At 35.8% G+C, this 60948-nt stretch overlaps 3 protein-coding genes and 1 pseudogene across 7 annotated transcripts; 1 reads left to right on the top strand and 3 right to left on the bottom strand.

Moving 5' to 3' along the window:
* Nucleotides 1-12681: 12681 nt before the first annotated feature.
* LOC112283197 (uncharacterized) lies at nt 12682-15269 on the top strand (annotated as a pseudogene). Its single transcript, XR_016503475.1, has 2 exons — nt 12682-13659; nt 13874-15269. The product of XR_016503475.1 is annotated as an uncharacterized LOC112283197 (transcript).
* A 1589-nt stretch (nt 15270-16858) lies between these two features.
* LOC112283198 (uncharacterized) lies at nt 16859-18824 on the bottom strand. Its single transcript, XM_024521622.3, has 4 exons — nt 18260-18824; nt 17845-18040; nt 17598-17694; nt 16859-17417 (listed from the first exon to the last, which is right to left on the bottom strand). The coding sequence occupies exons 1-4, from the start codon at nt 18463-18465 to the stop codon at nt 17230-17232; spliced, it is 687 nt and encodes a 228-aa protein (XP_024377390.1). The 5' UTR covers nt 18466-18824; the 3' UTR covers nt 16859-17229.
* Nucleotides 18825-19528: 704 nt separating this feature from the next.
* On the bottom strand, nt 19529-24213 carry LOC112283199 (homeobox-leucine zipper protein HOX17). 4 transcript variants are annotated; one of them, XM_024521623.3, is made up of 5 exons: nt 23732-24213; nt 21754-21905; nt 21109-21259; nt 20471-20730; nt 19529-20308 (listed from the first exon to the last, which is right to left on the bottom strand). In XM_024521623.3, the coding sequence occupies exons 2-5, from the start codon at nt 21814-21816 to the stop codon at nt 20207-20209; spliced, it is 576 nt and encodes a 191-aa protein (XP_024377391.1). In that variant the 5' UTR covers nt 21817-21905; nt 23732-24213; the 3' UTR covers nt 19529-20206. The 4 variants fall into 4 exon arrangements, with proteins under 4 accessions (XP_024377391.1, XP_024377392.1, XP_024377394.1 ...); XM_024521624.3 differs by lacking the exon at nt 23732-24213 and adding an exon at nt 23349-23720; XM_024521626.3 differs by lacking the exon at nt 23732-24213 and adding an exon at nt 22824-23296.
* An 11594-nt stretch (nt 24214-35807) lies between these two features.
* On the bottom strand, nt 35808-52419 carry LOC112283716 (uncharacterized). The gene is made up of 44 exons (XM_090251578.1): nt 51885-52419; nt 50816-51594; nt 50251-50388; nt 50056-50135; nt 49931-49948; nt 49451-49564; nt 49176-49304; nt 48662-48856; nt 48305-48505; nt 47681-48028; nt 47041-47488; nt 46625-46716; nt 46232-46374; nt 45989-46097; nt 45609-45755; nt 45164-45211; nt 44837-44965; nt 44351-44614; nt 44142-44237; nt 43967-44052; nt 43630-43739; nt 43338-43432; nt 42981-43130; nt 42648-42830; nt 42173-42411; nt 41783-41924; nt 41499-41624; nt 40981-41048; nt 40764-40911; nt 40525-40641; nt 40231-40357; nt 39900-40003; nt 39628-39738; nt 39309-39449; nt 38955-38999; nt 38656-38799; nt 38480-38541; nt 38190-38343; nt 37665-37856; nt 37374-37478; nt 37132-37266; nt 36678-36902; nt 36463-36556; nt 35808-36337 (listed from the first exon to the last, which is right to left on the bottom strand). Exons 2-44 carry the CDS (start codon nt 51147-51149, stop codon nt 36168-36170), a joined length of 6306 nt encoding a protein of 2101 aa, XP_090107704.1. The 5' UTR covers nt 51150-51594; nt 51885-52419; the 3' UTR covers nt 35808-36167.
* Nucleotides 52420-60948: the final 8529 nt, after the last annotated feature.

Here is a 60948-nt window from a genome sequence, read left to right as displayed (position 1 = left end):
ATTAGGCTCTTTAATAATAAAAAATATATTTTTATATTTTACCATATAATTAAATTACAACACAAAAATGTTAATATAATATATTTATCAATTTACATTTGATTTAGGATTTACTATTACTATTAGCCATTCTAATAGTAATTAGCAAATGGTAATTGCTTGTGAAAAAAGTAAATACTATTAAAATCGTCTTAATTTGAAAAAAAACATAGGATACAAAATATATGTAGTCATTTGATTGATTGTCCTTTTTGACTAATCAACAGTTGAAAAGTAGATAGTCTGTAGTATTTGGTAGTTAGAAATGGAAATCACAACCATAATACTTTGCAGGTGATGTTTGACCATTTAAGGTATTGCTAATTTCATACGAAAGATGTAGAATAAATATAAAAAATATCAGCATTGGAAATTTGATTAGCTTGGATCTTGAAAATATTCCAAGAATAAAATCTAGGTATTGTAGCAATTCCTTGAACTATATATAATACAAAAGAAAAAAATTTAGTAGTAAATATTGAATGGACGGACATCAATTCAAGCTTTTATTGATGAATTAAAAAAAAAATACACATAATATGAAATATGAAAAAATTGTCCAAATTATTGATTTATTTTTATAAAATAATTGGCAATTGAGTTGATCAAAAAGAATGATACAGTGCTATTGATGGATTGCACATTCAACACCAACAAATTCAAAATGTTGTTGATCTATTTAGTTGGTATGATGGCATGGAATACCACTTTTTCTCATACTTCACATTTGTACAATTGAAAATACAAAAAAATTATTAACAGATTTTATACTGAATTACAACCTTGTATGTATAGATTTTTATGTTTAGAATGATTTTATTGGATTTCAAGTTAGCCTTGATGCATGCCTTCGCTATTGTATTTCCAAATGCTTCATTGCTTTTGTACATGTGGTACATAAAAAAGAACATTCAAATCAATTTTTAGAGCTATTTCACCACTAACAAAGCATCATATGTTTTTTTTTTCAAAATTCGACTAATGTAAAGCAATCAAAGATTACAAAAGAATTCATTAATAATTCATAGTAATTCCTAATATAATTTTCAAAGCATTGTATAGTAGCCTATTTGAAATAAAATTGGATTTTTTTTGAAGCAGTACTTTATGCATGCTTAAGTAGACCATAAAGTATATTTTGATAATGCAATAACTTGAAGGATGGAGGAAGAATATGCAACCATAAAAGGAGACTTTAAAGTATTAATTGGTAATTTGGATCTTATATGTCAATATCTTGATTAAGCTATACAAAGTCATGCCAAAAAAATAATAGCAATGATAGAATCTAATAAGCCATAGATTCTCTATATTTTGAATGTTTTTTTTTTTTTTTTTTTTTTTTTTTTGTAATATTATTATGAAAGTTTTAACCTTTGCATTAATGAAAGAAAAGAAGTTATTTGTGCAAGCAAATCAAGTTACTAATGAAGATTCTCTAGATATTTGTTTTAATTTCTTTACTCACAATTAGAGGCTTTTTGCACTATCAAAATTTGGAATTACTTTCTACAAAACAATGAACTTGTTATTAATGGCTTTCATAAATATTTAATATTAAAAAGTATAGAATAACTACCAATTATAATTAAAACTTTGTTACAAGATATTTGACATAATATTTAAGCAAAATTTCTTTTTTTATATCTTTACTAGCAAGTTATATGATTATAACAATTGTTAATATTACTTTAAATATACACCTCTAAAATCAAGTAAGATACTTGATATATGGTCACCTAGTTAGTACTACAAATCATAGTTTTAACTTAACTAAAAAAGATTCTTCTATATTTAAATATATGAATGGTTTTTTGTCTTGGCATAATCATCAACTTTGCCATTATATAACAATGTGCTCCAATCATAATTTGCAGTCTAAATAAACTTATGTATCATTTTGTAAAAAAGATCCAATAGCATGAAGTACCAATCACCAATCTAATAATCACTCCTAATGCATTTATTTTTATTAAGTACACTAGTAGACTTAGTCAATTTGTTATTGATTATATAATTCATGGAATGTCAACATAGAGCACTTGCAATAGTTGCATTATTATCATAGATATTAGATTTTTTGTATGGTGATTTAAGTGTGAATCTTTGATTGTATGTACTTTGTATACTCAAACTATCTGGTGTCATTGCTTTCCATGTCATAGAAAAAAAAATCATTTTTTATTTTCATTTTATTTTAGTTATTGATCCAAATATTTGATTTTGATTTTAATAATTGTAAAAGTAAGTAGATTTGATAATATCTTATAGATAAACTTCTTAGAAGCTTTATAAATGTGGATTTGATTTTATATGTATTTGTAGGTAATTGGTATGTTAAAAAATTGGCTAACAAGTTGGCCACATGTTGCACATGTTGATGACTTGTGGTATAAGTTGGCCACATAGTGTACATGTAGGAAACTTGTCTTCTAAGTTAATATATACAAAATGTCTTATAAAACATTGTTACATAGCTCTTAATTAGATGGTTTATATAAAAGCAAAAGTGAAGACTTTTTCACTCTTGTCAATATATTTTTTTATTATTTTTAGTTATATTTTAAGAATTTATAGTTTTATTTTTTATTTTTAATAATAATAAATTTTATTCAATATCTTACTGTCTTGGAGTAATTATTATTATTTTTTTAGTGACATAAAATATATTGATCTTTTGATTCTATATAATTCATCTTTTTGGTAATTTGACAAGTATGATAACTTGTTATTCTTGTTTTGTTTTAGAAGTAAGAAAATTAGTCCACTTCTTTTGTTGTATTTTAAAAATTGCATACTATTTATCTTTAAACTAATATTTTTTTTTTCTAATATTGATTTTTTCCTTAAAGAGATTTGATTATCTTTCGTTGTAAAAATTTTTATTTGGTATTAGAGGTTGCAAATTTTCCTCTTTTAATTTGACTTGTAAATTTTTTATAATTGTTTTTTATAGAAATAGAAGGATAAATTATAGATACTATATTTAATAGAAGTAAAAATAGATTTTTAATTATTATAAAGATTCACAAGTTTATTAATAGTTTTAGAATGAGAATCTCATGTATTATCAACATTAATCATGGATGTATTATTTCTATGCCTATAGAAGAAGTCAAGAATGAAGTTTAATATTTATGCCAAGAATTTTTGCAAATGAGAGAAGCAAGTAGATTAACCTCATAATTAAATCCAAGAAGTCTTGTTATTATAAGTATAAGTGAAGCAAAGATAAGTATGCTAGAAAAGTTTGATGGAATGAGATCAAAGTTTTTATGATTTTTATAACAAATTAAGTTCTATCTAAGGCTATACTCTTCTTAATATTTTGATAGATTTATTCAAGTTGAGTTCATAGGCACATTTCTATCTAAAATTATTATCTCTTGATTTTCACTTTTGATGGAAAAAAATCTATAATCTAAATTTATTCTAAAAAGTATTTATGGCCGCATTTAAAGAAAGTAATCAAGAAAAAATAATGAAGATCAAATTCTTATTTTTACAATAAGAATTACGTTTAGCTATCATATATTCTACAAAATTCCAAAACCTTGTTTATAATATGGATTAAAATGACAAAGTTCTTATCATTTAATTTTGATATGAATTAAAAGATAAAGTTAAAGACTTATTATTGATAATGCTAGGAATAGATTGATTAGAAAAATTTATTGCTTAAGCTATTGCATATAATAATCAACTTTTTGATAAAAACTACAAATAAAAATTTGATTAAAAAAGAACAAGCCAAGTCATGACAATAATTCTTAAGTTTTCAAAAAATTATTTATGAAAGCTAAAATTTATATAAATTAGTATAATACGATTTAAATCTCTTATTGAGAAAAAAAAGACTTGATATTACTAAAAAAGATTATGCTTATATTATAGAGAACCTAAACACACTACTCAATATTGTACAAAGAAGCAATATAATTACAAGATGAGTAGTGTGATTGCCCAAAAGAAAAATGTATTGAAAAAAAAATTATTTAACTATAAGAAGGACCATGTGACTAAAATCATATGCAACACTTAATAAAGGCTCTATTCTCTCTTCACACTCTTCACCTTGCTTTAAAATGGATATTTTCTTAAGACCAAAAATTTACAAAGTCTTTGCATTGTTAAATTGTGAGGGAAAATTTCTCCTTCAACCCAAATTATTTTTAATGACATAAAAAATATAAATCTAAATTATTATGAATTTTAAAATAAATGTTTTTAAAATAAAAAGTAAATAATTTAAAAGTTAAATAAAAATATATTACCTCAAGGATAACTTACTTATAGATCAAGGATTCAAGCCTCACCAAGGTTCACATATAGTATATATAGATTGTCTAAAGAGGCCTCAAGGCCTTAGTGTTATCTTCCTACATACATCGAAGGTACTACAATCTAAATGGAACTTGTTCACCTCTCTTTCTACAAGGAATAAATTAGCAGTTAGTCTTCCTGTTTTTTATTAATAGAATTCATATTTTTATATTTTTGACTTCATTACAGTATTTAAAAATATCCAAATAGCCAAGGAACCTTCCATGGCCTTCAAATCTTATTTCATTTTTTCATAATGGCTCGTAAAGTGATAAAACTCAATTTTACTAAGATCTTGAAATCTTCTCTAAAAATTCCAAAATTTTTAAAAATAAATTCTAAACAAATTCTAAAAAATCTTAATTTTTAAAAATATTAATAGCTATTTAAAACTATATATATATATATATATATATTTGATTTTTTTATAAAATATATATTTTTTAAATCCATTATTTTTTTTTATATAATTAATTAAAAAGACATGTTCTTTTTTATGCTTCTTCTAACTACTAACTAATCATTAATAGAATTTTTATAAGTAATACATGTAGATAAAAGGCCAATATAGACATTGGTTTCAATAAATAATTATTAATACTCAACAATAAATAAAATTGTTAAACCAACTAAGATAATTACTCCAAAGATTTATTAAGATTCAATTTTTATAAATTTTATAATAAGACTTTTGTAACTTATAAAAACTTATAAATTCTAATAAATAATTTAAATAGATAAAAATAATCTCTGATCTTAATATTTATATAATTAAATAATTTAAAAATATATTTTTAATTAATCCACCAATCAAAATACATTAATGGAAATTCCTTAGATTTAAGGACCTTACTTTGTTTAATAAATAAATATTTTTTTAAAAAATAATAAGCATGTGTATATAAAAATTATACATATTTATTTTTTATCTTTTCGATAAATTACCTAAAAAACTATTCCTTTAGACGTAATAATTAATAGTCATAATAATTTGATACTATTAAATGATATTAGATCTTCTTTTAAATCAATTGTTTTAGGTTTATTATTGTTAAAGAAGAATAATCCTCAAATAGACTAAAGTTCTTTTAATCTTGATTTTTCTTATTGCATAATCAAAAAAAAATTTATTTTAGTAAAAATTCATAAGTTTAATTTTTTATTGATAGGTGTAAGAGCTTTCAATTATGTTTTGAATAACGAATTACCTTTTATTATTTATGTTACATCCATTTTTGATAGTTAAAAGACTTCAAGTGGCATTCCAAGCTAATATCAAAATTATAAAGATATTTTTAAAAAGAAGAATGCCGATATTTTTTGAAAGCATTGCCTTTATGATTGTTCAATTAATCCTTAAGAAAGAGTTGAACTATCATTTAGATTAATTTAGAGCTTATCACAAAACAAGTTGGATACATTGAAAGAACATATTGATAAAAATTTGGCTAAGAATTTATATGCTATCCAAAACTATTATAAGAATCCTAATCTTATTCATAAAATAAAAAGATGAATCATTGCAAATGTATGTGAATGCTTGAGGATTTAATAAGATTACCATTAAAAATAGGGTTTTTTTTTATCTTTTTTATTATAACTTTTTCATTAATTGAATCAAGAAAAGATTTATACAAAAATAAATCTATAAAGAGTATACAACCTAATATATATTAAAGATAGAGATAAATTCAAGATTAAATTTTAAACTAGGTATAGATATTTTGAAAATAGTTTCATAATTTTTACACTTACAAATATGCTAATTAATTTTAATGTCTTATGAAAAATATTTTAAAGAGTTTTTAAATGATTTTTTAAATTTTTTTCTTAAATAAAATTTTAATATATTCTAAAAATATAAAATAACATAAACTTCATGTTTGTCATATATTATTGAAACTTTAAAATTCAAGATTTTATGCCAAGAATAAAAAATACATATTTCACACTACTTAAGTTGATTTTTTAGGATACATCATTTTAAATGATGAATTTATAATGGATCCTAAGAAACTTCAAACTATCATAGATTAAAATATTTCAAAAATAATAAGTGATGCTTAATATTTTTTGAGATTTTTTAATTACTATTGCATCTTTATTGAAAATATTTTTTAAGTTGCAATTCTACCTATACGTTTGATTTGTAAAAAAAAACTTTTTGTGAAATAAATAAGCTAAAATATCAATTGAAGCTTTAAAAATAACCTATTATTTTTGTATCAATCTTATATTGCATTGACTTTTCCAACATATTTTTTATGAGATCAAATACTTCGGATATTATTTAAAATGTGATATTATTACAAAAAGGAGAAAATAAAAAACTTTATTTTATTATTTTTTATTATTTTTTTTAAAATAAAAATAAAAAGCAAGATTTACAGCAAAGAATTTCTAGAAATTATAGATTTGTTTTAAGAATGATATTATTATCTAAAATTCATTTTAAATCTTATGAATATTTATATAAATTACAAGAACCTTCAATATCTTATATCAATATATATTCTAAATAATTGGAATATATGATTGTGTAAATTTAAATTCAAGTTCAATTATCAACTAAAAAAATAATAAGTTTTTTTAGAAGTCTTTATCTTGTACAAAAAAAAATCATGCAACTTTTGATCAAAATCGTACAATTCTTTTAAAGTCAAAGTAATTTCATGTTTAAGCATTAAATTCAATATTAATTATTTGTTCAACCTTTTTTAATGAAGTTCAATTAAGTATATCTTCAAATCTTCTTATTCATGATATTAAGAATAATTCTTTCAAATCTCATGATACTTCTAAATTTAAAATTTAAAAAAATCTATTCTATTTTAAAAGATATTTATATATTCTAAAAAATAAATAATAATTATATATTTTTAAAATTTATCATAATTTTTTAATTATAAGATATTTTGGATATAATAAGATTTTGGAATTAATATTTAGAGTTTTTTTTTATTGCCCCAAATATAGAAGACAATCAAAAACTTTGTACAATCATACAATTTTGGTTTAAGACCAAAAACTTCTTGTCATCAATATTATGATCTTCTTTAGCCATTATCTATATGAGCACAATCATGGTCTTTTCTTTCTATGGATTTTACCATGGACTTTTCAATTTCAAGTTCTTATGATTCTATATTTGTCATAGTAGATTGTTTCACAAAGATGGAACTTTTTATACTATCTAAAAATATGATCATGGATAAAGAAATAGCTGAATTATTTTTGACAATATTTATTGTTATTATAGATTTTTAAAAGATATTGTATTAGATAGAAAGATTTAATTTGTATCAAGGTTTTGGAAAATCCATTTTAAAATATATTAGATATAAATAAAATTAACTTTGGCTTTCTCTCCTTAAATTGATGGATAAACAAAATAAGTGAATCAAATTTTAGAGTAGTATTTGAGATGTACTATTAATTACTATAAAGATGATTGGACAACTCTTTTGCCATTAGTAAAATTTGTTTATAAGGATATAATACATTCTTTTACTTTAAAAATATATTTTTATATTAATTATAATTATTATCAATAACTTGATACTTTTGACTTCTCAAAAATTAAAAATCTTGTAGGAAAAGATTTAAGAAAAAATATTAATAAGAGCTACATATAACAATGAAGGTACAATTAAAAAAACTCAAGAACAACAAAGAATCAATATAGATACCTATTGCAAAGAAAAATCTTAATTCCATGTTAGCATTAAGATATAATTATGTCATTATAATATCAAGATTAATTGTCTTAGTGACAAGTTCGATTATTATAGACTTAGAATATTTTTTTTATGTGAATATATCAATCTAATTGCTTATTAATTATATCTAACAAAGCCTCTAAAAATCTATCATGTACTTTACATGTCTCTTTTTGAGCAATACAAGATAATTGATATACTTGAAAGAAAACAAATGCCACTTTTTTTTTAGAAATTGATAATAATTAAGAATTTGAAGTCAAAAAAATCTCAAATTTTGGACAATGCCAAAATAGATTGGAATATCTTATATATTAGCACAAGTATGATATTAGTGAACATATATAGCAACCAATCAAGAATCTTATAAATACAATGAAAAAGATTGATGCTTTTTAATAACAACATCCATCAAAATCAAGATAAAGAGTTAAGTAATTATTTGCTATAAAAAATAATATTCTATAAAGATTATATTTTATCTTTTATCTTTATTTATGGTTTTTATTTATTTATTATGCTAAAAAATAAAGAATTAACAACAAATAGATTTAACTCAAGAATTATTGGAGAAAACATTAAAATTATTACAACCTTCAAGACAAGATAATAAAGATGAAGACCCTTAAGAACAACATGTTTTTCTTTGAATTGATGGTAAAATACAATGCATTTGATATCACAACCTTCAAAGAGACTTCCAATATTTGATGATATTAATAGAGGTAGGAACCACCTTTGATAGTATTTCAAATTTTTTATTTAAAAAAAGTTACAAAGGCCTAAAAAATGATTTAATATCTAGATGGTCTTCTTGCTTTGATATAAGATACTAATAATGGCTGAAAAGACTTATCAACTTCTTTCAAAAGGAACAATGATTAGAACATGTGGCAAATACAATTTGTTGCATCTTGGACTTTTTCAACATGTGATTACTATTCTTTGTGGAACTTGTACATAGAAGAGAGTTAATGTCACTAACATATATATTTACTTAAATTAAAATAATAGATAAAAATAAATAGAAGTAAATAGATTTGATAATATTTTATAGAAAAGTCTCTTAGAAGCTTAATAGATGTGGATTTGATTTTACATGTATTTATAAGTGATTAGTAGATTGAAAACTTAGCTAACAAGTTGGCCATGTAGTAGACATGTAGGAAACTTGTCTTGCTTGTTGATATATGTCTTGCAAGTTAGATACATATTGAAGGTTCTATAGAAAATAGCCATATAGGTCCTAATTAGATAATATATATAGAATCAAGAGTAAAGTCTTTTTTTATTCTTATCAATATCTTTCTTATTCTTAGTCATATTTCAAGAGTTTATAATTTCTAATTTTTATTTTTGTATATTTATTTTTTTCCTTTAAAATAGCCATTTTAGTTCAATATTTTACCATCTTTGAGTAATTATTTATTCTTTTTTAGTGATACAAGAGTATATTGGTCATTAGATTCTTTGTGATTCATGTCTTTGGCAACATCTTATACAAAATCTATGTAAAGACCTTTTTAAAAATAAATGCAAGTAATATTTACAAAGATTATCCATCCAAAGTAAGTAATATTTTTTTGATTTTATATTATATCTTAAATTACATATTAATTATTCAAAAAATTATAAAATAGAAAAAATCATTTAATTAACTTCTTTTTATGTTCAATGTTGATTTTACTAAGACATGTGATATACTATCATAGAACTCCTTATTTTTAAAATTATCAAGTCTTGGTTTCAAGAAAAACTTGTAGATATGATTAAAATTTTATTTTTAAATATAAAAATTGTAATTTATATAAATGTCAATGTCACTATTCTTTTTGCATTAAAATAAATGGTAGAAAAATAAAAAAATAGATAATAAGCTATTGTAAATATAAAATAAAAAGATAGAACTATTTTAAAGAATTTAATAAAATATTTAGTTAATTTAGCATTAAATTTGATTAAATTGTCAATTAAATTAAATTATCCATGTATTAGCAAAAAAAAAGAGTTTAGAATTCTAATAAAGAATAAATTATATGTAGTCTTAGATACAAAATAATAAAATTATAAAACTCATAAATATTCCATTTGGCCTATTTTTACAGTTCAATGTGTTAATAAAATTTGGAAAATACACTAAAAACCTAATTAGACTATGTGTATTTTGCAAAGTTAAATAAAAAATAGAAAAAATATTACAAATAAAATCCTATATTCATTTATACTCTTTTTTATATTAATATAGGAAAGTTCTTAAAAAGTCATAAAGAAGATTTTTACAATGGATAAAAACTTTATAGAAAATAAGACCTCATATCTTCATAGAGCAACATCTAATATTTACATAGAATAAAAATAACTTAAAATGTATGTTATAAATATAAAAAAAGGTTGTAGGAATTGGATTGATTGTACTAAAAGAGGCATTGGTAGATCTCATACTTAAAATGATTATATTTATACTTCAACCGAATCATTCTAGCATCAAATTATTCATTGAACAAATCTTCATGGTAGCTATATGTAAAATATCAAGTAATGGGTTGCTTAGCTGTACATGGATCTTCCTATTACAAAACAAATAGGAGTACAGATCTAGAAATCAGCAATAGATAGGAAGAGCATGTTCAAAATTGTCACCACATTTAAATCTAAATCATCAAATTCTTTCTACAAAATATATGATAGACTTATTTAGTAGGACATATTTATTTTTATAATTTTTTAATCCAAACCTCAGGTAGAAATTAAATTGCACAAAACGGATATGCAAAGAAAAAAAATCCTTTATTGTAGAAAATTTTAATAATATATGAAAGAGTGATGTGAAACAAAATTATAACCCATTAGGAAGTAACCAGTTATTTTAATTAAATTGTTTGTCTATATTTGTATCATATTAATTAGACCTACTAATTGAAGATGTGTTACTTCCAACCAACAAAGACCACATATGTGGTCATGTAAACACCCCATATATTGTTAAAATGTCAAGGTTGCTATTGCTTATAATAAAAAAAATAAAACTTCATCAACCCCAGCCCCATGTAGATCTTGATTCTCTAAAAAAAATGTATCTCAACATGATTCACTTGTGTCCATAATCATGTACACAATAATAAGATTTGTTGTTGACTCTATCCCTTTCCTTCTCAGTGTTGTTCAAAAGTGCACCTCAAACACCAAGGTTGGATACCAGATAGGTGTAAGAACACCCACTTCAATTCATCCCTAGGAAATATCTACATTTCACATGGTAAGTTTGTGAAATAAGCATTAAGTAACAAATATATAAACCACCCTCAATCACCATAATTTATGCATATTACCCAATTTTCTGCTATTAATACTGAGTCACAAATAGAATAGATTGTACTGCAGCCATGTATTTGGCGGCTGCAATAGGAAAATGGCTTGAAAGTTGTTTGTAGAACTAGGGGATTAAAAAGTAAAATTACATCCAAAGACAAAAAAAAAAAAAAAAAAAAAAAAATGTGTGGTCGCCTATCTTAGCTTAAAGCATTCTCTATTGAATATTCAATCCATGGCCTTTTGAACCCTTTAAGGATAGAAATGTTTGTGGGTACACGAACTCATGGTCATTTCAATGAAGAGGGCTTGCATCAACTTGTGGTACAGCCCATGAGAAAAAAATAAGTGGGTCTCTAATGGACATAGAATGCTTGTGTGTAACTTTGAGGTGTATTATTAGGGTTGTGCAGAGACTGTTCTTGGATGAGAAAATTTGAATGACAACAAAAAAGGATGGAAAAAAACACTCTTTTGCTATGGGTTTAGGGTTAGGAGTTTACTGATTGGCAATGCTTAAATGCTATTGGCTGCATCTCCTTTCAACCTTGTTCCCTTTCCAACCACCACATACAAAATTAAAAATACAATCTCCATTTCTCAAATTGCCAACTTGGTTAAACCAAAGTGTGTCTCATCTTACTAATTTCTAACTTTGTCGTTTCCCTCAGGCTGCATACAGCTGAGCGGTTGTACTATTTTTCCATGCAGTGAAACCTGTGTTCATTAGTGCCGAGAAAAATAAATAAAAAGAAAAAGAAAAAGAAAAAGTGTGTCTCATTTGCCAATTACCACTCCACTTCCTGTGATAAAATCTAATCGAATACTAGACGGTTTACTGCAGGGGAATGTTAAATAGACTCAGGTAAAAACTTGGGTGTATTTAACATTCCCCATAATATATGAAGAGGATTTACCTCATTTAGCGCGATGTACCTAACATCCCAACTGAGGCCACTTATTCATCCGCTTAGTAACAGAATTCCACCTCTACAATCATGATTCTAGAATCTCTGAGAAGGTACAAAGAAGCTGCGCTCGTAGATGACGAACAGTTAACGCGACAAGATGAATGAATGGAGTTTTCATCCCTCTAGGTGCAGAATCTCATCTCCACATCATGACTCTGTAGAATCTTCGATTAGGGACATGGTAGCTGCGCCGGTAGACGGCAATAGGGGAACGCGACTGGATGGGGCGGGTGGAGTTGACCGGATGAAAGGGTGGCGGGGTTAATGCTGCAGCCAACATCCCGCAGTGCCCTACGGGGTGGGAGCAGTCAGCACGAGGGGAAATACGCTTCTACTCTAATATGGTTCAGCCGCGAATTTAGCTGGTCTGTATAGGTTGAACAGTTTAGCATGTGTTTGCATAGAGAAAATAGTGAATGTCATAAGTTCAGCATACTGTAGGCATGTCGTTTACAGGGATGACAAGTTGAAATCAAACTCGCTTATCCTGAACTGGTATTCCGTACTTGTTAGTTTTGAGTTACATAAAATTTTGTATAAGCAACCCTTTTGAACATGTACAGTTTTCAGGTTCAGTCAACTTACGTTTACTTATCAAGCGAGATAGTTGATTTGACAGTCAATGCTCTGATATGATTATGCGATCATGAGTTCCCTTGTGCAGTTTAGCACTGAACGCGTGCATACCACATGCCCCTCGTGTGCTTAGTTATAGTGCAGATTCTCGATTTTGTTTGGTAGGATTTTCGTGCGTCTAAGTTGAGCCTCAGACGATTGGGCACACAATTTAGACTCAATTTGATAATCTCAGCGATGTTTTTCCAGAGTCACGAGTATTCCTCAGCCTTGCAACAGTGCTCACTTAAAACACTGCAATCGGTCCTTGTGAATTTTGAAATAAAGCTGTTTAGATTGCGTGTCCGACTGTACTTACTGGTTCTGATTGCGTTGGTGTTTTGATACATAGAAAGGAGACGGGTTACCGCGTGGTTTAGCAGCCTGTGGTAAAAAAGACGTCAAGTCTGCATTCTAGAGAAACCTCTCAAAAGAGCAAAGAAAGGAAGTCGAAGCGGAGAAGGGGAGGACGGAATAAGCACGCTAAAAATCTTTTTCAACATGAGTTGCAACGGTTGCCGTGTGCTGCGCAGAGGGTGCAGTGACACTTGTATTCTACGTCTCTGCCTGCAGTGGATTCAGACCCCTGAAGCTCAAGGGCATGCCAGTGTTAGTGGCTAAGTTCTTCGGTCGGGCAGGGCTCATGGGCTTTATTAGCGCTGTGTCAGAAAATGAACGATCTGGTATGCATTGATTCCTGTTGCAACTACTGAAACATTGTTGAATCAATGTTTCGTACGGTTACAGATTCACCTGTTCGCTTGGACGATCTAATTTCTCATTTTAGAGTTAATTTTGTTTATCTTTGAGAACGGTGGGATGAATTTGGACTATGTGTGTGTCGTGAGGTTATTTGGAAGTGATTGGGGTTTTTTTTCTTTACTCCTTGATGTGCAGCATTATTTCAGTCTTTGCTGTATGAAGCCTGTGAGCGAACGGTAAATCCAGTGCTTGGCGCAATGGGCCTTCTTTGGAGTGGAAATTGGCAAATCTGTCAGGCGGCTGTGGATACAGTTCTCAAAGGAGGCCTCATTCGCCCTCCGCCTCGCCCGAATTACACAACACCATGTTTCCCAGCTTTGGACATGTGTGGGAACTCCTCTATTCCTTCAGCTGAGGGAGTCGATGACCTTACTCAAATTACTTTATCTTCAAACGCATCCGTAATGAGTTCTTTGGATACACGCACCATGAGCCCTGGAATTGGATTGCCTGAAGCAAACTACCAGGAGTCTAAAGAATTCCCAAGCAGTATTCGTGACAAGGCTAACAACAGTGGTCAGCATCTGGAAGCAGTCGTGCCACAAAACGCGGAACCGAATTTCATCTGTCAAGAGCATAGACAATGTGACAGCTGGACCCAGTCAAAGTCGGATAGAGAGTTTCACAAAGATGAGCTTGGGCACGAGTTTTTCGAGTTGAAGAAGAGAACTACAGGGGCGTTTGTAGCTTCTCGACGGGTCAGGGCCCGAGTGGAAGCAAGCCCGCCGGCACCTATACGCTCAGGTGGAGGAGTGCATGAGGATCTACTCGTGCCAGCTCATGGAGACGAGCAGCTTGAGTTGGATTTGAACTTGAAAGTAAAAGGAGAGAAGGGTGGGAGGTTGATGGGAAATACCAGACTGTCCAGTCCTTGTGAGTCAGTAAATTCTCAAGGATCTGTCACCAGTCTAGACAGTGCACTTCGTGAACCTTTAAAGCCGCTCAACGGTGCATTAGGGGTACAATTTCTGCCATCACCCTATTGTACGCTTCTTCCTCTTCTTCAGTGAGTACGCAGCCCCTCAAACTAGTGTAAGGGACGCCGAAGGAAGGTACTGGTGTGCTGCAATTACTAATGCATTTCAAATTTGTACAAAAGTATTTCAAGGGTCTTTCTTCGGGCGTCTCAAAGTTGGAAGGGGCAGAAAGTTCAATAATGGATATTCAGGAGTCGTGAAGATGTATAATGGTGGTGATAGGATCGTTGAATCACACCTCATGCATCAATACCATTCAAGTACGAATAGTAGCATGTTCATTTCCTCAACTGTCCTCAGTTTCAGTTTTGTAACAAGTGATCTATGCTACATCGCAGAGTCACTACTTGTAGAAATTAGCCTACCCAAGGTGGGGTTTTGGTTACAGTGAGTGTAGCTTGCCGGAGTTCGTAGGATGAAAATAGAAGAGAAATTAGCACGGAAGGACGATAACAGCACCGGTAGAGTGTTCCTTGTAATTTGGCAGAGATGAAACATGAGAAACCTCAAATGATTTGATCGTTTGGTGATTCAGGGTCATCACATTGACAGCAATTGGATTGAGGGATCATATCTTGAAAACGTTTAGGTGCATGTTTTTCACATGCATGAATGGAGGATCTAAGTGCAATTTGAAAATCTGTGGTAGCTCTTGGAACAATGTCATGAGAGGCCGCCGAGGTTTGCGTAATCTGTGCATGAACAAGACTACCTTGGTAATTTTGTAACGCTAATGTGCATGAACGGGATTTGAGCAATCTGTACTCACAGAATGTCACTCGTCAGTACCCTTGCAAATCGGTGCAAGTTGAACATGCAGACTGCTGTCTCAAGTTACTGACCAATTCCAAAACCCTTTGGCTAAGGAGGATCAGAGCATCTTATTGTATTAAAGACACCGTTTCGATGAAACCCACCTCGGTATGTGAAAGTAAGTTGCCTATCTCACCACTTTTGCTCTCTGGGTACCTTATTATGCATCTTCTAAAAATACTAGATTCCTTATCCCCGAGATATCATGATACCAATTTAGAAGATTCTAGGCCAAGAGTTACTCAAATAACCAATAGCATGTCGAAACTGTCACGTCTATCAAGGAGAACCGAATCGAGATCGGCCAAGGGCCCGGGCCTAATTCTACCCTATACTCTACTCTTTAGTTATAAACTCTACCTCTTGCTTATTCTTTCATATCAAAGGTTAATAATTATTGGTTTGTGTAGTAAAAGGTCTTTTTTGATGTATCTAAATAATACCGCAACGCCGTTTGCTACACTGTAAGTGCTCATGTCTAAAGATGAGGCATCAATCTGTAAGTAGTTGCAGTAAGTGGTGCATCGGAACGTGTGAATCAGATGCCGACGGAGAATCTGCATTATATTCAGGGATAGCACGTGAAGCACACGGAGGAATTGAAAGTAACATTTTCGCAGAGAATCATGACCCTTAAGCGCCCAGAACGACGGCTATGGTGTTTCTGTAAACGGCTAAGTTGTGAACGCCTCCACCTCTTTGTGATACTCAACTAATGCAGTAAAATGTTGTTAGTTCACTTGGTTGAGCGTTGTATCGAATCCACGGCTAGGTGTTTTATATTGTTCGTGGAGTCTTTTAACTGATTTACGACTTATAATGTAGGGTGTGATTTGTGTGTTTTAATAGCTTGCATTGCTGATCAATGCAGCAGCATCTGGCATTGCAAAACTCTATCAATGGGTGTAATATGAAACCTCCAGGACTCAAAATGCAAATTTGGGGCTTAAATCCATGAACTGTGAAGCCTAACGAATATGTGCTGTCAAGTCGCCCACGATTGTTATCTTCGAGCCTTTGAGATACAGTGAAGCATATGTGCGAACAGTGCACGGTGATGTGCGGATAATCGTGCTTTACGAGAACATGAATTTATACCATTAACTGCATTAAGGCTTAAATTTTGTCCTAAAAACATATTCCTAGTGCGAGTTACGACCAGTTTCTCATAACCAATCCATTGCAGTTACATTATTTTCTGCCGAGACTGGTTGCTAAATGCCAGAATCCTGAAAAATTTACAAACATTTTCCACGTTTCACGTCCATAATCACATGGTAAAGATGCCTCAGGTAAACAGGTTAGATTCATGTGGAATTAGTGCCAACGATTGACATCAGAAGAACTCTGCATTTGATTAGTTGAACAGTAGCTGATTCTCAACAAGAGAATCAAGCGAGTCAAAACATCAACTATATTTTTTATTAGTGGCTTTGTTTCTAAACAGTGTTCAAGCACTGGGACACTTGCCTTTTTCCTGCCACATGTGGATACGCTTGTTGCATTCCCGATGGATTTTCAGAACGATGTATGTTATTGACGTTCATACTGAATGTGGGGAGAGTTGACTCCAAACAAATCAAGCATGCCCCTCTGGACTGGAGCGTCCACAACAGAAACACAAGCAAATTCATGCGGATAGATCACTGGACTAGCGAGAAGAGTCTTTCATGTTTCAACATAGCTAAGACGAGTTGTAGACTATGGAAAGTTGGCCATGTCCTGGCCAAGTAGGCTAATGTCGTGACCAAGCTGCCGAGCCGACTCCCTGATTTTGTTCAGTTTCTTGCGATGCATGTTGTCCAGCATTTTTGGAACTAGCTCCACAACTTTCGTAATGACGTCTCCGTCTGGAAGAGCTCTGTCTGTGTTATAATGGGGCACGACCGCTGCCACATATTTGAGCCACATTCGTTATCAACACAGGAATGTGCACAGGGCAACCAGAATTGTTGCTAGGTGTGGAGTATATATACAAAAAAACGATGGCCAGTTTGCTGTAATTAGTTTTACTGTGATACAGTTTTCGATGTTTGCAAGCTGGGATATGTGAGCTCCATGGACCTCACCTGGGGTTGTTAGAAAGGTGACACACCGCCGGGGATGTGGAAACTGCGAGTTAGTGTCATTTTGGTCCAGTTCAGTGCCGTCTTCAAGCCTTAAGCTCTGCACACATCAAGATTTTTTTCGGTTATGAGGTGTGTTCTTAATAGCAAGAATTCTTACCGGCAAGCAGTTAACCATCAACAGTATTCTAGCATCGCAAAGATGTAGGTTGCATCAAATTTCTCCTTAGAGTGGGTTGAAATCTTTTACCTCAAGTGCCATTAGCACTTGGTGGAAGCGGAGAGCCTCTAGGGTGGAAAATTCTTCATTCCTAAATCGGCCCGACAGATGGTGATTTCGCACATGGAAGTGGCCTGAGCAACTCCGTTTCTCGAACGCCATTGATGGATCCGGGAGAAACGCACAATCGGTGCTAATTTCTGCTGCTACAACTTCCGTTTCAAATCTAAAAATACAAAATAAAAGGCATTGCATTTTTCTTCACTTGTTCACCGACAATATCTTGACAGGAGAACAACAAGCAGCTGCGATTTGATTGACCTCAGTTGCTATGGGAATACTAATTCAAAACACGAGACATAATATACCCGTCTTATCACGGTCCATTCGATTAAAAATGACATGTTGTAGCTGAGGACTCGACGATGTAGAACTGCCCACTTACTTGGTGAGAATTGGCGGCGAGGTAGTGAGATTGCGCGTCACCAAGACATCCAACATAGGAACGGTGTCCTTGTGACCCTGAAAGTAGAAGTCGCACTGTTCAAGTGGAAGAGAATGCGCAGCTGCACCACCTCGCCATCCTATAAGAGCTAAAAACGCAACTAGCACCCAAACCTGCCCCATGGTCCCGGTCATGCTTCGGATCATCTCACTCGTGTAACCTCCCACAATCTGCACCTCCCTTCTCTGATCACTGACCTACATCTCTCGTTACTCGTTTCGAAGGGACACAGTGGGGAGGAAGGGATGAACCAGCTGAATGTGTAATCGCCGATCTCATTGACATTGCACAATAATCAGTTATGGAAACCATGGCGTCGATCCGGTGAAGAGGCGGCCAAGATCATCACGCCTAACAGTTTTCGGGACCAAAATCTCCATCCCCAACCGCTGCTGCGGGGCTCCAACCCATTATTCAGTTAGCACCCTTGGTACTTATGTGGCGCTGCCTGCACAAACGACGAGTTATTCTATGTGCACGTGTCTCGGTGAATCCTTATCCCAGTGTGAATCGGTTTTCGTGAGCCTCGAGAGGAGGAACTGGGCGACGCAGTCTTGACATTTCCGCCAGGTTTGAAGTTTGGGGACAATATTGCCAGAATCAAGGCTCAATGATGACCACATCAGCGGAGTACAAAATCGTTAGGGGAACGCAATGCTTCGTCTTGGAGCGATGATTTCTTGATGATCTCGGACATGGAAACCATGTGGGTCCACTGAAATAGGTTTGAAAGTTTTTCATATATTTGAATATAGCCAGCCAGTCAACAAATCGAAGAAACAACGTAGTTGTCACAACATATCATTTATACTGTTAACAATAGTGCAAGACTTGCTTTATGACTGCAGAAACGATACCTTCCAGCAAACATCTATAAAAGATAAATTAATTGGCCCAATACTTTAGTTGTGAGATATCCGCACATTCAAAGGAAAAGATTTTATGTCAGGAATGTCTGAGACCGAATTATTTGATGTCAGGAAATTCTAAGACCAAATTGTTTCACTTCGTCTACGTAATTGTTTCAGAAGTGTTCAAGTGTTTACCTCTGCAGACGTAAGATAAATTTTTGACAAGTACGTACTTTTGACCTATTCAAACATCGAAAGTGTTCCGCAACATTGAGAGCCATATCCTTCCAACGACTGCAACCAGTTCTATCATCTAGTTTCTCCCTCGTGCAAATTCCACAGTCAACCGAATCAGAAATCAAAAGCTTTGAATCATTGCAGACCAAGACTCAATTTTCATTCATCGCGGCGGTGGATCCGCTAAAAAATCCAATGCCTACGGCGGCCAAAAACTAAAACATACTTCCGGAATTTACAGGCTTGTCAATGTATTCATAGGGACCGCCTACCGCGGCTGGCCAACTTGAAAGCGAATCACTATCTCATCGATCATCTCTGGCACATTCACGAGGACAAGCCGGAGACTTGCGCCATTCTCTGAGTTTGTAGCAGTTTTCGTTACTATTGTAGTATGTTACACAAAGCACCCTGAGATCTGCACACTGAGTAACCGTCACAGCAAGCCAGGCAACAGGCGGAGCATTCTTGCAACAACAAGCAGCTTGACAGCAGCTCGACTTGCAAAAAACGGCCTCCTCGTTCAGTCTTGATGGATCCACTGACACGGTAGGGCGTTCGGTCGGTCGGTAAGTCTTTCGGTCTGCGCAAGAGACCAGAAGGATTGGGAAAGGTAGTATTTATTAGTCCACCAAAAAATTGCACTTCATGAATGATACTCAGCGGTAGTCATGAAGGCAAGAGCCCCCAACAAGACCTTGTCGAGACGCTCAGGTTCCTGGACGTCGTGGAGCGTTCGATCCAAGCATGAACGCTGATCGTGACACGGAATGCAGCAGGCGATTGACGAGACTTTGAATCATGAGTTGCGGAGCTTCTTGCAGTTGTTGCATAGAGCCATCCGCAGTAACGGCCCGCCGTTGCTTGTTAGGTGGCGGCTGTCATAGCCCATCCTTTCGCTCTGCGGTCAGAGGCAACCACACGAGTTATGAGGATGACCTTGTCGCTTACAGCACATTCGTAGCGAGTGCAACCTCCTTTCTAACAGAAACGAGAATACACTTCTCTTGGAAGAAGGGAGAGAGATAGAGAGCATTGGATGCGCAGGTGGGTACAAATGTACCTGAATCAGGTAGTTGAGATGGTGATTCTCCACAATCAGGTCCTGGCAGCGCTGCCGTAATACTTCACAGTCAGACTCGTTGCGCTTGGCCTTGCCTCGGGCTCTGCGGTTCTGGAACCACACCTCGACTTGCCTAGTCTGGACGCCTAATTCCATCGCTAGCGTGCTCTTCTGGTGCGCATTTGGCCGCTGCAGCCTCTGGAAGGTATCCTCCAGCACACGCAATTGGGCCTTCGTAAATCTCAACTTCTGGCTGGATCCTGAACACCCCCCACATACACACAAAATCTAAGGCTTCGCTCATTATCGATCGTGGCTTCTGGTAGCTCCTTAGCGTTATTTAACCCCATATCCAGCGCTAATTGTAAGTGGCGTTACTCAATGAGAGCACAAGGCTGATGCATACTCTCTATTCATTACGTCTGTCAAGCTAGGGACTTCGCGTTTTTCCACCAACACAGCAAATGCAGCTCTTCACCATCTTCAGAGTGCTTCTATTACAGGATTATGAAAAGTTCTGAAGCTTAGGAGCCTCGAACATTTTCTACTTCTCACATACCATTAGAATTATGTAATAGACATCTATCTAATTGCATCCTCGAACTGGCTCGATACATGACATGTTTGGATGTTCCTACCTTCGTCATCGTCTTCGTAGTCCTGGCTGTTGTCGCTGCACCGGCCAGGAAACACCGATCTCAACATTTCCCGCTGCTCCTGCAAGGTCATTGCACTCGACAGGGAGGACTCCGCGCACTCGCAACTGCCCATGTTTCCAGATGAATAATCCTACAGTTTACAATCACCCACGTCTCACACTTCGTAAGGATGCCCTATGGAGCATGTCAATCCGCTCTACCTTTACAGTCCATGATCATGATGTGCCCTTCATTAATTTCTCGTCCACCCCAAATACTTGACGAGTGAGCTCAGACTTCCATTTGAATTCTAACAACCACAAAATATCGCACGAAATCACGTAGACAGCTACTGAATTCCATTATTTCGTTGGAAAACTGTGAAACAAGGTCTCTGACCAGCCAGTTTGTTGAAGGAGCACTTTCATCGCAAGTATTGCTTTTCTTTTCGAGCTTTTAGAATGTCATCATGGGTCGATGTTGAGATTTCAGAACACGGAATGTATCCTTGTGTGGCTTATAATCTGCTATCTAAATGATTTTTTTCCAGAACCATTTGTACGGCTGGATGACCGATCTCGTAATTTCACACAAGTGATCGAGGCTTACGAATTGCGAACTGATAGAAATTGCTGAAGGGCTTACCAGGTAATTCTCACGTCCAGGAAAACTTGATCTGTTGTAGTACGAATCGTAGCTGGAACCCATTAGAGGTTTCGAAATACGAGGTCGTGTTCTCTTCAAAATTTATCAAGCCCTAGGAAAGTATCCAAATGCTGGTTAACAAGTGAAAGTACCTATCAACATGAAAAAAACGATAGTTGGTCAGCGATATCCATGTGCAAACACCTTCGGAGCCCTGTAAAATTTAATCAATCGGGTAAAACAAACAATCATTCATTTGGTATTAGAATTCCAGGGGAAAGTTATTCTCAGATCCTCACTAACCGCAATCGACCTCTACTCGAGACGCTTGAGGCATGCTTAGCCGATACGTACTTGAATGTATACTATGCTTTCCCTTGAAGCGGATGCTGGTAATTGAAAAGTAGCTATCCAACACGATGGACTGGGAAGCAGAGTAAGATATTCTCTGAAAATGAAGGTTAATTCTGAATCCTTACACAACCTCTCTTGAGGAAGAAACGGATGTTCGATGACATGAAGCCTTGAAGTTGGTCACTAGTCAATTCGCAGTGCGAACTCAGCTCATACCAGCTGTTGTTTATTTAATTTATTTACAAGATGTATGTTGAAGCTAATCCCATGCATGAGGCAGCACGTCGGGCACTCGAGAATCCCGTAGCTAAGGTTGTGTGAAGCAATGCAATTGTTCCGAGGTCAGGCATCTTTGCTTGACTATCGACACACAGTGATGAGTGAGGAGGTTCTACGGAACACGGATAAGCATTTAACATACTTCGCTTGGCTGAACAAAGAAATGTTTTGAAAGATCAGGCAGCTCAGGTGAACAAATTCTCCAACTTACGTTACAGCTGTTTTCAAGTACTTGGTTTCTGGACTAAATTACTTCAGTGTATTCTGCTGATTTTCACACTACGGTCCTAAACTAGTTCGAAAAGTATATTCAGATGTAGCAGGGCTCAGTTACTTCACGGCTCAACCCCAGGAGTAAAAGCTTGAGTTAAGCAACTCTAACGAAACGCGGAAGGGAAACAACTCAGGTGATTTGGATTGTAAGGTCAGGGGAGTACCACAGCTTTCAACAGATAACATTAGAATATCACAACCGCTGAGGAATTGACTATCACATTGGTATATGAAGGCAGTGTATGGAATGCCTGACACGAAAATGCGCAGTTTAACTATGAGATTTAAACCACGACACAAAACACCGCACTCGTAGCCTGTGTCGGTGCATTGTTCTGAATCACCTACTCAGAGGTGGTCTGATGAAGAGAAATTTCGAGACATGTAGCAACGTGGGTGATCACAACTAAGTTCGGCTCGATCTTGAGGGCCGCAACAGGCAGCAGATCTCGAACACTGGCTACACGAGGATAAGCACACGTGTGGAGAGTTCAAGGAGGAGCTTATCTAGATCACGGTTCGACTCCTGTGGCAGCAATCCCTGCGCCCAAGTCAAAGAGTGGGACACACCAGGTAGGGAATGAAAGCCTATGCAATTCAGAGAAATAAAGCTGAACGATTGTGATCAACCCAAATGTTGTCACATGGGCATTTGGTTAAGACGTCAAGCGGGAGGTAATCTGGTGTACCTGATTCCTAGTTTGAGGGTTGATCCAAGATGTTGACAACGAAGGAAAGAGCTACTCGGGTGTATGACACAATAGAAATCGGAGCCTTCACGACCGAAAAAAAGCACTAGTGAGAGCTGAAACGCAATATGGCGTCCGCTAGATTGCAAGTCCAGTTCACGTTTCGCATCGGTAGAAAACAATAAAGGAGACTATCCCAATCCTTCATACCCCACATGCTCTCATTGACGTCTACGGCTCACTTTCTTAACGAAGAAATCGACTGACCCAAAGCTTTTCCAACTGCAAAACTCGTACAGGGTGCCCTAACCTCGTACTCAACTTAATGATGGACACTTAGCTTGTGAGCTATAAGTGTGTGTGAGAGAGAGAGAGAAACCTACGATGACCGGAAGACTGAAAGCAATCGTGCTGCAGCTGGACACCAGGCAAGTTGCTTGCAGATTGTAACCACCGACGTGCCACAGACTGGAAGTGCTGGTTACTCTCAAATCCCACAGTGATCCGGACTTAATTCCAACCCAGGTTCCAATCTGCTATCTCGGTTGTGCCACAATCAGCCTTTGAGCGAGCATAGAGGTAGATATGCATGTCACCGGATGAGGAGCTTCAGCTGATGACCCTGGAGGTGGGTAACTAGTTATGATGTGACGATTTAGAGCGTGGCATGAGCAACGACACCGAAGGACGACACCGAAAGGACTGAGGAGAGTCTGAAGCGTAAGTCAAACAACGCAATCAAGGCACAGAGAGCAAGAAAAAGCTGGGCCAGGTTGCAAGCGAGGGGGTGGCGCCGCCTTGCAGTGCTGCTCGAGCCCAGTGAGTCGCGAGGGCCCACCAAGACTCGCCCCCGACGCTTTCCGAACTTCAAACACCCCCCCCTCCTTTGCCTTTTTACCGGTTTTGTCTGTTGTGTTGATCTTCACTCATCACTCCCCCCCCCCACAAAAAAAACTTTTATTAGCCTCATAATCCTCTTATAATGTCTCCAGTACATCGCCGGTTTTCTCTATAAATACCCCCTTTATGTTATTTTCCTGCAGTAAACTAGGCGCGTGATTTACGATCTCCCAGCTAGCACCGCATTCATCAGCACCGATTACCGTCGTCAGACCATTTTACTACGCCTCTGCAACAACATCTTTGTTCCTTCAAGCAGAGCAATCACCCAGTTGTTACACCTTGACACTCCATGAACAGCCACAATCATCAAGCTCTGAATCATACCACTAGCCTGTTTCCAGGTTGATGTTTTCTGTTACGAGTTGCGAACCCGCTCCACTTGACGATGAAATCACTGTAGAGAATAGACCCAGTTGAATCATATCTGTTGTAATCTTCCCGCAATTTGCGGTTGCAACATCGACATCGTCATGGGAAGGGTACCGGCATCATAGGTGACCCCCCCCCTTTCTTTCTTTCTTTTTCCTTCTTCTCCTTTACATGTCAATTCCTCAACATAATTCCCCAAGTGGTAATAATGGATTGAAATGCCTATGTCAAGCCCCGAACCGAGACGAGGGAGGCGAGTGTCTGCGCATTGCCATGAGTTTCCGGGAAGACAATTATGGTAACAATAAAGTGCAGTCAGACAATCCCTACTATCTCTCCCTTCGAAGTACCTATAAAAATAAATCATTGGAGATGTCAATTAGTCCGCTCAATCAATCCGAGTAATCATTTGGCTTCCATTTAACAATAATGCATTGTTCGGTTCGGTTCAAATAAGGCTCACGAATTACATGGAGTGCGTGGAAGCCACACCACCCCTCTTGCTATAGTTAGGGGTCTAACTCAACTCAGACTAATTAAGTTAAGCTGGCCACCGTGGTCTGTCTTCCAGGCTTTAACTTTTCACAGGGTCTCTCAAATGTAGGCTTTGCACTGTCCGGTTTTTATGATCTCCTGAGCCTTTGCTATAACACCCATGCCCTTATTTTAGCGGTGGAGCTGGCTATATGCGGTGCTGAGTCTCTTTAAACCAAGCCACAGAGACCAGAATGCCAACTCAGAAAGGGGCTTGATTTCATTAAATGGGGATTTTATGGGGGAATGCATCTCCTGTGAGATTGCAGAGTTTTATTTATTTATTTTGTGTGTGTGCATGTGTAACCATTGCAACAACAACCTGCAGGGAAATTTAATAATCGGGGCTTAGTATGAGCGGATAATTATATCACCTTGCCAGGTATCTTTTTAAGACTAGTGTATATATATATATATATATATATATATGTTTTTTTTTTTTTTCTCCCACTGTCCCCTGCCTATGTAATAACCATAGAGTCAATTTAATACTGTATACTTTCATTCTTTCATTTTTATTTTTTATTTTTCATTTTTTACTCCTTACTTGCTTGAATGGGCCATGGGAATAATTGCCTGAACCGGCCACACAAAGAATCGGGATACAGAATAGTGCTTTGCTCATGGTCGGTACGTAAAGCAACTAGATTGGACACTCCACAAAATCACAGAATAAGGAACAATACAGCCCAAGCCATTCTCTTTCCTTGGGACTTGGGCTACCCTTAAAAATAAATTTATCAAAACAAAATAACAAAAAATCTATTCTTAAAACAATAACCAGAAAAAATCTTGTTGTTCAGTCCAGGTGTGTTTATGTCCACAAATTGGGTTGAATGAGACACAAACTATCTCACTCTGAGTGGACTCCTTCCTTCCTTCCTTCCTTCCAAGCAGATTCAATTCTAGAGGCTATGGAGAGAGATAAACCCAACAGGTTCAGTCTCCCAGCAAATGCTCACTGGATAGGAGATGGGATACTGAAACCTAACTGCCTCTCGAAAAAACAGCCAGCAATAGCCAAAGTATGACCCCTGTCCTATCTATCTAGCTATCAATCTATATATCCGTATATATACATATATATATATATATATATATACATATCATGCTGCTTGGAACTGTGGTTCATTCCAGTCTCTAGACTTACTACCACTTTCTACAAGGTGACTTCCTGACTTTGCTTCCTTCCAAGGAACACTACCACTATTACAACAATTTACTATATATATATATATATATATATAACTTAACTGAATGAATGAATGAATAAATAATGCCTGCAGTAGTAGCAGCAACAAGAACAACAGAGAATTGTAAACCTTGAGAATGTGACACATACTTTTTCTTCAAGTCAACAGTAAACTTTTTTTAGAAAATATAAATAAAAATGAAAAATCTAGTTTCTAATTATGGACAGGCAAACATTGTCACAGGTAGACACAATTGAAGTAGATTATGTTGATCACAAGTAGATTATGTAGGATGTAGTGCAAAAATAATTTTCTGTAAGATTTTTTTTAAAGCATAATATTTTTAAAAAATGTGATAGGTTTATTATTTTATTCTGTTTTAGACTTTGCAGATAATATTCAATTGTTGTGTAGATCATACACATGTGATCCAACTAATTTCATATTCATTAATATTCATACACATATATCACTCAAATCAATTGTGAGTTGTAGTCATGTGCAACTTGGTTTTTTTTTTTTTTTTTTTTTTTTTATCATTTCCCTTAGGTGATTGTTCAATGAAATTTATACAATTTTCTAATCACAGCATGAGCTCATTTGAATTCAATTCCTAAACAATAAAATCAGTATACATCTCTAATAATGTGCAATTTACCAGCACTATTTATTTTCAGCATGCGGGCATTTAATTTATGATTGTTTATTTGGTGTTTCACTGGCACAGCAAGTTCCAAATACTAATGGACAATAAATCATACATATATATATATATATATATATCTAGAGAGAGAGAGAGAGAGAGAGAGAGAGAGAGAGTAAATGCACCTAATATCCACAAGTAATCTCTTCAATTGAAAATATGACCCAGAAATTTCTCCCAACAACAACTCAACCTATAAAAATTTCCATGTTAAGCAACAAAGTTAATAATATTTGAATGAAAAACTGCATTTTCATTTTATTTATTTATTTATTTTTAACATCTAGGGGGTTAACTACTTGAGCCGTAGGTTTCCATCAGGTATGAAGGAGATTTTACTGCAAGGGATTGAACCCATACCCACTGCATTTGCTTCAGGTACCTCATGTTGTCATGTGGTAGTTTAGGGTCACCCTGGACCACATTATCAACTTTCAAAAAAAAAAAAAAAAAAGAATACACATGTCAATCATAGACTGCTGTTCAGATAAGGGAGCATGTACATGACATCTTAAAGAAGCAACAATTATTTGATGGGCATTGATGGACACAAACAGGAAACTTATCTTTCAAAGAATGAGAGCTTGACTTGGAGTTAAAAATTATGGGCTCTTTTAAAACAGATTTATTTTGGTATGTTTTCTTTTCATTCATTTTATTGTTAAATTGATAAACGAAGAGACCAAACAATGTTGTGTCCCATGGAAATGGGGGCAGGGCAAGAGTAGCCAAATCAGCTATAGTGTCACCAACTGGGGAATAATGTTTGTTGTCTTCATATGAATTGGACTCCTTCATCATCTTGTTGTTTGGTTTGCAGCCACCAATAATCCACCTCCCTTTCATGCCCATCTTAAATAGATCCATGGAAGAAAACGAGGAGGGATTGATGAATTGAATGAATAGTTGGCCATACTATTAACATATTATATATATTATACACATACACCCCCTGCAAATCAACTGAGTGATGGATTGATGCTCAGAATTGCGTTTCTATTTCTATCTCCCTCCAAATCCACCTTGTGTTTTTGCTAGCTTCATTGTGTGTCTTGGGCAGCTCAAAGAGAGATTTTTAATAACAATCAACAATTAATACCACATTAACATTCAACTGTAAGTTGGTTTGGTGTCACATGGGTTTTGCTTGACAGCTTTTTTTTGTCTTTTTGTCTTTTTCTCTTTTCACACCCCTTTGCAAGCTTTAAGAAAAGAATGGGTTTTTCTAATACAAGTGACTTATGATGTGGCTATGTTACATCCTGTTGTGGCAGGTGTATTAATAATGTTGCAAATCTTATATTGCTATTTATTGATGGCAATCGCTTTATGGTAGACTCTCTATATGAAAGTGGCCTCTTTTGTAGTACATTTTTTGTACTACATGTTCTTTCAATCAAAAGAAATTTCAATTAAGAGTTGGTCCTTTTATTTTGTGTTGTGGAAGTCAATTATTTCTTTAGAATAGTTTAGCTAAGCTTATGAGTTGTTTCTAGTGTACAAAAAGATGGAGATATTACCAAGCCATTTGAAACAATCAGGGTTGAAATAGAGATCTTTAATAGGTCTATAGTAGAACTTGATGGGATATTTATGTACATCATTCACCATATTAATAACCTTAATCTTACAAGAGGTACAACAAATGCTTACTATGATTACAAAGTCCTGGAACAAGCAATTTAAGTTGCAAAAAAAAGTTGAGCCAAAGGTGGATGTCAAAGATGGAAGACAAAGTCTGTAGAGTTAGTGTGACAAGTATATATCTCTTTCAAGATCCTCAATGAATATAATATATACTTGGTCATACAATACTTGGAATTTAAAATTAGCATGGAAAACAAGAAGCAATAGATTGTTTAGCTCTTAAAAAAATAACCTAAGTTAATTCTCTTGGCTAGAGATTGTAATACTTGTATTGAATAATTCACCATAAATTCTTTGTATGGAGTCTCATATTGCTATCAAACTTGGATTTTTTTCATTAAAAAAATTAAATTTGGATTTTGTCACAAACTGCATTAGTGGGCCAATTGGATTTTAGGCCCAATAGTCATTGATTGTTTGTAGCCTTATGGTTCTTTGACTTAAGAAGACTAGATGCATATTATTTGCAAACTCAAGGCTATATCATAGTTCAATGTTTAGGGCCAATTTGAAGGAAGAGAGTCATTGTCACTAGATGCGGCCGATAAAGGTCTTTCAAGTCCATATTCACAATATTTTGATCTAAGATTGCTCTAGTGGTTTGGAAGCATAAACCACAATAGATCAAGCATCCATTAGTTTCTATACTTGAGCTAGAAACAAGACAATGAATACTTAAGAAATACTTCTAAATTCAAATGCTCAATTTGTAAGTTCTTGTCAATAATTTGTTAAGGAATATAGTCATACTATTGCATGGATCTATGAGATTAAATCCACTACAATATTTCTTATGGATGCATATATTCCACTCAATACATGAGCATAACCAATATACATGCATAATCCACAAATAATTGCAAAAGAGACTCTTCATCTATTTAACCTTCTTCTTAGAACTAGTCCAAACTCTTGTAAAATACCATAGCATTGACATTAAATCATAATTGACTATTAGACACCATTCGACTAGGGATAGCTTGAAAGAATACTAATATGCTAGTTTTTGCTTCACCCAAGTGAGTATGCATTGGCATAGAGTTCTAAATTCAATAACATGCACTGTAGTAAATGTGCCATGATGGATGTCATATCAGCTGAGAGAACCTCTAATATGTCTACCTACACGATAACAAAATTATTGCCTTTGATGTTGCTATGGTACAAAGTTAAGAAGTAGACTCTATATATGGCAATAATAGTTTGATTACCAACCATTTGTTCCTTATTTTATTTCCATTATTTTGTGAGAATGATTTGTGCAAGTATTTTATAAATTACTATAAAGAACTTCTTGGTCATAGCATTGCCTTTTGCTTTCTACCAAATTTTGGTGTAGAAACATTACTCGTTGAGCTTTTTGGTCTCAATGGCAAGTAGAGCCCATCTAGACTTTTTTTTTTGTTGATTTGCAAGTTCTTATTGTTAAGATTTACCTAAAATAGTTCTTGTGATTAAATTAATATAGTTTTATCATCTTCTTTGTATTAATGGTCATTCTTTGCTTTTAATTAATAAAATTTCTTACATCATTGAATGAAGCACTAAAGCATAGAAAAGAAGGTAGAAGTGGGTTGCCTTACCGTTGTTTAGATTTGTATAACTACATCTTGTACCTTTGAGACAAAGAAGTAGTAGTGACTCATCTTATTTTATTTTTTATTTTTTATTATTTTTTTTTACCTTCATCCCTAAGAGTGAACTTGATACAAATAGGAAAGTAGTCTAAAATTGTATAATTTTCAACGATGATGTAATTTTATATTTCTTACCTTGTCTCAAGGTTTGGCCACTAAAGATATAGTGATGGTCTAGTTGGTTCAAAATGCAACTTTTGTCTCTATCTCAACTATTTAAAGAGTATTGGAATTTGCCATGAAATTTAAAAGGATCAAACAATTAAAAGTGGTCCTTGAAATTCTTCCATACTAACTTCTTGCCTCCTAATAATAAGCACTTACATTGAAAAGATTTATCTTGCAACCGTTTAATCATGTTAAAGTTGCCATTGAATTACCAACAATAGTCCGAAGGTAGATCTAAATCAAGTTCTTGCCATAATGTACTTTACTTATAAAAGCATTTAGGAACATATAAACTAAGTAGTCTAAAGTTGCTATTAGATAGGTCGTTAAGGCAAATCCAAACTACTCTATTCTACATTATTGCATTACTTTTGATGATAAGAAGGGGTAGTTTACTAATTACAAGTGTGCATATACCACTCATATTCAAATCCTCTAATCTATGATGTTATATCTTGGATTTTTTTCAATTGTCTATTGCTCTTATTAGAGCCATAGTGCTTGTAAGTATATTTGCCTTGTAGCTTGTGTTCTTGTGATATAACTATGTCTAAGCTGCCATCTATACTATGCAAGTAGTTCCTAACTCTATCTATCTTCCAATTGTCATTAGGCCCTAAATATTAATGATGATAGAGTTCAATGGAAAGAAAAGGAAGGAAGGAAGGAAGGAATAAAGAGTTGCATCACAATGCTGGCTGCTGCAGCATCACATCTTCGTTTTCGTTTTCTTTTTCTTCCTTTTCTTTCCTGTTGTGGGCCACAACTACTTTATGACCAAGGTCTCAATCTCTTCGTCCCCCTAAACCTGTTTATGTACATACTGGCAAACCATTTATGGCAGGCCCTTCAGTTCCATAATGGGAACCAAAGCTTGTGGCTGCCTTTAGCTCCCTCTCTCTCATTCCTTCATTCCTATCTCTCTCTGAGTGGGGGGGGGGGGTCTCTATAAAACACTTCTCGCCCATCATCCCACACATTAAGAAAGTATTTCCAAATCCAAAAAGGTGGGCTGGATCTCCAAAGGTACCCATCATGCCTTTTCGACTTCCCTTGTGTGTGGGGGTTTGCTCACTTGCTCTTATTAGAATTTCAGTTCTTTGGAATGGCAATGGGTTGCTGCAAGTTAATTAAGCATTCTGAAACAGGGTTCTGTGCATTCATTTGGCCACAAGCAACTGACCCAATTTGTGTAAGTAGTTTGTACCTCAAAAGGTTCAGGTAGACAGTAGGAGTGTGGTCCTTGATTTAAATGTCACTTTCTCAACAAAATGGGTTGGATTTGAGTAGTAATCAGCTTTGCTGCTCTGTGAGAAAAGGAACCCTGTCATATTAGTAGATCCTTTTAACTTTGAGCTTTGTAACTAAATGCTGATAGATTGATTACAGGAAGCCTGTAAACATGGAACACAATAATAGCCAATCAATTCAAGTAAGGTCTCATGAAGAGAGTCTGGATATGAGATTTGGTATTTATGAATAAATTTAATTTTATATTCAATATTTATATACATATATATATATATATATATTAATTTTAATTTTAAAAGTCCCCTCACGTTTTTTGGATTTCCATGTGAAGGGGAAGTCACCAAACAGACCTCATATGACACAGTGGATCGGGTCCTCATCCAGTCACTACCCACCCATGCACGACGGCAAAAAGTAAACCCCCAGGAAAGAAAAAAGCAAAAGCCCAGGAGGGGCCAGTGCAGCCTGCTGCTGGCATGGTTGGGAACAGAGAGGGGAACAGGAGGGAACAGAGAGGGGTAGATGGGTGGGTCGGAAAATGAATTGGTTGGGTTGGAAGCGGAGGAGTAGGAGGTCATGAGTTCCACATGGCGCCCAGATGGACCAATGAAAGAGAGTGGGGGTGTGGGGGGTGGTGCGCGGGCCTACTTGGCATAGGCCTACGTGGAGGTCACCCGCCCGCCCGCCCGCCCGCCCGCCCGCCCGCCTCTGGGAACGGGCTTTCTGTGGAGCTCGCTGTAGAGGGAGGTGGAGGTGGAGTATATTTATTTATTTATTTATTTATTTATGTGTTTTCTGCCTTAATACGCAAATAGTAAGTTGTTGTTATTATTATTATTATTATTATTATTATAACAACTGGGACATGTAGTTTGGGGTTTGGGGATTGGGTGGTGGGGGGTGGGGGGTGGGGGGGATTGCGTAGAAGCCAAGGCCATGGAACAGGGAAGCCACACACAGGCCCTCCTGGGTTTAGGGTAGAGAGGCTGCTGTGGTCGCCAATCCTAGAGACAAAACTTGCTTCCTTGTGGTGCTGAATTCCAGTGCCCCATTCATTCACATCATACTTATTCTTTGAGGAACAACATCTGCAGACATGGATTGGTTTGGTGCTTTATCCATGAAGATTATTGGATCCCTCATTTGTGGGTGTATACCCACATTCACAAAACAGTGCATAGAACAAACCTTGGATTATTTGAGGGAGGTTGTGTGAGCAGGGATGCCCTGGAAGCAATTTTATTTTACTTTATTTCATCTATTATTAGAAATATCTTTGCCCCCCCCCCCCCTCACTCTGTAGGCAGCCCTCCTCTTGTTCAGGATAAAATGCAGGAGTATAGGATTACATTGGGATCTGGGGTGTGGTGGCAACACAGAATGGAAGTTGAATAAGGCAAACTTGGAATGCAAGTGCTCTCTCCATGTGAGACAAAACATAAACAAATCAAAACACAGACACAGCCAGCCAAAGGAAAAATCAAAGGAAATGCAAAAGGCAAATTAAAAGGAGAGAGAGAGAGAGAGGGGGGGTGAGAATAGGTGGGGGTTGCTTCATTGTTTCCCTTCCCTCCCTCCCTCCTTCCTTCCTTCCCCAGCACCGGCCATGCAACTGGGCAGCCATGTGTTGCTGGATCCCACTGTAGCCAAAGGTGGAGGAGGATGAACATGGAAGATGAGAGGCATTGAGCAAAGGGGAGGTGCTTTGCTTTACTTTGCAGCCTATGAGAGGGTTGGAACTGATTCTCATGAAGTGGGGCAAAATCTGAGTGGTGAATTAAAGCAGCAAACCCAATTGGTAGAAACACAAAAGGGGAGAGGGGGGGGGATGTAGACTGATAGATATTTCATTCCTTGTTTTTATATTTGTAAAATTTTTAGTTATCAATAAGAATACTGAATATATGGTGGTGGTGTAGGTGGGGCATGTTCTACACTATCTCACACCCACCCCAAGTGAGAGAGAGATAGTGAGGGATTGTGGTTGATATTGTCAATGTCAGCCCGTCCCCCTCTATCTGTATATCTATATATAGAGAGTGAGAGTGAACAAAATGAAAAGGATTTTTCTTTTTCATTTACGCTGTCAACCGACTTCGGGGTGGGCAGTGGTGAGACCCCCTCATATAATAATATATTATTATTATTATTGTGTTGAATTCAATGGACATTCTCAAACCAGCCAAGACAAGCCGCCCCAATGGAATGGATGAGCTACTACCACCAAGAGGGAATGGGGGACCTTTCTTATCCTTCATATTTACTTCATGAATAAAATAATAATAGACCTCAAATAACCTCCATCCACACCAAATCGTTTATTAATTTCTTTATGTACTTTTCCATGCTTTTTTCTCGTTCATTCATGCATGCATGTTTCACACATGTTTTGAAAAATAGTGTTGATTTTCTTGCTTGATTCTCTTTATTGGATGGATGATACCAATAAAAGACAATGATGATGATGATGATGATGATGATAATAATAATAATAATAATAATCATAATAATAAAGAACAGGGCCTAGTATATGTGTATACATGTAAAGGTGAAATTATGATCCATTCTTTTCTTCCTTATATCGTAAATAGTAGTTTCATTCTTTGCTTCTTCTTCTTCTCTCTCTCAATTGGCTCTACAATCATTCATCATTACCTATGTCTAAATACTTATACGTATATTTAGTGGACCTGTAATGTCAACACCTCTGCCACTATAAGATGAAAGATTGTGTTATTTTCAGGTTTACATGCTTTGGTGTGGCAATACTAATGTATCAATAGATAGAAAAGTTGAAATGCATGTTCAAGGCGAAAATTGAAAGCATATTGGAAAAAGAGAAATGATAAAGACGTGGCATACTCTTAACAATTGTAATCAAAATCAAGAGTTGGGTGCTAAGTAATGCTGAAGCCCGCAATCTGACCAACGTCAAGGCCTGCAAGTTCAATCAATTAGCTCTGAACTTCACCGTCACTAGTGTGAAATTCGACACTTCCAAGCTCAATCCCTTTCCATGCTTCAGATTCGCCAGGTCGCTGACTACGAAACCACAAATACGCCGACTCAAATTATGAGTTCTATGTATTGTTTGGCTGCTCTGCAAGCTGTGTTCTTTGCTCCTATGCCCGCATGAGAAATTACTCTAAGCTCCTTGCCCTGTAGTCTAAGGTTGACCGCAGAAATTGAATCGCTCACATTTCCATGTCTTGTCTGTTGTGCAGGTGGAGCAAACAAGCCTAGCAATTGCTTGCGAACATAGTCACCACAGTTACAAACTCCAATGTCTATTTGAACGGAATTTTCTTCCGTGTTGCAAACAATCATGCTGTTATGGTGATTGAAACTCGGTGTCCACGAGTTGAGCACCACATAAAATCTTACTCAAGGGCATGTCAATGAATACATGCACAACTCCCTCACTACTTGCACTTGTTTCTGACTAGGTTGTTGAATTTTTGCTTTCTTTGGGTTGTGAGCTTATGCTTGTGCCCATACATTGAAGGTGTTTGATCCCATAGTCAGACCATCCAAGCTGCCGCCATTGCCAAGGCTACAACACCTAAAATAGGAATTACACCTTATCAAGCTCAAGGGTAGTTTGCAATTATCAAAAAATGAGGTGTATATTTGCTATTCGCTATAATCAAGAATACAAGGGTATTCTTGATATTTCAACATATTTTCCAATATATATATATATTTATCACCATATATATGCATGTATATGTATATACATTTATTTTTCATTGCGTATTTAGAAAATGATTTTATGCCGTTTGGTGCACAAAAGAGTTACCTGCACCATTTCCAACTCCTACCAAGAGGAAAAGAATCAAAGACGACATAATAAAGGCTTGCAGCAATAACTTGGTTGAATTACCCTATGCAATCAGGAGCTCAGAATTAGAGTGAGATGCTAGAGAATCAGCAATGCAAAATAGCTCCCGAGTTTAAGATGCCTCTGTTAGTCACGTATAAGATAATCCTATGGAACTCTACTACCTTCACTAATGGAGATTGAATCAAACGTGCTAGATAGAGATAACCAAAATAATTTAAGGAGACTAATCCAAAAATGTAGAAATTCAATAAACACACTTAAATTACAATAATGTACAGCTGATCTAATGGCCATTTGGCTTTAGTGCTCCAGGAAAACTACGAATATATGAGAAAAGCGATCAACAACTGACTATGGATGACAAGTATTGGCAGCCTATACAAGCCTAAGCTACTCAATTCCTCAATTAGCTAGCTTCACCATCTTTCACACACCTTGAATGTCTTAACATTCATCCTTGTATCAGGTGTAACTCCGTTGGCTAAATGGGATATCTAACCGTGCCCAAAGTCTTTATATGACTGCCCAGCTCCTCAATTAATGCATGTGGAAATCTGCCGAAGTGGGAGCTCACTCTTTCAGGCGGTCAGCTGGAGGAATTCCGGACAGATCATCATCGCTAGATTTCAATGTAGTAGTCATACATGATCGAGCCACTGACTCAAATAGCTTTTCAATCTCTGGAGCACGTGTAAAGCTGTGTGTCCAAAAGCTGTAACGTGGATTCTGAAAGCCACATACTAGTCAGTGTTGCAAAAAAAAATTCACAAACTCAACACATTCAACATAGCTTCACCCCAGCAAAAAAATTAAGGGTTGCATGATTGCCTATTAACAATGTAGACAAGCATATACCTTGATGAGCTCTCAATGAAGGTAATAAGAAGGCCCCAAGGATGTGGCCGATTGACAATTAATCTTTCCAGCAGCACACGAGTAATCTGCTCTTGGACGATGTCCTGAAAACGTAACACAAAGCGTAAATGTGAGCACTTAGCACTGATCCCTCAAACGTGAAACTAACGTGTTCGGCTATCGTAAATAAAGCCAGAGGCTTGAATGCAGAGGAAGAGTACTTACTACTAATGCCTCAGCAGAGAGAAATAAAAGAACACACGAGAAATAATATGTGTGATTGTTGGGGTAGCGCAGCTGATTGGCCACAGCATTCAGAAACAGATATCTCCCTTCGGTGTCAAGGTCATTGACAAGTAGCTCAAATATGTCCATTGGAGCGCTGTGGGTAATAGGAGCCGTGAGTGCTGCCACCTGCTGTGATGTCTTGCTATGAAGTTGCTGAATAGCCTACTCACAAGAGAGTCGTCTTTAGTGATTAGAAACTTGATCAAACTACTTAGAAACTAAACGTCTATAATAAATCAGAGCAGCATTGATACAATACTTTCATGCACTGTATACGCTACTTTTGACCAAAACCAAAGACTTCCACATATCTAACATGACGACACTCAGGTCAAAACAATTCAAGACATTGAATTTGTTGACAAGATCCACAAAAACGCCACTGCTATACCTGCATTCCGACGTAAAGCACCAAAGCGTTAAGAAGAGGCACGTTGTAGCGTGTGCCAGAAGCTTGCGCCTCCTGAGGTAACAGAGTCAATCGTACCTTCAAGTCCATGGATGTGAGTGTTTGTTGATTCCGGTTCTGCTCAGTTCAAGTTCGAAGAGGTTAGATAATATGTAAGTTACTGAGGCGTAGGGCGTCTATTTGCGCTGTATTTGCCATTTTTTAGAATTAACACTCATGCTTACCTTAATGAAATCATCAACCTCGCTTTTCAGCTGCTTCGATTTCAACGCTGTTTCAACATCTGAGAGAATACGAGGTGAATGAGATATTTCTGGCAACAAATCAACCTAGAACCCCCAAATGACAAACAAGAGCTAGTTAATCTCAAACGGTAACACCTCACGTTAATCATTTCAAAACATTTCCAGTTGTCAGAACACGTAAACGGTTTACAGAATAACAAAGCCAAAGTCGCGCTTGAAGTAGAGAACCCAAATAAACACTACATCTGTTAGTAATTCTCGGGGTCTTACTTTGAGATTGGGAGTAAATGGATCAGGAAGACGCATGTTGCGAGGAAACGCACTTAGAATCAAGTTGCGCATTTGAATGCAAGATGGCGAAATGACATCACAAAAGCTGAAGTGATGTTCACATAAGAACTCTGGGAAATCGTGAAGTAACACAAGAAGAACTCGCAACATGCCTTTATAAAGCAGTCGCACCTGCCGAAACCAGGTTATATATATATGATCAGATTTAGTCCCAGGTGAATGGACATACAAGATACATGTACAAATTATAAGCCGAACATACAAGAAAATGTGCGTGCTTAGCCCATATCGAAGAACATTGAGCTCAACCAAATAAACATGATTATAGTTGGAAGGAAAGGAAGCTGTCATATTAAACGAGTCCAAATGAAGCAACAGCGCATGGTTCACCCACAGCTGGTATATTTGTTTGGAACTCAAGTGTCTTGATACCTTGGCAAGCTTGTGGGGGAGTAGTTACACGATAATGCTTAACAAGTTACGTGCTCAGGCATGCATACTTACAGGTTCACTTAGGTTGGCATTTCGAAGATATGGTTCCATAAACTTGAATAGTGCAACTAGCAACTTCTGAAATAAAGACCATCCTTTTTGCGCGTTGCTCAACAATAACTTCGGCATAAATGTTCGATGACTAATCAGCTCTAACCACGCCAAGCTACTAACAGAAACATAGGATTATAATATCAGTGAACATTGCACGGGAATCCCCAAAAGCATCACCATTTCGTATACTGAAAAACACAAACTTTTAAAAGTTCTCTTAATCCAAATTATACGAGCGTCGCGCATACCTGAACCCTGGCACATCGAGCGGTCGCAAAGTCAAAAATGCATATCCGAAAGCTTGCAAAACCTGCAAAATAAAACTTCGTCAAAAATCAATCATACTGCACATGCAAGAATGAAACAGGCTTTCTCTTTTTCGGGAACTGGAAAAGGAAAATAAAACGACAGATCCCCTCAATACCTGATAATTACTTGAATCCAAGGTGGAATCTGTTAAATTAAAATGCATAAGCCATGTGACAAAGAGGCGGAAGTATGGGCGAGGATGGAACCCTGCTTTGCGGTCATGGTCCCTTTTCATCGTGCGGACTGTCACGTTTAAAACCTGGTGATACAACACGACCGTAAGTGCGTCAAAATAAGACTCTACCAGACATCTCAAGATACACTAATCATAGCAAAGTTATTTGCTAAGCCTAACAAAATATGAATAGGATAAAGCCTCCGTTGAATGAGATTGAAATCGAGATTTAAACTTACCCTAGTAAGAAGATTGACCTTATTCAGGGATGGCTCAGATGAGTACTGAAAACCAACACACCAGCATTAGAATTAAAGTACAGGAAAAATAATCCTTGGAACTAAATAATAAAGTACACACAATCTCGAAGTCCATGTAACTTTGTAGAATTAATCAGCTCAATACCATCCAATGACATTAACACAATATTCCCAGTTTTTTGAGTATAATGCAGGTATAGAACCGTGGAACACTGGACTAGCCAGGATGAATAGGTCAGAATTCCATGAGCAGCACAAGTAGAAATACAAGAAAGAAATGAAGCAAAATTAACCAACACAAAGGACACAAGGTTAAACTCTTGAGTAGTTTACCTTCACCAACAAAACAACAAGCTTTGCAACCATATCAATGGCTGCAAATGACATGTTTGATCCTTCTTGCAGCCTGGACTCGCTTCCAACAGTGACAGGGTGTGAAGTCTCCGAGTTCAAACAATGACTCTCAGCCAACTCCTATTCAAACAATCCAAAGTGGGAAAAGTTACGAATCGACACACAAATATGATACGATGTCGAAAGAAAAGAACAACAAGAAGCTTCTTGTCTTACAAATGAAAAATCTATGAATAAAGTGATGATGAGATCTTTAATTTAATAAATTTAATTAAGTCACTGCAGAAAGAAGCCACACCTTTTTCTCTTTAGATAGCCTGCCTTTATCATCTTTGTTTGTACTTGGTGTGCCCTTTGCAATTTCCACCAACTCCTGCAATGACTCAGGAGTGCCTGGTCGTGCTGCCAGCTGCAACCGCAATGAAAAATAAAATAGAAATACTGTGAGCCTCAAACTAGCAGTGATTATGATTAGGATAAAATAACTGTGGCTCAACATAAATCACGATTGAACTCCAATAAGAATCTACACGTCAATTCAGGGAGTGAAAAAGCAAGGCTAAAGCTCACCTTCCCAAGAGCTTCGATCACATTGTAAAACTCTGTGCTAGTAACACCTGCCTCTTCAATGACACACGTCTTCACGAGGTACGCTGCAAAAGAAACTGCGTCATCTGCACAATGCAGTTGAAATTCATAAGTTTGAAATCCCAACACGCTTTGTATCCCACAACAATGAACACCAGATTAGAGGTTGTCTTGGGCCGAGAAAAATAAGGTGATTATTGGCTCAATTCTACCGTGGGCTCATCATCTCTTGAAACCCAACAGGTATAGGAGACACAAAGTAAAACAGCAGTTACCAATCCACCAGGGCTTTCAACGATGATATGAAGCTTACTGTTCCGGCCTCCATCAATACACTTTGTCAGGTGCAAACCGTAGTCTGTCAAATTGATCAACTCAGATCTGATGAAACCAACAGTAATTTCCCGATTGAACTTGCGATCCTCATCAGAGTAGACAACCTGAAAACAAAAGAACGTTGATGTCAAGCATAGACACGAATTTCACAATAATGTCATAGAAAACACTCAATCAAGACTGCTCATATGATCAAACCTTTAACACCATTATGTGGGATCGACATTAATAACACAAGCAATTTACAAAAGGAAGAAAGATTTTTAATTACCCAGCTAGTCAATTCCTTGACCACTCTCCTGCACACGTCTCGAATGGATTCCAGGATGTTGAGGTGGACTAGTACATGTATTTGGCTGGTAGTGTTGTCATATAGACGCTTAAAAACCTAATCCCAAAAAAGCACTCAATCAATTAGACAGATACACATGTGACGCACCACCACGAACTGCAACGGTTTCAAACAGTATCATGCACACATAAGTCTCCAGGTTTAAATCCGCAGCTGACCATCTGAGCTATTGCTGAAGCTGCCTCGTCCCTACTAACGCACTGCAAAATGATTTCGGGCACCTCGTTTGCCAGGGCCTGCAAAGGAAACCCCACATCAGATGTAAAACCCAAACACGACTTTTTTTTAATATCAATTGAATTAAACCTGAAAACACTTCATATATTCAACTCAATTAATTAAATACAGTATAAAGCATGAACTTGCAAGTCCTACCCGCACTTCATCATCAAGCGAGGAGACGAAGAGCTAAACGAGGTTGCCCTTAAGAGTAAAAGATCCAACTGAAAACCACCACCATTGTCAGGCTCTCTACCAGATCAAAGAAAATCGTTACCCTAAACCACAAACTTCACTGTAGGTAAATTTTATCAACAACTACACAGGGATCACCTCAGTAGGGAATAACCATCTGTACGTGAAACCTGGGCTTTCAGGCAAACATCGCTGCAGACTTGATGGCATCACACCCTCATAAACTCAAGGTATTTGAACACCCTCGTGGCAATATATATATATATATATATATATATATATATATATATATATATATATATATATATATATATATATATATATATTGCTACTGTTTTCTAGTAACCTAGCTGGTTAATCACTCTGGTAATCTATAACAATACCAACTAACAGTGCATACTAACCAAGTCGCTTGTTAATAGTAGACATATATAATATTCATGCTACCTGCCTCCACAAGTGAATGCCGTTGAGCATACCTTTTGTGCCACTACACTGAACTTCTCCAAAGCCTCTCCAGTGGTTAGAGAAGGCTCTTGCGCAGTAGATCCAACATAATCAGCAGGCAAAGGTGGCGTAGAAGACGGTGTAGATCCCAGCATACCCTGCAGTCCTTATTCAGGTGACGAACAATTTCACAACGGAAAAGAAAAAAATGTAGGATAATTCGCTTTTTAATTTTTAAAACTACCACCTTATAATACGATTCTTCTGCCCTGCTTCACAGGTTTCAAATCCTGAAATGAAGGAATCACCATCATACCTTCGAGGCACTTGGGGTCTCCACCACATTGAATTCTGGAGGCGGAGTTGATGAATTGGAATGTATGGGGAAGGAGAGGGAGGTCTCTTGAGAGAGTCTAGCTTGTGCGTCCGCTCCACCAGCACAAGCCATCGAGCTGAAACTGCACGATGAAATAGAGCACACAAGCCACTTGGTATCAATTTTCTGAGAAAATTCAAGATCCCTAACCACGTAATGATACAGGATACGACTCAATGCGTTACGCCCATATCATAAGGTTGATCTTAAACCATCACTGAAGATACAATTTCTTTCAAGCTACAATTATATACAGTCCCTGTTCACTTAAATATTTAAATGAGAACTAGAAGAAAACTTCTGTGAAGACAAAATACTATAGAAGCAAACCTTAGCGGAGATGGTTCTGTAATGTCCATCTCATCAGATGATGGATCTGAAACTTGAGCCGTTGCTCCAAGTACTGATGAAGATTGATTTCCATTCAATGACGCACGAGAATTAGCACCAGGGTCACGACCTGGAACAGAATAAATGCCTCTCCCTGAAAGATTAGTGATACCTGGAGGACCTGCCATCGTTACAGGTGCGTGACTTGACTGATTCTGCCAAGGAAATCGAGCAAAATCCTGCCAACAAACAACCCATCGGAACTCAACAGAATAATATTTAGTCCTGAATGCGACGACCCAATGAATAACATCTAAAATCCTACCAAAATCAATTCACATCAACAAACATGGAGTTACATTCGGTTCGAAATAGCAAAGACGTAAATGTGATAAAAGCAAAGAGCATTTCACACAGGACTTTTGAGATCACAGCATTCAAAAAGTTACATAAATTACAAAATATTGACACATACCCCATACACCCGTGCCTGTGTAATGGATAATTGTCCTGGTCTTGGACGCAGGGTCTCAGGAAGATTACTTAGAGTCTGATTTGTAAACATATAATTATCATGATAAGCAGAACCCGTGCGTATTCTGTCGGCTCTTCGCTGTGCGAAGGCGGGTGCAATCACCTCTTCTAAATCCCGTTGCGCCTGTCAACACTCCATAGTAACATAAACATTCCTTATAGCAAATAATAAAGAGAGTATCTTTGATAGCTTCCATCAGCTGCAATTAAAAACACACATCATTTTCTCATAACCTGAAAACTAATCCCCAATGTACCAAGATGGGAACCACACCTTCTCAGTTGCGGATTTCTCAATCACGGCACAACCCAAGTCCAGATTATCATTTGTGACTAAATTTACAGCTTGCTCTAGCACATCTTGGGCGAGAGCTGTCTGCAGAAAAGTTCTCAAATAATTTGCCATGGCAACTCGCAGAGGCTCCTGCCAAAGAAACAAGCAACAAGTGAGGCGACGAGTTCTTTGGCATTACATTTAAAAATCAGAATTCAGAAGAGAATAGCAACTTGAAAGTAATTCAAGTAATAAACGATAGTGCACATCATAAAAAATTGCAAACAGATGCTCAAAACTACTACTTCTATCACTACAGAGGCAAGGGACCTGAACGTCAAAGCTCTTGTGCTATACCTTGCAGGTAACATGGGCCAAACTGCCAGCCAGGCTAGCTACCATCAAATTAGCAGACTGGTTCGTGCGATTTTCATCCGATTCCATTGCATAATCTTACAGGAAAATAACATTAGATTAGAGACAATTCGATAGGAGAGCGCAAAGTCAAATATTGTGCCATGCTACTGTGGATAATCCTTACTTCTTATCTTCTGCATGCAACAATAGATTAAGGCAGAAGTACCTAGTTTTACTCGTATTGCACTCCCCGGATGTATTATTCAAACACCCAAATAGAAAGATATAGAACTAACCTTCATCACAAGCTCCCGAGTAGTCGTACAAGCAATAGTCACACTACGATCTACTACTGGGCTTATAATCTCTCTAATAGCGCGCTCCATGGCCACAGGAACAACCCTGCAATCCAAAACATGCTTCATTTTTCAGTTTAAACGCTGCATGAATGCAATTCTCACAGTCTAGCGTAGTACGTAGTTCAGTGAATTAATACTATCCAGTCAATACTGTGTTACAAAAGTCTAATTCAAGCTAGTGTATTGAAGTCAATTCTGAGAAGATTCAGAAGTTGATTAAATGATTGCTTCATACTAACTGATAAAAATAAGAGTCATTAATGTATGTACCTCGCAAGCTGGAGATGTTGACCAAGTCCAGCTAATTTCGCATTTAGAACAACATAAGATGTCAAATCAGGAATTGCCATAGACGCCTGTCCAACAATATTATGTCAGCATCCGAAACCACAAACATACCCAAAAAAGATGCAGCAAACAGAAATTCCTGACGGAGATAACGTACTTGAGTGGACGGGAACGATGGTTGAGATGGAGTAGACGAAGCTTGAACATTCTGAGCGCGCTCCAGTGCAAGTGATGGTCTTTCTTCCCCAATTAACTGAAAACAACACCTCTTGTGAACAAAAGCCTCTTGGATCATGAAGGAGATAATACAAAAACTAAAAAAAGAAACGTCTATAGTTGCAGAAGCAACGCCCACAGCAAACAAACCTGTGCAATTACCGATGAAGTCAATGATGTGGCAGGCTGGATGACACTCGGAAGTTCAGGAGGCATGTCCAACTGCTGAGGTAGAGATGGTACAGGCACAGTAGGTGCAGAACTGCTTGCCGACAAGGCTGGTGACGGTGACTGGGAAAATATTGGATCCTTGTTTGAAAAATCAGGATTCCCTTCCACCTCACGCTCCAGTCCCTCGAGAAGCTTCGAGTGCTTTACTTCCCTCACGTCTACATTTAGATTCTTGAAAAGAACCTGAAAATGTTAGAAAAAAAATATTAGTTGAAATTTCTTAAGCCAAGTCGAAAAAAAATTAAAACAGCGATTAACATGTGCAAATGAAAACCTGCAGACATATAATTTTATCACGAATTAATAAGTATATAAAAACCTGAAGGGCTAGAGATTCCATGCAGACTACATACATTTTTAGAAGAATCAGATTTCAAATGGTAAGAACCTGTGTCGAAACATTACCTCAATATCAAACATGAGATTCATCTTCAAATTAGGTAAGTTATAAATCTCCACAAGTAAGCTTAGTATTGCCATAGTCCATGGATTCGGAGGTTGGTAAGCCAGACTCTGGTTACAGGACTCCAGTACCTGTGAAAGACGTATGAAGTGAAGAAAATACAAATTGTAAAACAACATACTACAATTCTGCAGCCCGACAATTCGTTGTCTCAAGGAACCGTATCAATTTATGCTTCAGACTCCATTAGTACTCATTTTGCAAGATTGTATTTTCATTCTCAATCATTTCCCTATTCAAGACATGTGACTAGCTCTAACAATTCGCACCTTAGATGTAAATGGAATTATTGCAATCATAAGTCCTTTCTGATATGCCTGCACACAAAAGGAATGAGGTAAACATCATTCACATCAGATTAGTGACATGAACAGCTTCATCATAAACATTGACGATTCATTCAAAGTTATCTAATTACGACACGAGTAATCTGTTAAACAATAGAAAAGGGATCAGCCTCTGACTACAGTACAAAATAACTATCCACAACGTTTGAAGTTTCGAAAGCTCATGCACGCCATATATGCTGAGGAAGCTTATTTTGAACACCTTCCAAAAAATTAGGTGAAAACAAAAGAATTGTAAGAGTGATTCAAAACGTTCCAGAAAAAGCCGTTTCTACTAAAATGCATGTGGAGCACCACTTGATTACACACATAAATCTAATGAAACAAAAGCAGCTTATGCAGCTTGAGTTTCAGATGTCAAAAGTACCTTGATAATTAGAGACTTCGGGTCAAGTTCGCGGGCTCTCAATGCTTGATTCCGCCTAATGGTTAACTTTCCAAGCCAACTTCCTAAATTCTTCAGAAGTGACCTCTCCTCCGAGTGAGTCTTAATCAAGTTGGAGGCGAATAATACCTGGCAAAAAAATGCCCCATAGTAAGAAATTTTCCAAAACATACCTATACTGCAGACTCAAGCAGCATGATAACGTCGTTTTTAGGGACACCTAGGAACACTTGGATCTACTCACATTCCAAAGGAAAGCAGTAAGTTACAAGAGCGTATTTAAAATTTCAAAAATCAGCATACTTGACATGTTTTATTAACCAGAGTGCACCAAAAAGTTAAAAGTTCTTTCAAGCTTTTACCTTGCAGTTTTCATAGGTTGTCCTGAGAACTTCCTTGTGCAACTCCTTTGAATCCATCTTGTCTAAAAATTTGATATACGTGTCATGATTGTTTGGTTCGATGCTTGCTCTGTCAATCAAAATACAATTGTCATACCAGGAACAGAAAGAAGCTTTTTCTTGACCCAGAAGGAGTGCCTTGATTTGTAAATAACAAAGTCTTGCAAGGGCGCACATGACAAACAAAAGAAAATCTATGCTTACCTTTTCATCACAACGTATTGGGCAAACCATGGATAGTACTCTTCCAAAATTTCAGCACATTCCTCCGCTTTAGCTTCCAGATTCGTCCAAGATATGTTGTTAATTATAAATGCTACTTTATCCTGTATCTCTGAACTTGGTGCCTGAGAAAAACAGAAACAAAAATGGAAAAAGTTGCCGAAATCTACTGAAAAATTAACGATATGCAAAGCAATGACCAGATGCCAATTATCAAAACATTAAAACTTGGAACAAAAGTGACTAGTCAATTGTTGGGCGTACACAATATACACATCTCAAAGTAGATAGACCGAATATCAGCTAACGAAGTGGAGCTTCAGTACGTCTCCACATGCAAGTAAGAATTCGTACTATTGCGTATAAGTAAAATACCTCAATAGGCTTGTCCCGTTTACCAGCACCAGCAACAAGGGTCTCTATGTTAAGAGCATGTCCAAATCCAGAAATAGCTATGCGAAATGAGCCTGATATATCAAACAATTTAAACAAACGTTGCCAAGGGCAGTAAGAATGATCGAAAGCACGGCTGGTAATTACCAATGAACATACAAGTTAGGTTGAAAGTGTAATGTGGGATGATAATCAGGCCCATCTTTCCGTGTACTAAAACAAACACTTACAAATGAGTTACAAGAAATGGAAGTTCACTGCTAGAAGGTGATTCGTTTGTTTCAACATGCTCAAGATGACCGATTCGAACATAACGTTAAACCTAGTTCCATGGGAATATACTCAACCACATACTATATAAAATTCAAAATACAGCACTGATACGAATATCGCCTCACCTGAAGCATTTCCAGACCTCGTGCCAGTCCGAATGTGAGCTTGATTTGCTGTGTGACCATTTGAGGCTGCTGAAAAAGGAAAATCACGAGCTGCTGCAGAAAGGCTGGTAGCCTCTGCACTTGAATGCTGTGATGACACTACTGTCTCAGTAGTTCGACTGGGTTGCGAGCTTGGAGTGATCGCACTTTGCTTCGCTTGTGCGTCGGACATTACATTGTTAGCCGTCTCTTCAGCTGAGGGTTGAGAAGGTTGATATTGTGTAGGTGTTACAGATGTAGCACGGAATATTGGTTGAAAGGGTGATTGAGAATTTGTGCCAAATCCTGACTGTAACGATAACAAGGAATCTAAAGATGCTTGTGGAACAGACTGAGTACTGTTCTGCGATTGTGCCTCGGCCGTTGACGAGAAACTCCTAGCAGATATTTGAAGAAAAGAATCTAAACCCTAAAAGATGAACCAAACAATTGTAAGGACCACCAAGGAAACTGGAGTACCTCGACAATGAGGAAAAGAGAGCACAAAGATCAGAAGCTACATATCATTGTAAAAAAATAACGTAAAACCCTAGAAGTTTTCTACAATCATAAAACTAACAGCTTTAGTCTCTAATTTCCCCATGCATGATTCATCACCCACCTGTCCTGATAGATATCGTGACTGAGAGCCAGAGAACCTATTCCCAGCTGGATAGACAAAGTCAACCGCTGATTTCAAATTGCGAACTCCAACTTGAGTATCTTGCAAAAGGCTCGTCGGGGCTTTTACAATTATCGGACGTGCTACCACAGAGCAAACATTAGAATCATTAACAGCTGTACTTGGATCAACTGCCTGATTTTCTTTAACTATGTTCATAATGTAGTCTAGAATGTCATTCTGGGCTTCATGAATGTGCCGTACTTTTAGAATATGGTAAATGAATTCAGGCCACTCGCTTAGTCGTTCACGAAATGAATCCAATGCTTGTATTGCAAACGAGAACATCTGAGGACATGCAGAAACACATGAGTTCATTGACATCAATAATTTCAGTAAATATGAATTCAACGGCCAGCACATACGGTAATATGAAACTTTACAAAAAAGTTGTCAACAAGTTCAAAAGAAACCCTGAAGTGCTACAATCTGCCAAGAAGATCACCTATAAAAAGCGAGAGAGGAAGCAAGATCCATGTTTCATTACGTTAAATCACTAATGTTAACTAAAAACATTCAATGGAGGCTATATAAACGCTAATAAAACTTCAAGCTTTTGCAGACCTGCAAGACCTGGTCGTATACAGAGTGATCCTTCGAGAAGAGGAGATTCACCATTTCCATTTTCAAAATTTCTGGGTTCAAAGCCCAAAGCTTACTCCACAAAGGATCAAGAGTCTCCCCCTCGGCACTGAGAGTAACTTGTGAGAATAATGGTCCAAGTATCCGAGAAAGCATTTCCTCTTGAAAGCTTTGTTGAGATCCCTGCACTCCCATAGTAATAATCAAAGATACTGGTTATACCACGAAAAGTGGCTGCATACAGGTGTAAACAGAGCTCCTTCAAAGACCCTATAGTCCCTAAGGTGCAGGCAAGTGACAGTGCACCGTTGCATCATACAAGGGTTAAGAATAACATACCTTCAAAGATACATCACTGTTGATCTGCACAAGACTCAGAGCCAGAAGCTCTGGACAGTGGTGACGTGGAAATTCCAAAATCTCCCGAATCTCATCAACGTGCTCCGTCTCTGCAAGGCGACAAAGTACTTCAACCAGATCTAGAGAAAGCCAGGCATAGTTGGGTGATTTCAACTTTCTCTCTGAAGTCTCCATCTGCCAGTGCCAACCAGGACAACCACTAAGAGAATTGACAAAGATGTACTGTGGGCTGTGCGCAAAAAACATATTCAGTCTGAGAAACAACAAACGTCACTACCATGCACAGGTCCTTGCATTCATTGCTGTTTGACAATTAATAATGGGCACACACTTCCAAGTACCTGGTTCAGTCCCTGATAAAATTCTAAACATATGTACGGTGTGAATCTCTTCACTTACTTAAAACCAAAAGGATGGTAATGACACATGATGTTGTTTCAACATAGTTAGCAATGTATTCACCGTAAGAACTACAAAAATAATTGAAGCGTACCAGTTTCCTTGTCGAATGAACAAAACTGAAAACCTCTGGAGCCGATAAAATTGCATGTCTCAAGAAAGACAATTGGCCCTCATCATTTCTCCACACATGGCCACAGATAGCATCGATAGGAAAAGGATCCTGCTCACAAAAAGAATAAATATAATGCGACATTTATACCAAGTCCGGGATTTCACCGATACATGCAGTTCTCCAATCTAGTAAGAAAATCTATGTGCAAAAAACATGTAATACAGATCAAATATCGTTTCACACATGAAACTTACCTCACACCCCAGTTTGTACATAGTCATGAATAGAATGAAGGCGTTTTCATCGGGCAGATAAAAACCCTCGTAATCTAGCCTCGATACTATCAAACTCCAATTCAAACTCGGGTTCTGAAACACATATTAACGTTGTCACATACTATCAAAATACAGCATTAGAACATTCTTGTAAAATGTAAATAATTTGAGCATCAAATTGTAACAAAGTATGCTGCATCCCCCCCCCCCCCCAAATTGACGTCATTCAATAGGTTTGTTAGTATCACCCTCATAGTCATATCCTCGTTACAAACTTTATTTCAATCCTTCTAAGGTAAAAAGAAGAGACACTGAAAGAACCAATTACAGGAGAATTCGCTAAACAGGTAGCAACTACAGAGTAGACGCCATATAAAGATAACTATGAGATATGACTACCTGAGTAAATCGATTGTACGAAAATTCTCAGCATTGAAAAGAAAGAAAGCAGGAGCTCACCAGTTGATTAATAGCACCCTAAACAATGTCCACGTGCCAAGTGCTCAATTTTGAAGATATCGGCTCTCCACTGCAAATTACATTACAGAATGGCCCATGTATGCTCTGAACCTCCTCTAACTCACTTTATGCGAGCCATGTTCAGAAAGCACATTAACTTTAAACAACATCACAGTAGCGATTGTAGAGCACAGCAATTCCAGAACTGGAGAGAGAAAGGAACTATACCTTAAGCACTCCACTTCCTTGACGGCATCCTTAAGAAAGGGAGTGAGTGTCAAGGAGTCAAATGCAAGTGGTTGCAAAGCAGACAAGGAATTAAAAAAAGGAAGACTGGAGATTCAGAAGTGATTCATTTGAGAACAGACACCATAAAATTCTTTCAATCAAATCTTCTGACAAATCTGATATAGGATTTTGACACCACTCCTCAACCTTCGTCTCAAAAAAAGCTTGACCTGCAAGCTCAGAAAAACAATTACAAACAACATGCTTTAAATGTTATTATAAAAAATACTAAAAAAAAAAAAAAAAAACAAAAACAAAAACAAAAACAAACAAAAAACAAAAAACGTACGAGAACCAATAAATGTGAAACACTCATTCGAAGAACCTCTTACATCTAACATTAACCATAATGATCACTTGAGCATCACACTGTACATTGTGAAAATAGCAGTGGAACAGACGGTAGTGCCCTTTTTCATAAACTACCATGAGCACATGGAGAGCACGCCACCAATCCAAAACAAACGCTTTCGTTCGCCCCTTCATCAATTCTCAATCAACACAGAAACCCTACCACTTACTCCATTGCAAGTTTTCAGGCAATAGAAAATCCATACTCAGCCTACTAGGCAATAGAAAATCCTCACTAGAGCTTACCTTGTTGGCGTTGACTAATATCTTCTGCGTCTGCAAGAGCAATTCCAAGAGCAATTTGCTCCGGCAAGGAAAGCTTTAGCGCTCTACACAGGTTAGCAAAAAACTCTTCACTAACACATGGGAGGTTTCGCAAAGCTTCGCATAACACAGTCCCAGAATTGGGCTGGTGTATCAAATTTCGAAGAACAAGTGCCAACAAATCGAGTTTCACTTGTAGATTTTGATCATTCTCTGCCAAATTGACTTGCTCAAGGCAATTTCGTAATAGAATATATGAAAATTTTATTTGCCTGCTTCCCGGCAGCCCTCGTTTCAGAAAAGATAAGCACCTCATAGAGCTCCTTAGCCACAGATTTGTAATAGTCTTTGCTCAGATTAGCAGCCTGAAAACCAATCTGAGCTGCGAGGGGTGATCCACACGAAATCATGGCTTGACTGCTAAAACCACGTTACTCCTAGATACAGAGGAATTATCTTCCTCCTGTCTATGGATGCATCTACCTATTGATCACTTCTACTCTCCTGCATCCCCGAATTCCTACGCGTGTCGGTTAGGGTGTACATGTCTCCACAGCCAAGCGGAAGCGTATTGACTTAAGCTTGTGACTTGAAACCTGCATTATTCGGAAGAAGCCTCAAATCACATGGTCTCTCGGATCAAACAAGTCTATTTCAAGTGCCCATCTCTCCGTTCGCCTGGAGCAGTCTTGAAATGGACCAGGTGCTGCTTCTAGTGTTATCAATTTCACATTGCTCTTCCATTTCCAACCAACCAACCCCTGGTTTGCACACGCATGACAATTGATAAATAAACGAGACAAGAATTTCAAAGTACTCAGATCCATTCCACAACAATTCAAACGATCACATTCCGTCCACACAACAACACATTCGCAAGCAAATACTCGGTGCATCCAAGTGACGGTACCGAACTATCGCACTGCAATGGCTGTGCACTCCACCAGCCCTAGAATCTCTGGACCCTTCTTACAGCACAACCACGAACAACGACCTCCCAATACCCCTTCCAATTCCGTCTCCCAAACCACAACCAGCAGCCCCAACTCACCAAAAACACGGAAGCGTCGAGGCAACATTCAGCAGCTGACTTCAGCAACGCAGACGATGAAGCTGGAAACCCTACTTGGTATACAGAGACAGGCAGGCAGGCAGGCAGGCAGGCTAAAAACACACAGCTTGAGACTGGAATAACGAAGCAATAGATGCAACAACGGCTTTACTTAGCAGGCTTGGAAATCAATCAGAGAGTGTGGTGGTGAAGAGGGATTGATGCTGGAGCGATGTTGAACGGTGCGCAAGCCGAGAGTGCACACATACACACACACAAGCTCACACGTCGTCTCAGTGTCATACCCAGCTTCTTCTTCTGCTTCTTCTTCACTGGACAAACAAGCCAAGCCGGCATTCCCTTGTCCCTGCACCATTATTTCTTTTTCCGTTTTTTTCCACCTGTTTCATGTTCCCTCTTTGTTTTCCCTGCACTTCTTCATTGTGATCTTTTCGTACGCAAATGGTGAAGTCTATGGCTTTCAATCCCAGTTCTACTAGTCTGGCTGACGGATCCACACTACAGTCAGAACTGGGTACCATTTATGACCACTATTTATCTAGTGTTTTTAACTTGAAGTTGAAGTATTTCTTAGGACATGTTGGGGTGCATGAGACATGGAGTGGTTACCTAACTTTGGTTTTTTTTTCCTCCAGTTTTGAACCATTTGTGTGTGTGTAAATGTGTGTGCACTGTAGAGCCTTCAACATCAAGTGGGTTGTTTGTTATCCACTGTGTCACTGTGTGTGCTTGAGACCGAGGTTGGAGTTTGAAGGCAGTGATAGAGTGAGTTTGTTTTGAATTTGATGTTGGAATGGGTCTTTGGGAAGAGAGAGGATACTTATTGAAGTTTGTACAGGTTTTAACCCTCAAAAAAGCCAAATCCCCAACATTGCACACATACACACATAGTATTACTTCTCATAAGTTTTAGGGTCAGTTCCACCTCCTCAAACATAATTTATAGGAGGTTAAAACTTACTAGTTTTAGCTGAAATCATGAATTTGCTCAAGTATCTACTTATTGCTAGCCTAGTACTTTCTTTCCTACATGCCCAATACTTGTGCGCCTTATATAATGTCGTACTTCACCAATGCCAAGCAATTGCCAATCTGCAAGCAAAGGGATGCGTAGCCTTTGATCTTATAGCTAGTTCTTGCAAAGTGGGCTAAAACTGAGTTTAAGCTTGCAAAAGTACCTTCATAAGTTGCTATTAGGAAAATCCTAAAGAAACAAGACAAGTATGAAGCTATGGACCAAGATTAGCTACAAGCAAAGCACCCAAGAATGGTTCACTTTTCCAACCTCAAAGAATTACTTGCTTTATAGGTTGTACAAAGGCAATCTCAAAATGTGTTGTTATCAGCAGAGCTCATTAAGGAGCATAATTGATGCTTTATAGAGATGCTTGCAATCCTCGAAGACAAAATGGAGTTTTCAAATGGGTGGTTTGAGTAATTTCTCTCTTACCATAAGCTGAAAGTGATCAGAATGCATGGAGAGGTAGGCTCAACTAATCAAGTTAGTATTGATGCAACAATGTCTACTCTGCATGCTTACATTACAAGTTATGATTTGTGCAATGTGCATAACATAGATGAAACAAGATTATCTTACAATATGGTGCCAAACTGAACCATCGCTCAACAACAAATCGTTGGCTACAAGAAGGAAATTTATGGATCACCATTGTATTCACAGTGAATGTTGATGGAACCCACAAATTGCCACCATTTTTTTATTGGCCACGCCTACAAGTCTCACTACTTCAACTGTTGTATAAGCGAACAGCTGAGTTTTTTTTATTATTGGTCTAACAAGAAAGCGTGGATGACTGAGGTTTTTTTCCATGAAGAGTTTGAAGGCAGTGATATTTATGAAAGTTAGTCATAAAGTGAACTAGATATGAACCATAATACATAGGCTTTTGATCTAGTAGATTGTTGCATAATAGGTTCAGGAAAATATTGATAAAAAGATTGTTTAATTACTTACAAAAATTACTGGTTTCATCATTATTTGATGATACAAGAAAACTAGGTGTTAGTTAATTTAAGATATATGTATTCATATAATTTTAAAATAGATAATTTCAAAGAATATGACTTTTTGTGATACACTATATATATATATATATATATAAACTAAAAACATATAATGATACCATAATATATTTTAAAATATTTTATTATGATTCAATTCAATAATATTAATTTTAATAATATATATATATATATATATATATATATATACATATATACATACATACATATACATATAGAATATTTTTGGAGAGTCATGTAAGTATCTTGTTATTCTTTAGTAAATTTACTTTTAAAAATTAATTATTTTTAATTGATATTTAAAATATTCATTGTAATTTGAAAAATATTCAAAATAAAAAATTAATAAGCACTTAATTACTTTAATATTTTTTTATGTATATTTCTTAAATTTAGAATATATTGTCAAAATCACTTAAATCTTGAAATTTTACAAAAATAATTAAATCATTTTCTAGGATTTTTTTTTTGGATTTTTTAAAGTAATAATTGTAATATCTGAAAATTTAAAACATCAAAAGTATTTAAATAATAAAACCAATAAATCATATTATATTTTTTTATAATTTTTTAAAATTTTAAACTTTTAAAATATATATTCTAATTGGCTTGTTATTATTTTGATATAAAACTACAAAAAAAAAAAAAAAAAAAAAAAGATTAATGATTTTTTGATAAAAGTTTTATAGTTAACAACAAGAGTTGTATATTTAAAAGATAATTTTGATATTCATCTTAAATACTGATTAAGCAAAATAAAAATCTTTAGAAAAAATAGCCATTGCAATTTAAATTGTTATTTGGAATCTATATATATATAGTTAAAAAGAAGGTGAAATTTTTTTATTTACAGTTATGAATAATTTATTCAATGAGTCAAATTGATTTTTAAAAATAAGATTATTCTGATCTCAACATATTATATAAAATTATTTTAACGTTTTTAATTTTTTAATTTTTTTTTATCATACAAACATTCTAATCTTGTAGTATTTATCTTTATTTTTTAAATTAAAAAATTTAAATAAGTCCAATTAAGTCTAATTAGATAAATCCAAATATTAAAAATGATATGTAACATGTTTTGTAATAACTTTGGAGCACCCAAAACTTGCAAAGATGTACCTTTTGCAATGTGGTGCTAGTAGAATTACAGTGCAAAAAATATTTTATGGTTTTTATGGTTTTTTCTTTATTTTGAAAATAACATACTTTCATTTTTTAATTCTTTTTTAAATTTTAATTAAATATAATTAAGAAATATTAATACTAATTTAGTTAGGATATATTTTTAATATGCTCTTAATTAACTTTAAAAAACTTCTATCTATATTATAAAATACATTTAAAACCTTGTAAAAGAATATTTTAAAATTGATTATAAAATTATGTAAATTTTGAAATTTAATTTTGTAAATAGCTTTTTAAGAATGATTTAAAAAAAATATATAGGTTTGATATAAAGTATAACTTAAAATAAGTAGAATGCTAAATAGTAATGCATTTGGATGGCTTAGAAGTCCACTTTGAAAAGTGATTATATATATATATATATATATATATGTATTTTTGACATAACTTCTTGAATTTTATAAAAACCACTTTTTTTTGAGATGGGTCTATCACAACGCTAATAAAGAAACATTATTCATGTTATATAGGAATATAGTAAATTCTACCTCATCTTTTCCTCTCATGGTCTCTTGGCTAATTTTTTTCTAAACTTAAAGCCAATCAAGAGATACTTCTTAATTTCAATCAATCACAAGATTTAAAAGTTTTGACCCCTCACGTTGTTCCATAGTTTAAATAAAAATGAAGTGGTTCAAAGAGAGAAACAAATATTTGTTTTTTTAAAATGGTCTCACAAATGGCAATACTTGAGATGCAAGGCCCCACGACACGTCAGGTCAGCATTTCCGATAGGCTCACTAGGGATTACCGACAACCTTCACTGACACGCTTCACCGACATGCATCCTCGGGGTCGTCTAACATCGGACCAAACACAGCGTAGCAAGGGACGTGGACCTGGGCTTCGGGTGCCGAGCTGGACTGCACCATCAAGTTGTTGATCTTGCTAGTTGTGGCGGTGAATCCATGGCACAAGCACAAGCAACTTGTGCACCCGCGGCCAACATGCTACGACACAGCGAGACGAAGACGAAGATGACGACGACAATGAAGAGAAGGAGTAGCGCAGAGCTGCAGAACATGAGGTGTTTAACAATCGTCACTTATTGCACTTCGGCAACGTGATTCCACTGCTGTCTGCCAGGTAGATCTCGGTGTCATTCACAAGGCTATAATTCTGGAGCCGTTTGGTGGGGTCCGAATTTCTGTGAATCCCTGATAGTGAGCGCAAGTTATATCATCTACTGTCGCCGGTCATTCAGATTACCGTTGCATAGCTTCATGCTCACAGGTGTTTGACGTATATTGCCTCGTTGCTAGGTATCGTTTACCGGAGAGAAGGTCCCCTCCACTTGGTGATGTAACTTGTTCCAGGGCTTCGACACGACCGACACTTCCCTCCCACTTCCAACGAGCACATAGACTTTGTTGGTGATTGTTGAAGTCGTTTGAAATCGATGACTCACGCAAAAATAAATAAATAAATAAAAATCCGGTGAATAGTCTCTGCTATCATCCAACTGGTCAATTAACTGGGGTAGATACCCTGTCCACGTGTTGAAGCAGCGTTCCATCTCATACATGTGAATGCATTCAATCACGGATGACCACTTCAATCGGTGAGGAAGACAACTCGGTCGACTCGGTTTCACTTGTATTCCATGCTCAATCCGCCAGTTTGGCAGCATAATGAATAAATCACTTTGAGGTGGTGGTACTGGGAGAATTATACTGTATAGTACACTAGTCTCTTATATAGAATACTATCTACTTTGTATTGACATTACACCAAGCTGGTGGTATTGGGAGAATTATACTATATAGTACACTAGTCTTCTATATAGAATACTATCTACTTGTGAATGCATTCAATCACGGATGACCACTTCAATCTGTGAGGAAGACAACTCGGTCTACTCGGTTTCACTTGTGTTCCATGTTCAGTCCGCCAGTTTGGCAGAGTAATGAATAAATCACTTTGAGGTGGTGGTACTTGGAGAATTATACTATATAGTACACTAGTCTCTTATATAGAATACTATCTACTTTGTATTGACATTACACCAAGATGGTGGTATTGGGAGAATTATATTATATAGTACACTAGTCTCCTATATAGAATACTATCTACTTTGTATTGACCTTACACCAAGATGGTGGTATTGGGAGAATTATACTATATAATATACTAGTCTCCTATATAAAATACTATCTACTTTGTATTGACCTTACATCAAGAGTTGTGACTCTTGGCGTCATCCTTGTACACACAATATATTGTATATCAATTGATCATATTAATAATAATATTATTTCCAACATGGTATCAGAGCAATAGAAAATTTGATTCTTAGAAAAAGCTTTGGTGAATGCTTTATTAAAAGAAGAATTGCTGAAATTACAAAATAGTTTATAATAAGAATAATATCAATACAATTCATTATAATAGAAACTTGAAGTTCTTCAAACCATGAGAAGCAATTATAGACCTGAAAATGGCAACATAAAATCCATAAGCAAAGATAAAATTGAATTGATCAAAAATAAATTTATAAATAATTTCAATTCTACTTTAAATTAAGAATTTTGAAGATGACACAAAAAGTGGACATCAATCATGTTCCAAAATCTGATGGTTTATATTTTAATATATAGAAACATAGATTAACATTAGTTTTCAAGGCTGAAAAGCTATGGTCCATAGTAAGTAGTGAAGAATGCTTACCAATGGAACCAATAATAGCTGAAATTGCTGCTGGAGTCTCAGCTTTACCTACCATAGGAGTAAGAGTATAAGCACATGGGTAGACAAGGATACCTTGTCTTTAACCATAATCAAAAATTGCCTAGAAAATAATATTATTTCACATATACAATCTTGTAAATCAACAAATTCACCATAGTAAGAATTAATAAAAATATTTGAATCACATAATGTAGTAACTAAGATGTATTTAAAAGAAAAATTATATACCTTAAAAATGAAAGAAGTTGATAGTGTTATTAAACACATATATACTTTTAGAGCTCATATGGAATAATTGTTGGTAGCATGATTATCAATTCCAAATGATGAAGCAATTCTTATTTTAATGAAAAGTTTGCCTCAAAATTATAGATCCTTCATTAGCTCCTTAAGAAGGTAGCTTGGGATCACATTAGCATCCTTAATAACAGATTTGATCCATGAAAAAATACTCATGAAAAGCATGAGTTTAACATCTAATAATAATTCAACCTTATATGTATGTAAGAAATTTCAAAATAAAAATAAGAAATCTTATTTTAATAAGAGTTTCAGAAGGAGTTCTCAAGGAGAGAATAGTACCTCCAAACCACATGAAAAAAGTAATTTTGCTATTGACAAAAAGTGCTTTTTCTGCAAGAAATCAGGTCACTTGATCAAAGATTGCAAAATAAGAATAACAAATGAAAATCGTAATAATAGAAAAGAAACAAATGTTATTACAAAACAAATATATTATATGTAGTAGTACTTATAGTTAAAGAAAATCCAAATTCAATGTGGTGCGTAGACTCGGGAGCAATTCAACATATATGTCATGAATTAGAACGATTTGTTAAATACATCAAAAGTGAAGACAAACAAGTTGTCTACTTAAGAGATGATACTACATCATACGTAATAGTAGGACATGGTGATGTAAATATCAAACTTACAAATGGTGATGAGAAGATCATACCTAATGTATTACATATACCGGGACTTGCAAAGAATTTATTCTCTGCCAAATAATTAGATAAGACAGGAAGAGAAATTCACATAAGAGCTAGCACCATTACACTTATAAAACAATTTGGTTAAACCATTGCAATATACAAATTAAACCTTGATTTATATGAATTAGATACAACAATACTTTTAAACAAGCATCAAATTGCTATTTCAACAACAATACAATTAAATAAAGCTGATTTATGGCACCTAAGACTAGGACACATAAATCCTCAAAGGCTCAAACAAATACAAACTATGGGAAAGGAAATTGAACCTTTTAATGAAAGAAAATTTATCTTATGCCAACCTTACATAGAAGGTAAACAATATAAGGAAAAGTTTCCTACACAAGGTACACAAAGAGCTATCCAATTGTTTAAACTTATACATTCTGACATTTGTGGTCCTATACAAGTAGGCACACATTCAGAATGTACTTACTTCATTACAAATTTTTGATGAAATAATAAGATATTGCCAAGTATATTTGATGAAATATAAATCTAAAGTATTTGAAAAATTCATCTTATATAAAAAAATTGTAGAAAAATAAATAAGTTTCAAAGTCATAATATTAAGATCTAATCATGGAGGTGAATATACATCTAATGACTTGATTTGGTAATAAAGAAGGTATTAAACAAGAATATACTACAACTTATATACTACAACAAAATGGTGTTTTTGAAAAAAAAAAAATTGAACATTAATAAGAGTAGTACTTGCAATGCTATCCTATTCAAACTTACATAATTTTTTTTGGGTGAAGCACTTCAAACAACAAATTACCTCCAAAATAGGAGCCCTATAAAATCTGTATAAGTTATCAAAATACCATTTAAATTATGGTACAAATGGCAATCAAATTTATCCTATCTTAAAATATTTGGTTATAAAGTTCATGCATTCATTTCTAAAAAAAGAAAAAAGAAGTTAGATTCTCATTTACAAGAGGCTATCTTTCTAGGCTATAGTAAAGAATCTAAAGCCTATAGACTTATAAATACACAAAGATAAAAAATTCTTATTTCAAGAGATGTTATCTTCAATAAAAATCTATATAATCCACAAACAACCACATACTTGTAAAAGAACAATAAAGAACTCTAACTAGATTTAGAATTATTCAAACATCCTTTAATAACTATAAGGACCAATGAAAAAAATATACCTCTTTTTTAAGGCATGTCTTCTCCACCAATGCCACCACCACAAAAAACATATGTATTTGATCAACAACCAAATATATAGTACTTCTTCAAATGTGAGAGAACAACCTCCTTCTCACATTGATGTCGTAGAAGACTTCTCTCAACTATCATTACTAAATGATCAAGATAACTTACCTCTTGAAGATGATGAAGTCTATTCTACATTCCAAACCCCAAATCTTCCTTCTTGTTTTTGACCAACAAGAATTCTTCAACCAACCACAAGATTGTTAGAGTCTATATAGGGCAGAAAAGAATATAAACGATAATGTAATTGGCATCATCAAGCCCACCTTGTTTCTACTCATATAGAAGTTCCAAACTCCATTCAAGAAGTAATGAAAAGGGTTGATGTTTAAGAATAGCAAAAAACAATCAATGCTGAAATTACATCCTTAAACAAGAACAATACATGATACATGACAAATTTATCTCCTAATCAAAAACCAATCAATTAAAAGTGGATTTTTAAAATAAAAACTAAAGTTAATGGAAGTATTGACAAATATAAAGCAATGTTAGTTGCAAGATGTTTCATCCAAGTTCAAGGTATTGATTTCACAATGACATACACTCCTATAGTCAAACTTAACTCTATCAAAGTTTTTCTTGCTTTAATTGCTCAACATAATTTGGAAATACATCAACTAGATGTTAAAACAACATTTTTAAATGGTTTTATAGAAGAAGACATCTATATAACTATTCATGAAGGATTACCTTCTATACATACTAACAAGCTATATAAGTTAAATAAATCCCTATATGATCTTAAACAATCATCTAAAGCATGGCATCAATAATTAAATCAATACTTAATCCTTCACAAATACCAATGCCTTGAATCAGATGCAAACATATATATCAAAAGAGAAAATAATAAGGATTTTATCATAATTATACTCTATGTTGATGAC

Source organism: Physcomitrium patens, chromosome 6 (genome assembly GCF_059467195.1).
Source record: "Physcomitrium patens ecotype Gransden chromosome 6, ASM5946719v1, whole genome shotgun sequence".
Classification (NCBI taxonomy): domain Eukaryota; kingdom Viridiplantae; phylum Streptophyta; class Bryopsida; order Funariales; family Funariaceae; genus Physcomitrium; species Physcomitrium patens.
The sequence above is the reverse complement of the archived record's forward strand: the minus strand, read 5'-3'. Positions and strand labels throughout refer to the sequence as shown.

Bases quoted from the DNA above. Each gene is read 5' to 3' on its own strand.
- LOC112283198 (XM_024521622.3), bottom strand. From the start codon at position 18,465: ATGATCCGAAGCATGACCGGGACCATGGGGCAGGTTTGGGTGCTAGTT. The intron at 17,695-17,844 runs GTAAAAGATTTC...TGATGTGTGCAG, and splicing joins AAGTGCTAATGGCACTTGAG to AGCTTAAGGCTTGAAGACGG. The intron at 17,418-17,597 runs GTGAGGTCCATG...AATATGTGGCAG, and splicing joins CACCTTTCTAACAACCCCAG to CGGTCGTGCCCCATTATAAC.
- LOC112283199 (XM_024521623.3), bottom strand. From the start codon at position 21,816: ATGGGTTCCAGCTACGATTCGTACTACAACAGATCAAGTTTTCCTGGA. The intron at 20,731-21,108 runs GTAGGAACATCC...GGGGGTGTTCAG, and splicing joins CTACGAAGACGATGACGAAG to GATCCAGCCAGAAGTTGAGA. The intron at 20,309-20,470 runs GTACATTTGTAC...CTCTGACCGCAG, and splicing joins ATCTCAACTACCTGATTCAG to AGCGAAAGGATGGGCTATGA.
- LOC112283716 (XM_090251578.1), bottom strand. From the start codon at position 51,149: ATGAGGTGCTTATCTTTTCTGAAACGAGGGCTGCCGGGAAGCAGGCAA. The intron at 40,004-40,230 runs GTAAGCTTCATA...TGCATTGTGCAG, and splicing joins TATTGATGGAGGCCGGAACA to ATGACGCAGTTTCTTTTGCA. The intron at 37,857-38,189 runs GTAAGTATGCAT...TGGTTTCGGCAG, and splicing joins ATGCCAACCTAAGTGAACCT to GTGCGACTGCTTTATAAAGG.